We start from the raw sequence: 72,089 nt of genomic DNA, 5'->3' as shown, positions 1-72,089 counted from the left end.
ATTCTTTATCAGATATATGTTTATTATTTAATTTGTTATAGAATTCATCCATCTATGGTAAACTAATTGAATTCATTTTATCATAGGTATCCATGTAATTGTATGGATATATACCTTTGTTTTGTATCAATTTAAATTGCTCATTATTGGGGAAATGTTTTTTTTCAATTCTACATGCTCTGATAAATTGTTTGATAATGCATCCAAAGATGAAGACAAGAATTTGAAAGCGTCTAAGAATCTTAAGTCTCTTGTTCTGTCTCGCTCTCTCCCAGTTTTTTATCTATATACGTCCCGACTTTGATGGTCTGTGTGAAACTTATGTATTTTTGATCCGTCTCTGGTATAGCATTAATTTCACCAGACACTTTACCTAGTTCTTTAAGGGGACCGGCTACCCTCCGGAAAAACTTCTACAGTTATAATCCAATCATCATGAAACTTCACACACATACGTAAAATGTAAAAATAAGAACATTTTGCTTCTATGAATTTTTCGAAAAATTGATAGAAAACGTGAAATTTAAACTATTCATGACAGACATAGCAAACTGTAGCATTTCTGTGTTCATAATGTTTTTCATTTGATAAGATCATCTTTTTTTATTTTGATTTAATAATTCATATACACGTTTTGTTTCTGCTTCTAGATATACTTCAAATTTTTTCGATGAATCTTCACCTTTATTTAACTCCAACTTTGAGTACCTATCATCCTCGCATTTAGTATAGCAACAGAAACTATTGGGCTCATGCTTTTGAATACTCCGAGCATATTTCGACTTGGGGTCTGGCTGACATGAATCAATACCTACCAAAATCGATTAAAAATCAGCGTGAATTACAAAGGGATGCTTGATAGTCTTTTGAAAGGCCTTGAATTTTAGTTTCTCATCACTCAAAACTTTTATGACAGGTGTGTGAACAGAGCAATCATCTTTATGTTTTTCAAGTAGGTCTTCACGTACATATAGTTTATGACTCATATTTAGTTTACTTACATATTTAGTTTATGACTCGCCTTATGAAGAAATGGACTTAAAGACTTCATCAGAACATAATGACTTCCATTCTCATTTGTTATTAGCAATAATGAAACCACATCTTTATTTTCAGTATTAGTTATTCGAAGTGGGCATAGCTCCAAACAATAATGCAAGCTATATACATTTATAGATATATTATTAATCCTTTTAATTTTATCGATGTATTTAATTTCATAGGGAATTTGATATCTGGGAATTCCAACTCTTCAGCTTTCTTCCTTTAATATTTTCGACATTCTTTTACCATTTTTTTCACCTCTGCAGAAATGGCGCGCGCCCATCCACTTAAAAGCACATGTTATCTTAGTTTTTAATATTTATTACCTTATATTTTGGATGTCTCAATTTTTCAGGCAATTCAATATAGCAAGAACCTCTTAAAGGTTTGTATTCAACAATTTTAATTGTGTAGTTTAGCAGCTTGTTTAATATCCATCCAGAAGAGTTATTCGTAAATTCATCAGGATATCATACAGTCTTTTAATCGTATTTAAATTTATGTGAATCCTTGAAAGTTCTATAAACCTGTTTGAATTGAATCAACCGGTATTATAGATTTTCTCACTACCTAATTTAAATTTATAAAAAATTCAACTTGTAAATTCGACCGTAATTTAATGTTATCGAATTTTGACTGTCTAATTACTTGAATAACTTCAGATGTTATATTCTTGAGAAACAACTTAGGATCGATCGTTCTCATATCATGATAAATGCGTTCTGCGTATGTCATTAACAAGCCTGCTTAATTTCCCCTCGCATGCATTCAAATTTATTTTTAAAATGCACATTTGAGTTTTCATGTACTCCAATATTATCCACTTCCAAATTACAAAGATTACCGGTACAATAAACGAAAGAACTGGCTATTATGCTAGCATTTAAACGTTTTCTATGAGCGCTTGTTTGTTCATGCCTTTTTAAGTTTTGAACTTCGCGATTACATATTGATTGATTGATTTTTATTCACAAAGGAGCTCTAGTTACAATTCAAAAGAAAAAAGAAAAACATTTATAAAATAATAGAGGCATCCAAGTGAATGCCCATAAGCAGATAAGCTTCGCAGGCAACAGAGGTGATTTAAAACTCTATTCCAATGATAAGTCAAAGGAGTTAAGAGCAACAGAAAGTTTCTAAATTAAACACATACAAGGAAAAATTGCCCCAAGAAAATTGATAACAGGATGTCACTAAAATTAAGCGTAACCAAGCAATATCAATATAACAGTGATTAAAGACGGGTGAAAACTTGAAATATCGAGTCAAAAATATTCAGAATCTGCATGACAAACGAAGTCAAATTAATACTGGGTAAGAATAAATTTACGAAATTTCGTTTTTAAAAGTAATTTGAAACAATCTTTTTAAAAATCTTCATGCAATTCATTAAAATATTTATGCAGTTAAAACCAGTACCGCTTTTTTCTATTTCTAAACGAACCGTTGGCAAGTTAAATCTTACGCCCCTGGTATTATGGGAATGTTGAGGGACGAGAGAGGCGAAGGCAGACTCAAAAAGATGATCATCATGGAAAAGTGCCCTATTCATGAATTTTAAAATCTCAAATTTATACATATAGTCAAGGTTCAAGATTTTAGACTGCTTATATAATTCGCTAATGCGTGTCATCATGCTTAACCCTAATCATGGAACGCAATGTTTTATTAACTAGCGTAATGACCCGCTTCTTTGTATTAAAAGGTACACCCTCCAGGTTCCCAAAGGGTTTGATAGTTTAGAAACAGACAATGCGTAGAAAAGCGTTTTTAACGAAGTAAAAGGTGAACGCTCGATAATGCACGCAGAACTCCGTGGGCTTTACTCAGCCCCTGACAGACGTAGTTGATGTGCTTATTGAAGGAAATCTTGTTGTCTAGGATTGAACCAAGATATCTAAATTCGTCGACCCATTGTCGACGTGACCCGGAAACGGGTCACGTGACCCGGAAACGGATCTGGGAGTAAAAAGCTTCAACTTGGTCATGTCAGTGTGAGCTACTAGCTCGTTATCTAAAAGCCATCTCGACAAATGCACAGTCAGTTCCGACATGTTATCGCACACTTCGTCGAAGGAACTTCTCGAGACATGAAACACTGCGTCGTCGGCAAAAAGTTTGCAGTTCGCGTTAAGAGATGAAGCAATGTCATTAATAAAAATAGTAAAGAAAAGAGGCCTCAGTACAGCAGAGCCTTGCGGCACACCTATATTGATTGGTTTTGAGGGTGAATTGAACTCATTTAACGCGATGAACTGTTCTCTATTCGAGAGGTAAGACTGAATAAGCGAGAGGAAGGTCCCTCTAATACTATAACGGTGTAGCTTCCCTGAAAGAATTCAGTGATTCACACAATCAAAAGCCTTCTGTAGGTCCAGAAAAAGAGCGACACAGTAATCTTTTGAATGATACATCCTAAGAAGGTCTTGAACTAGATAAAATATAGCCATGGTTGTGTTGCTACCCTTACGGAAACCAAACTGGTAATCAGATATAATTGAAAATCTATCGAAAAAAGTAGTTAGTCTAGAGTGGAGAATTTTTTCAAAAATCTTATTAAAATAAGACAGGGTTGAAATAGGACGGTAATTAGAGACTTTGTAAGGGTCACCCGATTTAAAAATAGGTATAACTCGAGCTCGTTTCAGTGAATTAGGATACACATTCCGTGGACATACAGAGGTTAAAAATATGCGCTAAGACTGGCGCTACAGCGTCAGCGATAAGATACAATATTCTTGGCTGAAATTCATCGACCTGAAGTTTTTTGCCCTTGCACAGTCGTAAAATTTAATTTATCTCAAATTCAGAAGTAGGAAAAAGGAAGCAGGATGCCTCACAGGAGGGAATTTCATTCATCAAATTATCGTTCACAGGACCTAAGTTCTTTGTGATATCGTTAGCAACAGAGATGAAATAATCGTTAAATTCAGTTGCTGCGTCGGTACCGGAAATTATCTCATAATTTTTTGACAATTCAATTCTTTTTTTAACAAAATTTTTAATAAGCAAGGTGTTGACAATTTCCCAAAGAGCCTTTGAGTCATTCGACGTCTGCTCGATTTTGGCTGCGTAGAATTGCCTCTTGGCCGTCTTGATTAACGCATTTAGGACATTTCGATAAGTGGCATGTGACCGACGAAGAATTACACCAGAGCGGGAGAGCTTCAGAAGCTTATGTTTCTTCTTGATAGCAGACTTAATTTCAGCTGTCACCCAAGGAGGCTTATGTTTTTTTACTGATACAAACTTTATGGGAAATGATTCATTATAAATTTTAGAAAGTTCAGATATAAAAGAGTGCATTGCTGCGTTAGGTTCGTTAATATTTGAAAGAAATGCCGATGGAAAAAGTCTCATGTTTTCCTTGAACTTATGAATATTTTCATCATTAATCACGCGAATTTTCCTCAGAAGTGAAACAAACGGAAATCTTGTTTCAAAGTGAAAGAACGTCATCAAGTGATCAGANAAGAGCCCTAATAGTAGCTTCGAAAGAGCCCTAATAGTAGCTTCGAAAGAGCCCTAATAGTAGCTTCGAAAGAGCCCTAATAGTAGCTTCGAAAGAGCCCTTATAGTAGCTTCAAATAAGCGCTGAAAGTAGCCTCGCCGGCTGGCTGAATGGCGTTTTACGCGCCTGTGCCAACTCATTTTAGGACAAGCGGGGATAGACACTTCGGTGCGTAGTTTTAACGCAGCGATTTGTTTCAGTGCAGTAACAGACACATCAGGTGAAGAAATGCCGCGCGAAACCACTTCAGAGTAGCTCGGCAAGGAAGCCTGTTTTTCAAGGAGATGGTCGAGGTCGCATTCAAGTTTGGTGTTCATAGTGTTGTGGGAAGCCCATTCAGTGATACTGCAAGGAAGTAGGATTTTCCTACTAGGGGTCCTGCAAACCCCCCTCTCCTGAGATGCAATGTAATGTGAAATTAAAGTACGAAATTAAAGAAAAAGTATGTATCAATTTCAGTGTTGACATGTAGAGTGCTCACTATTTGATATGCATCACTAACTTAATCATGTTAAAGTTAATGTAATGAATATTTTTTATGGATTTAGTGCACTCCTTAGGTTTATCATTTTAATCTTTTTTTTGCTTTTCAGACTGGGTAATGCAGGCAAAGTTGAAAATAACATTATTTGAGGTTAAAGACCCCCGTGCCTCGGTTTTGCGCTTATTCTTTTTCTTCTCTGTTCAATGTACATACCTGGTTCTTCTTGTTATGCTGTTCAATAAATTGTTGGATAAACACAAGGAAAAGTCTAATAAAAAGGTGGTTTGGGATGGTTGTAGGGGAGGTGGAGACCATCACCAATTCCTGGTTTTCTTGACACCCTTCTTTTCAGGGCTGAAGTTCATCAGAAAGGACAGCATCTTATTCACTTTATCTAGATCTTCCCTCATCGAGACACTGCCAACACTGACAGATGCCACAGAGCCATAACTGGCAGTTTTTAGTGGAATGAAGTGTACGAGAGCACAACCTTACTCGACGGCAGTCGCCAGTACAATTTATTACTCATTTTATCTTTGTATTGAGGTATGAATTTGATTTGATCGAATTGTTAATTGCTTTACGATGCTTTTGAGTTTCTATACGTTTGTTTAGATTTTTAACCACTGTGTTACAAACTTTACAGTGATTCATGCCGACAATATTTGCTTCCATTTCACTAAAAAACTTTATCCAAAAGGATTTCACAATAAATGTATGTTTTTTTCGCATGATTTACATCAGATGATTTATAAACTCTCATTTTACTTAAAAAATTTATCCAAAGGGTTTTGGTGCTTAAGGTGTGTTTTTTCGCATGACATACATTAGATAATTCGTTAGCTCTCATTTTATATATAAAAAATTAAAAACACATTTAAAAAATTCTTTTATTCTAATACATTTATTTGTTTACAATCGACCGACATTGAATTAATAAGAATTATTTTACTGATTCAGCGAGGTAGTGCATGCTCCGACTTTGCAGAAGTTAAGGGGTGCATCTGTTTAAAATCGAAGATTTTGGCTTCTCCGATTTTTATGCTCATATTAAAGCTGACGTTGACAAATTCAACGGTGCCAAAATCATCTTATTACCCCCAAAATCATCAGACAAGGGGGGTAATTTTTTTTATTGATCTACGGAAAATTTACTAAAAATGCTCACCCCGCCCACAAAATTAGAATTCCGAAAAACTATGACCAATCGATAGATATGATCTTTACGCATCGAATGATATGCGTCTCGATGTTGTAGCTTGAAAACCTTAGGAGGAGACAGATTTCTACAGTACCCCCTGTTTTGCCGTTTTCTGAGAATTTTACGTTTTCTCTCATTTTTTTTCTTTCATGCTATGCGCGCGGTGCGCTCATGGATAATCACCGACAGCATTGTTGTTGGTGTCGCACACCGTGCGCCTCGTTAATCACCACCCCACAGCTACTCCCATGAATCCGCCCACTGACGTAAGACCTGCAAAAACCTCGTGAGGTGCTTGGGATCGAACCCTGGGATATCGACTACCAAGACGCGTCGCTAGCCACTCTGCTAGCGAGGTCTTATGTTCTAGATGTAAAATTTTACTTATGAATTCCCGAAATTCGTTGGTAATGAATTTTCGGATATAAGCAAACTATACTTAATGGGTATGAAACTTTCGTTGCGTGAGAAAGAACGGCGGTAATACTACGCGAAATGAGTGAGTTATAGCTGAAAATACAGTTTTTCTATGAGCTGTATCAAAAGAAAATGAAGTGACATTCTGAATTAAGTAGAGTAACTATGCTAAGCTGAGGCGCTTATTTGCTCTATATATTTTCGGTACGCGATCAATAAGAAATGATCACCATATGAAATATCCTCACTCGACGGGAGTTCAGTGCTTAATGTATTACAGATCAACTAGCGGTCGAGGACAAGTATGTTCTAGAACACTCTCGATATTAGCAATGCATTTACCTCTGCTAGACCGGTCCTGGATCTGGAGCGAGTTTTTGTGGAGGCTAATTTGAGAGCGCCTTCAGCTACTAGCTGGTGAGCACCATGAATAAAATTACTCAAGGCTTCAAGCAGGTTTGACTCAAATGACTCAAGCCTGGTAAATGACCAGGTTTTATTCGGGGGTAATAGGTTAATTTTTGTTTTCTTAATAATATTGAAGGAGGTTTTATTGAGGGTAAATGGTTAATTTTGTTGGGCGAGATTCGAAATAAGATTGTGGTAACCTATGATTTAAGCTGTTTATGCAAAGTGTTACCATGAGCTCAGTCAAGTAACTACTAACATACATTGAGCTCAAAATAAACAGACATTGAGTTCAAGTTAATTGAGATCTTTTACTTAATAAAATGGCATTAATTGATATAAAAACAAAACAAGATTTGATAAAATTAAAGAGAGACTTAGCAGAAAATATTGATGGAACAAGTTTTATACAAAGATGATAAAAAAGTATATAAGCCTCTAATTGAACCTCTCACAAAAATGGTAGAAGAAACTAAGCAAAAAAGGTTAGCTCTGAAAGGTGCTCCCAGAGAATTATTAAAAATCAAACCTGCTGAAAGATTGGCATTAGATCCTGCAGCCTCAAAAGAATCCGACTCAAAAGTACTAGTTGGTTCAATAGCTAAAACCAAAAAAAAAGTCTAGCCTTTAAACCTGGCTCTGAGTATCACAAAGCTTATGGTATAAAATTTGATAAGAAAAATGCCAAGCTAGGAGATACGATTATCAGAATCCAAAGTAATGATTTTGGGATTAGTGATGTAGTTTTTGATTGAACTGTCGGATTATGGGAGCTATTAACAAAGAAAGCTCCTGATAACTTCAATAAAAAAGATGTTGAAAATTTTGAAAGAATTATAAGACAGACAAAGGTCTACCTCAGGTCGGATGGAAGAATAATAGCAAGCAGGGATGATAAATACTGCAAATTCATCAGACCACTCTATAAAGCAACACAGAAGGAGAAGGTCAGTCATGAAGTTGCTAGAATTAAAGCTGAAAGCCCGGCATCATATCGGGATCAAACTCCGGAATCGAAACCGGATACTGATTCAGATGTTTCAGGATCAGGAATAATAGTTATACCCTCTAACGTTAATGATATTTTTGCAAGACATCACCTATTATTTGGCTTTCTGAATCCTGGAAACACAGGAGTCTTTAATGAATTGTAGGCACTCACTAACGAAATTTTTAAAAGAAATTTATTAAATCAACAGGATGTTAAACTAATGAATGATTTTAGTTCAAGAAAATGGAATCTCAAAGCATAATTATTACCGGTAGAAAAGTGATATTTACACGAATTTCACACCAGCAGCAAAATTGGGTACAAACAAATTTCATGAACTGGCTTATGTGGGACTGGATATGTATCACTATATCCCGAATATCGATTAGGCAAATAACAACTTTTATGTTGGGAAACATGGTCTAGTAATGCCTATAACTATTCCGACCGGATGCTATGAGATAGTGAGTATCAATAAGTTTATCAAAAATGCATACGGAAACGAGGACTCGTTTGATATAAGAGCGAACATCAATACTCTGATATGCGTTATAACTATTCGTGATCCTGACTTGAAAATTTGTTTCAACAAACCCAACAGTTTACATACTCAATTAGGCTTTGATAATGGAGTATTGGTAGGTGTTGAAGAACATGAAAACACACATATACTGAATATAACGTCTGGTGTAGTGAATACTTATTCACTGTAGTATATATAATCAATGGATCATATATCAATGGTGATTTACACAATATTTTCTATACATTTCTTCCTAACGTTTTCCCGTGATATAAAATTGTAGAGAATCCTAGTCAACCAATTTATTTCACCATAGATCAGCCTTCAATTTATAATATTCGAATTTGGTTAACAGATCAAAATAGAAATCTTTTGAATACCAGAGGTGAAGAAATAACAGTACGATTGCACTTAAGGTCGAAAAATATTAAATAATCTTTAAAAATTTTGACTTATAAAAATGGAGAATTTACAATGGAACGAAACTTTTCAAATTGATGAATCAATTCATAAAGTTGAAACTCATGATTATGAGCCTCAAATTGGAACTGATTTAAATCGTGAACACAATGATATAAAAATTATTATTCAGAATCGAGATCAGTTTCAACTACCATCAGACAGTTGTCTTTACATCGAAGTTACTTTAAGGAAAGAGGACGGTAGCAATTAAAACTTCAAAGATGATAAAATATCAATCATCAATAATGGTCTGATGTATTTATTCGATCGAGTATCCTATAGAATCGGAAATGAGGAAATTGAGTGCTATAGCTATCCTGGAATTGCAACAACTCTAAAAGGATTGACAACTTATCAACGAAGCTCCTAAGAAAATATGATGTTCTTCTGGAGTTGAGACACTAAGAAAAATTAAAAATCGAATGATGGATTCAATGAACGTAGCGATTATTTAGGAGCCGCTGATGGTCAATTTAATGCTACTATTCCCCTAAAACATATTTTCGGATTCTGTGAAAATTATGATAAAGTGATTTATGGAGTCAAGCATGACTTAACTCTCAGAAGAGGTGATGATGCAAATGCTCTGTTTAAGACTAGCGATAAAGATTCGAATAGCCAATATAAAGTTGCGGATGGGAAAATTACTATTAAAAGACTAATTTTTAAAATGACGGCTTATAAACTCTCTGACGAGTAGAAAATTAAATTATAACGTCAAATAAAAGATAAAACTGGAATATCAATTGCATGCTTGAGTCGACAATTGAAACAAACAATAATGAGTCCTAATCGAAAGTTCTTGGATTGGACTCTTACACCAAGTTCGGGAACTCAAAGACCTCGTTATGTAATTTTAGCATTTCAAACTGGTAGAGATAATTCGCAATTTTCTAACAATGCACTGTTTGATCACTGTGATATGAAGAATGCATATATCCAGCTAAATAACGAAAGGTATCCTGAGCAAAACTTACAAATTGATTTTTATAGTAACAATTATGCGTTAATTTATAAAATATTGATAGATTATGCATCAAGACAAATTGTGCTGTTGCATACAGAGATTATAGGTTTTTACATTCGATTTTCGTATTTGATATCAGTCGGCAAAATGAACGTCTAAAGAACAGTCTAATTGATATAAAGATTTAAGCTGAATTCAATACTAAAATTCCTGATTATACACATGCTTATGCTCTGATTCTTACAGACAGGATAATTCAATAACAATCTGATGGTGGAAAAATTGAATATAAATTACTAAAAAACAATTCATTCGTATTTATATCTTATTAAAGTGATGTATTGCGAGAAATGTGAAAAGAAGACAGATACTGAGCATATTCAGTATGTTCCGATGAAAAATAATGAAATAATAAAGAGCGGACGTTGCTTGATTTGTAAGTAAACTAAAACTTCTTATGTATCAGCAAAAGAAGGAATGTTTAATCTTCTCAATTCCTGCTGTCTTTGGAGCATCTGCCAGGGGCATCTGCCATAGCTAGTGCGGTCAATAAAAAGAAAGCTGATGATAAACTTATAGCAGAAACGAAACGACATAATGAAGCAATGGAAGCTGAAAAGAGATCCGATTTAAGATTGATCCCAGCGAAAAAAATCTTCACCGGAAAAAAATCTTGTGGGCGAGGTCTCTATTTGAATCCACCAAGAAAAAAATACCCATTAAACCATTATCACAAAATGATTTGAAACACTAATTGAGAGCAGTGAAAGTTCCTGCAGTCAGAGATATTTTCATGTGAGATACACTACCTTGGTCACCTTTTAAAACGGAGTGAGGAATTTTGAATCTTGACGTATGAGAGGGAACTGGAACGCATTGGACTTGTTGGTATAAGGAAAATGATGCTTTTTATTACTTTGATAGTTATGGTTTGACATGTCCTAACAAGTTTAAAACGTACATGAATAAATGAAACATTATTTGGTCCGCCTATAAAATACAAGCAAATGGGTGATGTAATTTGTGGGCATTTATGTTTAGAAATGTTAAAACGACTGGAGTTTGAGAGATTTCATTCCATCCTATTAGATCTTTATAAGAATGGGTATTAAAATTTCTTTATTATATTTTTCTTTATAAAATGACATGTATTAATATCTACGTAAATAATTAGAATCTCTCATCAACTTGCAAAGATGGTGAGCAAGAGCCAATTGAAGTATTTCCTTTAAAGTTTCTGAAGACTTCAATAGAAACTTTTCGAAATGAGCATTCCACCCTCAATTCAATTATTACAACCCTGAGAGAAGACTTACAAGTTGAGTTTTCTAATACTGATTTAAGTTAGAAATTTTTCACTTTGCCATCAGCTTTTGATGGCAAAGTCATGAATTTGGAATTGTATGTTGAAGAAAAACTAATCGAGAGAAAATCATCAGTTTGCCTCAAAGAAAATCATCAGTTCAGAAAATCATCTGATGAGAAAATCATCAGTTTGCAGTTAGCGCTCGATGACAAAGTAAAAAATATGGAAATTGGTATTGAGGATAAACTAATGAAACAATTTGAGGAGAAAATAAATAATTTGCAGGTAAAGCTTGAAGATAAAGTCAAAGATTCGGAATTGCATATTAAAGAAAATTTGAACTGATCATTAAAGCTAGCAAGGAGATCCATAGATTACAGTTGGCGTTTGAAGATGTAATAAATAAAAAGATTAAAACTTCAGAATTGCGGATTCATAATTGAGTTACAAATCGATGGAAAAGTACCTTATGCTGAAGTTGATCAAAAATTCAAAAGCTTGGAGTCCAATTTAGCTTCAATTAACGATGTAAAATTTAATAACATAACAGAACAAGTCATGGAGTTACGAACGGGGTCAGTTTCGCAGACAAAAATATAATAAAAGATATTATTAATGATATGAAGGATATTAAAACATTTCAAGAGTTCCTAGAGATATTATATCAAATCAGAATGAAATTAATCAGCTTAAATTGATGCTATAAAATGAAACTGATGAAAACATTGAACAGAACAAAATATTAAATGATCGTTTAAATAATCTTGTAGCCTCACGAGTTCGGGAAAGTCTGTAGGCTTTAGAAGTTTTACTGTATTAAAATGATTGGTGTTAATATAGTTCGAACAGGAATCAATAGTACACCCATATCACATCTAAGAGGTCCTCCAGGTATTGGCTTTCAATATCTTGACTTGATTTTGATTTGAATAATCGGAGACTTGCAAATATCTCCTATCTAATTGAGGATAAGGATGCTGCATGCAAGAGTTATGTTTAAGAGGAGGTCGGAAAAGTATCAGATGTTCATGTAAAGGATTCAGAAATTACCAATAAAAAATAGATGTAGTGAGGGAGGTTGTCATGGACGCATATCAACTTTCTCGAGAAAGAAATGCCTGCAGTAAAATCAATGGTAGAAACTCTTGATGGAAAAGTAACTCGGGAAATTACACATCTTGACAAAAAAGTAACTCAAGAAATGATTGAGGTAAAAACAGAATTGGAGAAATTAAATGAGGAAATGACTGAAGTAGATCAAAATTGCGAAAACAAATAAATGATTTTAAATCTCTCGATGAAAAAGTATCCTCATTTGAAAATTCAAGTTGAATTAATAGCATATATTGGTGGTCTTGAAACACGGGCAGATGATAACATGAATAAAATAGCAGAAGTATAGTGAGAGAGCAAGATGAGTTCTCAGAACGAATGGCAAAAGTTGAGAATATTGGAACCAGTGTTCGCTAGAGAATTCTACTGTGATTTTGGGAAAAGATAATATTAAACTGAGTTTATAAATTCACCAAATGCATTTATAATCTTGGCTAATAAAAATGAGAGCTAATGTATAATATAAAATAATTGATAGACAGAAGCTTGACAATTCACTCTATTTAATGTATAAACGGTATGGCTTAGCAAATTTATTTTATCTAATCAAGTGCGATGAACCCGTTAAAAATATTCGAAAATATAGAGTGATTTATGATGGAATTAAATTAAACTTAATAGAGGGTAGTTCATTTACACGCTATTGTCTTTCGAGGCAGCCTGTGAGAAGAAAAAGAAAGCTTGATGAAATTTCTTAAATAAATGGAAAACGTAATAACAAATTTCCAAAGAGAGGTCATGTCCAATTCTGGAAATATTAATCAGCTGCAGATTGAAGTTGATAATATTCGCTATGATATTCACCATCTCTCCACCGAAATAAATCAGATTATATTTCAAGTAAATATACTAGAACAAACATGGAAAAGGATTTTGGAAATAAAACATTAAAAAATGCTCTATAAGTGGAAGGACGATAATAAAAATAAACAGAAGAACCATTTTGTAATTTCTTCTCCAAGTTTGAGGTGTCTCATAATTGGAAGTTCGAACTCCGGAAAAAGGTCATTGCTACTGAAGATGCTATTGGAGAACTTTATTGATTTCAACAATCTTTTCCTGTGTAGCAAGTCAACTTATCAGCCTGAATATAATTTGTTGAAGAACGCTTTCGATTAGGGCTATAATAAATCAGAAATTATCAATTTATTTTCTGACGGCAATGACAATATTGATGAATATCTCAAAAACCTTCCTAAAAAAGTCAACAAAAATGTGCAGTCGAATATTTTGGGAATACTGTTTCTGCACCTGATCCCCGTGATACAGAACCAAGGAAGAAGAATTTGTTCATTTTTGATGATATTGCTTAGGAAAATAATCAAAATCCTGCCGATAGTTTTTACACCTATGGAAGACATAACTGTAGTTTGAGACGCTGATAGTCAATTTAATGCTACAATTTTCCTTAAACATATTTTTGGATTTTGTGAAAATTATTATGAAGTGATTTATGGTATCAACCATGACTTAACTCTGAGTAGAGTTGATGATGAAACACTCTGCTTAAGACTAGTGATGAAGATCCAAGTGACCAATATAATGTTACTCATGGGAAATTACCATCAAGAGACTAATTTATATAAGACGGCTCATAAACTCTCTGATGAGGAGAAGATTGAATTAAATCGTCTACTAAAAGATAAAATTAGAATGTCAATTGCATACATGAATCAACAATTGGAACAAATAATAAGGAGTCCTGATCAAAAAATCATGGATTCGACACCAAGTTCGGGTACTCTAAGACCCTGATATGTCATTCTTGCAATTCAAACTGGTAGGGATAATTCACAACTTTCAAATAATGCACCGTTTTATCACTGTGAATTGAAGAATGCTTATATCCGGCAGAATAACGAAAAGTAACCTGAGCAAAAATTACAAATAATAATTGCTATTATTTTTATTATAGCAATTATTCAGCAGATTATAAAATGATGATAAATTATGCTTGCCAGAAAATTGTACGGTTGCATACAGAGATTATAGGTTTATACATCCAATTTTCGTCTTTGATATCAGCAAAAAAACGAACGTCTTAAGGACAGACTTATTGACATGAACAGGAAAATCGAATTCAATAATGACATTCCTGATAATAGACATGTTTATGTTATGATTCTTTCAGACAGAATCATTCAATTACAATCTGATGTTGAAAAATGAATATAAGTTTTTAGAAATTTTAAAATTCTTTCAGATTTATATCTCATTAAAATTATGTATGGTGCAAAGTGTCAATGAAGACTGATACTGAGCATCCTCGGTATGTTATAACAAATAATGATAGAATATTAAAAAATGGAACTTGCTTGGTTTGTAAGAAAAATAAAACTTCTTTTGTTTTTAAAAATGAAGCATAAGAATGAGGTTCCCTCTTTTCAATTCCAGTTCTCTTTGGAGCTCTAGGCGCAGCTGGGTCTCTGGCAGGTGGAGCTTCTGCCATAGCTGGTGCGATTAATGAGAAGCTGATAATAAAGTTATAGCAGAAACGAAACGACATAATGAAGCAATGGAAGCTAAAAATGGATCTGGTTTAAGATGGACCACAGCGTATCTCGAATACTGAACCTTTGCTTGAATCCACCGAAAAAATAATACCTGTCACACCATTAATGTAAAATGATTTAAAACGTTATTTGAGAATATTAAGATTACCTAGAGTCAGGTAAATTTTTCTTATGAACTTCCTAGGTCACGAAGCGAGGAATTTATAATCTGTATGTGGAAGACAGAACTGGAATGCATTGCGTTGATGGTTTGATGGTATAAGGAATATGATATTTTTCTTTGCATTGATAGTTATGGTTTGACTTGTCCTAACGAGTTTGAAAAGTACATGAATAAATACTTCATTTCATCCCAGTTAAAATTTAAGGCCGTGGCGCGGTTGTTTATCGGCGTGGAGGGCGATTATGAGCGCGCAACGGCAGATTGGCCGCTTCTCCCAAACCTCGGCGATATTGCGCTCGTCGGCGGGAGGCGATGGACGGGCCGCTCTGCGACCATCGGNTTCAACTGCATGGTTAGGCTTAGTCTTCACCAGTCAAGCGGTCACCATGTCGCCGCAAGAGAAACGCATACAAACACGGACTGAAATCCTATAGTCTCGAGTTCAACTCCGTAAGTAATCAAGTTACTGGTTCATTGTAATTATATGCTTGTTTTGCGTTGTATCGTTGGGTTTGGTACCAGAGTGAAATCGAAGTAATGTGAATTTGGTGATTTTCGAAGAATTGCATATTATTAGAACATAAATTTCCGAACTTTCCTTTGAATGAAAATTTCCAATGTTTCAATGTTTGAAAATTTCCAATGTTAGGAACTAGGAAGGTCACAAGTTCCTACTAAAATTTCGACGATAGCATTTGATCTATTATTCACAACCACTGTAGAAAGAATTTATAGACTCTTGCAAATCAGTTCGATAGGCCAATTGGTACGGCTGAATGTGTTAGTCTGTTAGAATGTTTCGCACATGCATAATTAACTGCACGCTACCACTCATGTTTGAATGTTCCTCTTTGGCATCCAGTTCCCCCACTTGTCGCAATGTGCAGTCATCTTCAACACCGCTCCTGTCACCATTTGACACGTTCACAGTTTCAAACTCCCGACAACTTGTTACTAGATGGTCAATTCTCGCCAAGTGTTGATTAGTCTCTCATTAAACTGAGACCTGAGAGTCTGGTTCAAATAAAACGTTGGCATGGCGGTTATCACTTCGATGCTGTGACCTTTAAATGTTTTTTCAATACATTTTTTCAGCTGCCAATCGTTTCATTGTATTCAAAACCTTACTTTTGTTTATGTTTTATGGAAATTAGCATTTGATCTTTTTTATATGTCCTCGGCTGTATATCCCGAGATTCTTTGCTTGTACTGTCATGCTGGAAATGCATGCACGTTCACATGAATGTGTATGCATATCCAGTATGGTAGTGCAGAGGCAATAATCTCGGCGATATATCGCCGAGTTTTTTTTAAATAAAAAGTTGAAGGCGGCCATGTAAGTTGCGCCGGAGTTTCATGCACGTTGCGCCTATGATAGAGGCGCTGCCGCGCGCGGTCAGTCTATGAAACGCGCCGCGGCCGCGTGCCGTTTAAGAGCGAACCGTCGCGCATAAAAAAATGGACATTTCGCCGATGATGCGGAGATGTTACTCGGGCGTCCCAACCGAACGTCTCTACCTTAATCTACCTAAACACGCCGGCGATACCCCTTTGATTTTTGACTGGGATGGTCCGCCGGTAGATTACAAAAAATAGGTGATGTAATATGCGTACACTTACGTTTAAAAATGTTAAGATGACTGTAGTATGAGATTATATTCCATCCGACTAGATTTTCACATTAACGGGTATTTAAACGTCTTTGCTATATTTTTCTTTATAAAATGCTGGGTATTAATATACATGAAAATAAATTTAATTTTTATCAGCTTGCAGAGATGGCGAAGAAGATATAAAGTGTCCAATTGAAGTATTTCCCTTAGATACTCTGAAACTTCGATTGAAACTCTTCGAAATAAACACACCACGTTCAATGCAATTATCAAAACACTGAGAGCAGACTTAAAAGTTGAGTTTTCTAATACTGATTTATGTCTGAAATTTTTATAGTCTACACTTGAAGAAAAATACAAAATTTTAGAGTTCATGATCAATTCTTCTGAAGAGACACTAATTAATCAATTAATTCATTAATTCAGTCGGCTGTCAGCTTTTAAGTCAAGAATGTGGAATTAATAATTGAAGAAAAACTAATTAAACGATTTTATAAGAGAATCGTTAGTTTGCAGTCAGTTTTGAAAGACAGAGTCAAGAATTTGCAATTGCACATTGAAGAAAAAATTATGAAGCAACTTGATGAGAAAATTATTAGTTTCCAGTTAGCGCTCGATGATAAAGTTAGAAATTCAGAATTGCATATTGAAGAAAATTCGAAATTATTTACTAAAGCTGACGAGGAGATCCATATAGTACAGTTGGCATTTAAAGATTTAAAGAATGTAGAGCTTTAAACGTCAGAATTAAGGATTCATAATCTCAGGTTACAAATTGACGGAAAAGTATGTTTTGCTGAAGTTGACCAAATATTCAAAGGTGTGAGTTTCAATTACAAATATGGAGGATTTTATTAATGAGATGAGGGTTATTAAACCTATATTTCGTGAGTTTTTAGAGATATTATATCAAATCAGAATGAAACTAATCGACTTAATTTGATGCTACAAATTGAAATAGATGAAACCAAAGAATTGAACAAAGTATTAAACTGATCGCATAAACAATCCAGTAACTTCATGAGTTCTGGAGAATCTGTAGGCTTTATAAGTCTTTCTTTATTAAGAAGACTGGTGTTAATAAATTTGCTATAAGAATTAATCGCACACCCATATCATAGCTCAGGAGTCCACCAGGTATTAACTTTCGATATCTTGACACTGAAAACAATTGTGATCTCAATAATCTGAGAGTTGAAAATATCTAATGTCCAATTCAGGAAAATGATGCTGCTTGTAAAAGATTACTCGACGAGCAAGTCGTCGAAGTCTCGGATATTTATGTAAAGGCATCAAAAATGATCAATAGAGAAATTGATGCAGTTAGAGAGGGTATCATGATGCCTATCATCTTCCTCGAGAAAAAAAATTGCCTGCAGTAAAATGAATAGTAGAAACTATTGTTGGAGAAGTAACCCAAGAAATTATTCAAGTAAAAACAGAATTGGGAATTTTTGGTGTAGAAGTAAGTCAGGAAATGACTGAAGTAAGATAAAAATTGCGACACAAATGAAGAATTTGAAATCTCTTGACGAAAAAGTATCATCATTAGCGGGAATTTAGGTTGAGGCGGGATTATGAAGGTTGAATGAGGTAGTAGATTCAACATGAATGAAGTAGCAGAAGCAGTAGTGAAAATCCCTTACAGAAATGGAAGACTTAAGAACATATGTCCAAAGAGCAGTCATGTTCAATTCTGGAAATATTGATCTGCTGCAGATTGATGTAGATAATATCAGTTATGATATTCACCGTCTCTCCACCGAAATAAATCAGCGTATAACGCAAGTGAATATAATACAAAAACATTAAAAGGATTTCAAACACGAAACTTTATGAAATGATCTAGAAGTATATAGACGATACCAGCAGGCATCTGACGTTGGAAAAAGCTTTGATTTTTGCTTGATTTCAGGTTTAAATGTTGAACAAACAAAGTCAAACATCNAAAAAGAAGGCTTTCGGATTCTTTTTGGCATTTTTAGCAATATTTTTTTCAAAGTTTTTCACTGCAGTGCGACAAACTTTTTTAGCTTGATTTCGAGCTCTGGCATACAGGTTATAATCAGACTCACTGCGAGTTCGTAAATAACGCTTGTAGGCTTCTTTCTTGGTCTTTAGCTGAGTCTTAACTGCACTGGTCATCCACTGGGACTTTTTGACTCCTCCAAGCGTAATCTTGGGTACATAGGCATGAACTGCAGACATAACCGTGTCTTTAAGAAACGACCATGAATCAGCCACATTCATGTCCTTAATACAGTCCGAAATATTCGCCGCAATCACTGTTTCACGGAGTTTATCATAGTCGCCTTTCGCAAAGTTCAAACGTTCACGCTTCCGAAGCGTCTTATCTGCACAACACTTAATACTGAAAAGCAATGATTGGTGGTGGCTTTTGCCCAACGGAGCCTCGTGGCGAAGCTCATCTATCATTGATTCTTCACAAGTGAACACTAGATCTAGAATATTTGGGGTTTGTGTACCCCTAAAATGGGTTGGCTTGGTTCTGGATTGAAATTGACTCTCGCACAGACTCCAAGAACAGGGATGCTGGGTGATTCCCAACCCTTGGAGAAGATTCATCCGCCCAGTCTATTTCTGGATGGTTAAAGTCACCAACGATCAACGTATACGATCTGCTGAATGACATGCTCGGTAAAAGGCTGTTTAGTAATTTATTGTTATCAGAGGAGCTGTTAGGTGATCTATAAATGACCTCTATGAGGAGGCAATCCTTGCCTTTTAGAGAAAGTTCGCACCACACTGATTCTCTAGCTGATTGATGCTCTGCAGATAACTTAACTTGCTGGGCCCCATAAAAGGTTCTAACCCACAGAGCTACCTACACCTCTACTGCATTGCTCTTCATTTAAGTTATGAAAACAATCGAAACCTGGCAACTGAAACTCAACAGGTACAATTTTCCCCCCGTGATTTTTAGGAAGTGTTTCTGTAATACAAATAATGTCTATACACTCGTTTGCGATCACAGGTAACAGTTCACTTTTTTGTTCAAAACGGAATCCGAGTTCGTATAGAAACATTTTAAAACATTTTGTGCACTTTCACTTAGATTTATGCGGTTGCTTCTGACATTGCTTACAGGTCTGGAACTGCAGACATGACTTCTACTGTTTACTTGTCTTCCAGCTCCGTAAACTGATCGTGTACGCCCGGTGTTGTCTTGACATTGCGAGAGTGGTTGACCTGATTTTCCGTGCTTTTCCGCCTGACTCTATCCTGCCATTTCTTTCGAAAATCCTCTCTCTAAAGGGGTGAAATCCTTCTATACAAAACGGAGTTGTACTCAAGAGATTCTCCGAGCTTTCTCGCTGCCTTCAGCACGCTTCCAACCTGTGCATGATCCTCTACAGTCACCAACAAAGGTCTGCATGTGTTGGCAGCAGCGTCCTTCGAGCATAGCCTCTTGCACGATTTAATATCAACCGGTGAGCAGAGTGCCTTGCTAGAGCATTCTTCAATAAATTTCGTATCAGCAATCACTCGGTCCTTCGTATCAGATGCGGAACTCTCGGGAACTCTAAACCAAACCAAGTTGGACTTCCTACGTTGAGTTGATTTATAACCTCAACATTTTCCGTATTTTCAGCTGAGCCTTCGCTTCAGTCAGCTCATTGCAAAGCGAGCTCAATTTTTCATTCAGCGAGCGCACCATCTCACTTAAGGCGTTTACTACATCATTCAACGATTTCGTCTCATTGCCTTGCTCTTCCACCGGTTTTTCGCTTTTTCGAATACCAATAGTTGGTTCATCGCAGTCACGACAAAACCAATGAAGTAATTTAGTTTTCTGGAGAAACAAGTATTCGTCAGAGCTCAACTTCGAACAGCTGATACAAATGAAGTCTTTGCAGCATTCACAGATGACCGTCTGATCTGCCTAGCTCACAGAGATTTCTTCGCAATGTTTGCAAACTTTCATCTCCAACTTAGCTGATTTAATTTTTGTCTTTTGTCTATCAGAACTAGAGGGCTTTTCGACTACCTTTTATTTTCTCTGTCCAGCCATCGTACAATGAACGGAGGAGAACACAAGTTTAAAACTGAATTGACTTGAGTAGAGTTGAAGTTAAAATTCTATTTAAACAGAATTGGAAATTAAAAATATAATGCAATAATAATAATAGGTAGTTGTTCCAACGTCGATTAAACCATCGAATGCCTGCTGGGTAATAAGTATAAACAGAAGAACCATTTTGTATTTCCTTCTCCAATTTTGGAGCGTCTCATAATCGATAGATCGAACTGCGGAAAAACGTCACTTCTACTGAAGTTGCTATAAGAGAGTTTAATTGACTTTACCAATCTTTTCCTTTATAACAAGTCAACTTATCAGCCTAAATATAAGTTGTTGAAAAATTCTTTCGATAAGGGATAAAATAAATCTAAAGTAATTTATTCATTTTCCAACGGCGAAGTCAATACTGATGTATATATTGAAAATTTGCCTAAACAACGCGAACAAAAATGTTCTATCGAATGCTTTGAAAATAGTGCTTCTGTCTATAATCCAGGTGACATAGATCCTAGGAAGAAAAATTGGTTCATTTTTGATGATATTGCTACGGAAAAGAATTGGAATCCTGCTGGTAGTTTTCACACCCGTGCAAGACACCATAGCATATCGAACCAGTTGGAAGTCTAGTAGCTATTTCAAACTATCGACAATTTGGAAAAGATCCGGTCGAAGGACCTGTTTGTAGATCTAAGGACAAGTCATGAAAAGTACAAAAATCGGCGACAGGCCACATCAGGCCTATTCTTTAGCGCCAACAGCACTATGCTATGCGATACTAACTGTAGTTCAATTTACTTATCCCAAAGCTATCACATATCGTAAGACGAACCTTTAAAATGAATTCAATTCTATAAATGCTATTTGAGTTACCATGCATCTATATGAAGAATATTCATAGTGACTACAGTGTGCAACCGGAAACACCGTCACAAAGCTGAAATAGTAATGAACAGCGTGCCGACTTCGTGGAAGATTTTCGCAGAGGGTTTAACACAGTGGCTAAAGATTCGCGCATCGGTCCGGCTCTAAATTCCCTTGCGTTCACTCCCTAGAAAGGAGGAGTGAACACGATGGAAACTTTTCGCAGTATACTGGTGATCTTCAGGCAATTTACAAAATTCTTCATACAAGGACAAACAATTTATTTTTCGTCCTAATCTCAAAGTTCAAGGAAAAAGGATTGAAACCTCAGGGGTACAAATATCAAAGAGAAGTGAAACAGCAACGACAAACTTGAGTATGAGCCCTAATATACATCTGAGAGTAACGAAAAGCGGACAGCAAATGGTACGGGAAATAGACATACCGAGATGCCAATAACCATTCGCAGAGACTAAGAGAACAAGCCCTAATACACTGCCTAAAATAACAAAGTGGACAGCAAATGGCACGGGAGCTAGCCGCATCGAGATGCCAACAACCAGTCGCAAAGACTAAGGGATCTGGCCCTAATGGACTACCGAGAATAACAAATAATGGACAGCAAATGGTACGAGAATTAGCCGCGGCGAGATGCCAAATTCTGATTACTCCCGAGCCTGGAAGGCATTAATTCCCACTCCACAAGAGGCGCGAACGACGCGAGCAAAAAAAAGCGCTGACAAATATAATCGAGTGCGGACGTAATTAGCTCCCACAACACGAGCGGTGCGTGACACAGGAACTAGCCATACCAGAGCGCTACCAGCAACTGGAACTAGCCAAGAACTCCACCTTCGCCGTATTTAGTCTGTTAGTGGATCTCTTGCTTACGCCTGGTTAAACCAAGCGTCCATTGGGGAGATTCAGCTTTGTGAGATAAGTTCACAACTACGACAGAGTCATAGTAGCCCAGATCTGGCTCTCTCTCTTCGAGTGGAAACAATCGGACCCCCACCCAGTCGAACTGAGCACACAAGATTCGCCTGCGATGGCTAACTCAACTAAAGTGACCTCACAATAATACCTAGTTTACAGCGCTACAAAATGGACTAGATCCCTAATTTATGTACAAAAAAAGACAAAATAATACAATACTATAAATTAATCGTAATTTTAATCTTTTAACAAACTAATCACAAGTTAATAGTCTAATAATCCTAAAGTAAATGAAAATTAAAAAGCAAAAAATTGTCCATAAAAATTCATATTTTTATAGACAACGTTTCGGAGTCTCCATCGTCAGTTTGTAGAATCTAGAATTTACATAGATAGTCACAAGTTAATACAATTGAAAGCACATAACACAATAAAAACCTAAATTTACAAGTAGAGGGCACAACAAACTATCTATTCACAATTTCAAGGGGATAGGAGCTAACAACTGAATTGAAACTGGGCCTAAGTTTAAAAATGTACAATAAATCTAAAATACGCGAATCTGAAGTACCGGAGGTGGAAGCTAACACCCTAAAGCCACTGCCAGAAAAGGGAGATCACACTGCTCGGCATGAGTGCGCACAGCCGAATGAGGGGGGTGCGATAGCACTGTCCGGTCCTCGAACTCCTGCCCTTATTCTCAGCGACCCTGGAATTAAGATTGCGTGACGTCATCCCGACGTACGCAGATGCACATCGTGCGCAATGAAATTGATAAACCAGTGACAATCGCATGTGAACAGGGAGCATATCTTTATATCTAAAGAAAGAACCGATTTTGAAACTGTTTACCAGAACAATTTGAAGTATGACGTTTGGAAAGTATTTATTGAACAAGACTTTCATTTCTCTTGACATAGCTTCGGACGCAGGGCCGAAGTATGGAAAAGAACAATAAATAACGTTCCTACTATCGCGCTCGGGAGCAGCCTCACTGAATCGCTTCGACATGAATTTCTTGATTTGGGTATACACCAAACTTGCCGGAAATCCATTGAACGAGAAAATATTTTGTACAAAATCCAAATTCAGCGTGCATAGCATGGTATGTTGAACAAATGCGAAAACCTCTGTATAATAGTGTTTGAAGACCATTTAACTTGAACCGGAATAAACAAAAACTAAAGAAACTGGTATTTAGACCTGTGAATGTCGGTTTGTGATAGAATCATGTTGTGAGTTTAGGTAATCAAAGAATGGTTTGACGTGGGAGGGTTGTTTGAAAATTAAGAAGGTGTCATCGACATATCTGTTATAAAATATTGGCTTTGAATCAAGAGGACAATTGGCCAGCCAAGAAACCTCGTGAAAACACATAAAATATTTGCAAATGTCGGGCCAAGCGGTAGTCCCATGCCTAAACCGTCAATCTGTCTAAAAACTTGCCAGCAATTATGAAAAAAGAGTTAAGAACTGATAATTCTTAAAGAGATTTGAGAAATCTACGGTTTAAACCGATTACAGGACCATTAATATTTTTAAACAGAGAATTGAAACAAATTTCTATTGTTTCGTGAAAGGGTACATCGCTAAACAAATTTTCTACGTCAAATGAGGCCATAGAAAAATGTTTCAAGCGATCCACAAACGTATAAGAATTGTCAACAGTATACTGATTAGTCGTAAGAAACTTTAAAACCGGTACCAGAAATTTAGCAAGTTTAAAACTAGGAGTATTACACGCAGCAAAAATTGGTCTGAATTGAAACTTAGAAGCAAAATCAGACTTGTGAATTTTAGGTAAGCCATATAAAATACCAGGGCAAGAACCAGAGGTGTAAAGTTTAGTAATAAAGTTTCAGGTGAAAGGTCAGAAGAATCTTTAAGTTTACGAAAAAATTATTGATTTTGTCTTCGATTTTCAAAATGGTTTTAGAAATCTGATCTGTAATTTAAACAAATTTGGAAGGATCGGTGAGGATTGCATTTAGACTACTGTTGTAGCGACTACGGTCCACCAGAACAACGCCCTTGCCCTTATCAGGTTTACAAATGACTCGGTCTTTATTTTTTGCTATGTCTTTCAATGAAAATGTGTCACGAGGTTGGAATACAGAGGAGATAGCGTTCGTCGGGATGACGTCACGCAATCTTTATTCCAGGGTCGCTGAGCATAAGGGCAGGAGTTGTAGGACCGGACAGTTTCTATCGCGCCCCCCTCATTTGGCTGTGCGCACTCACGCCGAGCAGTGTGGTGTCCCTGTTTCTGTCAGTGACTTTAGGGTGTTAGCTTCCACCTCCGGTGCTTCAGATTTGCGTATTTTAGGAACATTGTACATTTTCAAACCTAGGCCCAGTTTAAATTCAGCTGTTAGTTCCTATCCCCTTGAAGTTGTAAATAGATAGTTTTTTCATGCCCTATTACATGTAAATTTATGTTTTTAAATTGTGTTCTGTGCTTTCAATTGTATAAACTTGCATTTTTCTATATAAATTCTAGATTCTACGAACTGGCGATGGAGCTGGATTCCGAAACGTTTTCTATAAAGATATGAATTTTTGTGGACTATTCTTTGCTTTTAAATTTTTAGTTACCTTGCGATTTAATCAAATAAGTGACATAAATTCCTAAATTAATTCTCAAAAGATCGAGTCCTTCGTCGTCCTTGACCACCGAGGGGAATAAACGCGCACCCCTGCTAAGCTACCAGCTGACTCGACCAATCACGTTGGAGCTACAAGACGTCCAGTCTCGTCCCAAGACTCCAATAACCAAATCACGTGAATTAACAGCATAATATCACTGTTAAACGAGATTCCATATTTTTAATATACAATATTCATCCATTGAGTCACTAATCCAACAAAAAAATCATCAAATAGTATAGTATAGTATAGTATAGGATCTTCGGCATTAAATAAATAGGCCTGGATAGGCCTGTCGCCGATTCTTGTACTTTTCTTGACTAGACTGGCCTTACGGACGGTAGATTTAAAATCACTTCTAGATATCAGTTGTTCCGTAGGGTACGAGGCATTTTAAGACTGAACATATGCTCATGCATGGCCTTGTCTAGTCTGTTNTGATGTAATGCGTCAGGTGTCTGGGGCTGGAAGAACAGTCAAATTGTTGTCTGGCTTTTCCTTAGGACAGATCGAATCTAGCGTGCTCTTTGTTCACTTGGAAGATAATCCTGTGTTGAGGAGCACCTGTAATGAAGGAGATACGCCTGTCTCTTATACACATCTAGATGTGTATAAGAGACAGCTCTTCTACCATTGATTCTTCACTAGTAAACACTAGGTCTAGAGTATTTGGAGTCTGATTACCTCTAAAATGGGTTGGCTTTGTGATGTGCTGGTATAAAAATGAGTCTCTCAAAATGAAATGAGTCTCTCAAAAATGAGTCTCAAATAACGCGTAGTGAAATCGGTACTCCTTAAATATAGAAATAATCGTGTCACATAATATTTATCCCGTCACAATTGCATGCGATATGCCCTTTTCAGAGTTTCAAGAGTTATTTAAGGGGACCGACCTGGCTAAAATTTTCAATTTTGGCGTTTTCCACTTTTTGGGCTCATCTTAAAGCTTACTTTTTGACGCATCCAACGGTGTAGGAGATAGATTTTCTAAAGTACCCCTTTTTAGCCGTTTTCTATGAATTTCACGTTTTCTATCAATTTTTTCGAAAAATTCGTATGAGCAAAATGTTTTTCTTTTTACATTTTAAGTATGTATGTGAAGTTTCATGATGATCGGATAATAACTGTAGAAGTTATTCGGTCCTAAGGTCGGTCCCCTTAATGAAACGTATAAAGTACCATATAGTTTTGTGTTGTTCAATGAAGATGAGCAGCCAGGTTCAGGAAAGTATTCCAAAAATTTTAATCAATTCCAGAATTCCAGTTCAACAAATTCCAGAGAGGTATCTTCCAGAGTGCCACTCGCTGTAGGTAAAGTCCCGGCTTCTCATTTAAAAATGTGCGTGGTCAATTGGAGGTAAGTGATCTGATTTTTGATCGGGGGGCAGTGAACAGATTCGAAATAAGATTGTTGGTAAATGGTCGGTGATCTCTGATTCAAGCTGTTTCTGCAAACTGTGATGATGAACTAGCTTTTCTACCTACTTCAATGCATTCAGTTAGAGGACTTATGAAGTTCCGTTCAACTCGCTAAAGTATATTGACGGGTATGTTGGCGATGGATTGGCATATGTTGTTCTTCAAATGAGGAAGGGTTCTTGGACAGCCACTGTAAACAATAACTGATATATCGTGTGAAATATCTTCAGTCGGTCAGTTATTAGTCTTCGGTCAATCTATTTAAGTTGGATGCGGTATATTTGTAGTTTCGTGCCTTCTGAGTGGTTAGTAACTGGAGAGTGGGTTTTGATGGTTGATTAGGAGATTTGATGACGCATGGTGATGTTATGAATAATTTGGAAGTCGAGGTATTGATGGGGGTTGCCGCCGCTCGCTCTTTGGTATAGGCCGATAGGGTTCGAGGCGTAAAAAAGGGCAATAATAATTAAACAATGGAAAAGTGCTAAAGCCCGAGTGTATCGTGGCAGTGCACTCATTTACAAAAAATGATAGGAAAAGAGGCCCTGGGAGTAATTAGCAATCAATTCCTGGTAAAGCGCGCTTCTGGCTGGGCTGCTTTTAATCCGGAACGCTTGCAGAACTTTTAAAGCAACGATGAATTGAGCCACCGCCAATTGCCGCAGGAAGTCCGGGCCGCTATTTGGCTCCAAACAAAAAATTTAGCTGACTCAATTCTTTCGTTGCTTTGAAGTTATAACGAAGCATAGAACTGCAATCACAGTTCAGTTCCTTTCCGTGGAAGTATTGCGTCTTTTCAACGGATTGACAATGGGGCTGCGAGGAGGATTTTAAAATTAAGGTCCCAATAGGCCCAACTGATCTTGTGAGACCGTGATTTGTGACGAACAGCCGGCGCCTGTGGGGCAAAAGATGTATGTTTGGACGGAACGAAACAGCATCTACATGGTCCAATAGCTTCTTTCAAGAAATAATTAAAAAACTCTAGAATGGGTGTATAAAATATATCGGTATATATTCATTATTAACAACTGGTCTTATGAGATAAACAGCATGTTTTTAAATTTCAATGCATGCTGTAAATTCTAAAAGCCCAGAAGGTGCAAAGACCCCTTGAAGAGTCACCTCTCATGCAACCACCAGCTTTAAATACTGCACACTTATCATTGAACCACCGGCTGCAGATACAGCACACCTTTCGTGCTACCGGCTTCAAATACGGTACCCACCCCTCTTATACAACCCTCGGCTACATATACGGTACATCTCTTCAGCAACAACCGGCCGCAAATACAAGACACCTCCCATAAAACAACGGCTGCAAATACGGCACGCCTCACACGCAACCACCGGCAGCAAATACAGCACACCTCTCATGTAACTACTGGCTGCATATACGGTACACCTCTCATGTAACCACCCGCTGGTTGCATGTACGGCATACCTCTCATATAACCACTGGGTACATATACGGCACACCTCTCTTAATTCACCAGCTTCAAATACGGCACATAACTGTTGTAATACAAGCTACACATATGGTACATCTCACTTACTAGCGCGGGATGCAAGAAAAAACATAAACTATAACTCACTGCATTTTTTATTATTAGGAGGTTTTAATTGTGTATTAACCCCATGATGCACAAACTGTTGGCGAAGTTCGGATAAAACTGGTAAATTAGTGTATATAATTTAGAGACGAAATGTGGCAGACGTTTTCATTGCTGAATGGCATTGGAAATAAATTAGTGTATATAATTTAGAGACGAAATGTGGCAGACGTTTTCATTGCTGAATGGCATTGGAAAAGTCTGAATACGACATGTATCGTCTTACACGAGACTCAATACGACATACTCACGACTGCATACGACATGTCTCGCCAAGCTCACTGCCGATAGAAGTGCCACTTACAAAATAATGATTGCAGGTGCCACAGCGACGGGCTGTGGGGGTTGTACGGTGAAGCTGCAGTCAACGCAACCCAGCCACGCATGCGGTTCGTCTGCCAGCCCCGACACCTCAACCCTCTAAGTGAGTGCGCCTGAATAACTTAGTATGTTTTGTTCATATGAAGCATTTGGTTAGACCTGCAAACGGTCATCCGGTTCACTTGTCAGGTTGCAGAGCGTTATGCTACTTATTAGCACTTACGAGTTTTTGACTGTGCACAGCAACGGTCAATCCCTAGGAGGGCTAATTAAAACAAACGGAAAAATTTATAACGCTACTTCAAATCATCGTGGCTCAGATGAGAGATAATCCAATTCGCTAGGAAATTTTTTTTCTGGAGCAATCTTAATTTACATAAAAAAATCAGGTCCATCATCGGATCAGGTCCATCACCTGATAAATCACCTTTCAAACCTTTCAAACTAATCAGGTCCATCACCTGTGAAAAAGTGCGTTGAATGCATCAAACCGTATGCATGAGCCAGCTTTAGGTGGTACGTGAGGCAGTTTTAAACATACTCGTATAAAATGAAAATTTAGTTGGAAACGGTGCAAATATATCTTTCATTATATTATTATTATTATATATATCTTTAGAAACCTGTATATAAAGATTGTTATTCGCGGTAAACTGGACAACAACGATTCATGCGGCGCTTGATGGTACCCTCAATGTGAGTAATAGCACTTGACGTTGTGGCACTTGACATTATTAGTGCTTTGAAACAGCCTTAGTTCGTCTTCGACAGGAACAAATTGTACTCTTATGTCTACACGCTGATGGTTGCTCACGAATCTTCGCCGTCTACACGAGGCAATTCTTATTCATCACCACGCACACGATCACTAACTACTACTTGCCGCAATCACAAACCCCGATATCACTCACCGTCACACAGCTGCTCTTTCGTCCCACCAGCCTTTAAGCTAAGTTTTAAATTTTCCTATATCACCTCCTAGCGGACAACCTCGGTAGCTATGTTCCTCGTGTCAACAAGCGTGGTTCACTTCATTGATGCTCGCTCAATATTTGAAACTAGCAGCCTACTAGCTATTCGGATTAGCAGCCTTCCACCAGTGAGTGTCGCTAGGAAGAGTGACTCATATCTGTTTCTATCATCTTTTGTATATACGACTATACCACACCATATACCAGTGTTTTCGCTTCCTCCCCTCCCCCCACCCTCATACACCTCAGGAGGCACTAGGAAAATGGTCGCAAAAGTGCCTCCACCAGGAGGCACTTCTGCCTCGAACCGGACGGGCTTGTCCCAGAGGGTAGAAATCAGTGGCCCCCCACCATCATCACGCCCAAGACTCCCATCTCACTCTATTCCATTTCTATTTCTAGGCCGTCGATCCCCGTCAGGGACTTGCCCCCCCCACAGAATCCCACACCTGGCACGTCCTCTGGTGCCTCGCCATGTTGGCGGCCGACAGCACCCTGTTGCACCCCGGACACTGAGCGACCCTCCCCCTCCTGGCTCTCCGATGTCTCGTCCCCCAGCGTCTTCCCTCACACGCCCTCCTCCCTTCCTGACCCACACCCTCCTCCTCCCGACTCTCACCTTTCCCCTACCGACTCTCACCTTTCCCCTCCCGACTCTCCCCGGCGCCTCCCTCCCCTCCTCCACACCGGCGCCAACGTCTAGTATCCCAACACACCCCCTCACATGCCTCGCGTAATTTCCCATCGTAATCCAAGTATTGCACCTCTTGCACTGTCTCCTGTCTCCCACTCCACTCGCTCCACCGGTACACGTCCTCTCATGATTCACTCTAGCACCCTCCGTCTCATTTCTCATACCACATATACTACATACAAACCTCACTCGCTCCACAGCTACTCTATGCATGCGCTTCTGGTGGTTGGTCAAGCCCGCCTTACTTCGGCAGACCTTCCCACACCCCTCATATCTGCACACCCAGTCATTCATTCTTCTAACATTCCTGTCCAGTCTCGCTACATTTGCTTCCCAAACGTTCTCATGCCCTTTCTGACATTCCCACTCATACAAATGCTCCATGCGTTCTTTCACCATGCCCTTCCATCCATCCCTATCTCTGCTCAGCCGCTCCACATCAGTCCAGTCCACTACCGCTTCCTTCAACATCCGCTTCCAGTACAAGACAGTCTTCCTCTTACGCCCTTTCATCTTCCCGAAACCTTCCAACCTCTCAAACCATCCTAGCATCATCGCTTTCGTCAGCCTCTCATTTCACATTCTCATAACATGTCTCACTCGCTTCAAAACACGCTTCTCTATCTTCCATCTCACACTATTTACACCAAACACTTCCTAACATCCCACATGTTCACCCCTCTCGCTTGCATTTGCCTCAGAGGCTGGCCATTCCGATCTCTCCACACGTATCTATGACACTTATCCATCCTGCGTTCCCGGTCGCTGCGGCCAGAACATGGAATGGTCTGCCAGCATCGGTGACATCTGCTTCTTCGCTGACGTTGTTTCGTCGACGCCTAAAAACAGAACTTTTCCGTAGAGCCTTTGAATCTTAGGCCTAGCCATTATCCAATTTATCATGGATTTTACTGGTTTAGCATAGGTGTTATTTGTTCTAGTATAGACGTCATCAGTCTTGGCATATGTCCTCTGTTTTAGCATAGATGTCATCTGTTTTTAGCATCTTGTGTTTTTTTAGCCGCTTGTAACGTGCCCTCGAAGTTCGATCTGAACGAGACGCCACGACAATCTCTTCGTGGAATAATAATAATAATAATAATTCTCGACCCTTACAGCCACCCTTTCACTCTCTACCACAAATTTCCAGCTCTCTTGATCCTGTTATTCACATCCTCTTCCGAACTCACCCAGCTCTAAAGTACTCTAATTTCACCCCCCTCTTCCGTCCCAAACTCAAGCACCACCTCTTTCTCCTCATTTTTTTGTTCCTCCCACTGATTCATCACTTCTTTCACTGCTCTCACACCATTCTCAATCTCACTCTTCACACCCACAATCGTTGTGTCGTCAGCAAACAAAGCCAAGGACACTTTTACTCTCACACACTCACTACTCCCCTTCTCCCATGCACTCTCTCCAGCAAACGAACCCCCTGGCACCCATCTCCAAGTCACCCCAACTTCTTCACCCCCGCTTCTTCTCGCCACCTCCGCTTGCCTCATTACCGCCTGATGGTACACATTAAACAGGATGGGTGACGTGGAGCACCCCTCTCGCAGGCACCCAGCTTTCACTTACTCCCTCCTTCTCTCTCATCTTGTAAACAGTCGACTCATGCAAATCCACAATCGTATCAAAACATTTCCCTTTCATTCCATACCTCTCAAGTAACCTCCACAAACCCGGTTTATTCACTCTCGGATACGCTTTTCTCAAATACAGCAGTCTCGCTACAGGCCACTCCTCTTCATTCATGCCCTCATTCCAATTCAGTTTCATTCTTCTCTTCAAATCAACCACGTCCTCTTGCATACGACCCATCATTTGCACCACAACCGCTGTCGACCTTCCCTTTCAAAACCCTGCCTGTTCCTCATCCAACAACCCCAAATACTCAGCCCACCACGCCACTCTCTTCGCTATCACCCTCGCAAGTATCCTGCTCCCCATACTCAACAGACATACCCCCCTATAGTTATTGCAGTTATTCCTATCGCCCGTCTTGCATAACGGAATCATAATGCCTACTTTCAAAGATTCATCCCAAGCCTCCGCTCTCTTCACAAACATTTCTCTCACCAACTCAATCACTCTGTCTCTCACTCCTTCATCAGCCCACTTAATATATCCAATCCTCACTCCATCTTCCCTAGGTGCCGACTCTTTCATATCTTCCATAGCCGCAACAATCTCTCCTCTTTCAGGCACTTCATTCAGTCGATCATTTGTCTCTTTCGCTCTTTCGCACTCTCGCAGGTCAGTCGCACCATTTACCGCCCGTTCTATCACTCTCGGCTCCTCTTCATAAATCTCGCACGTCACTCGTTCAAAATGCTCATTAAATTCATTTACAAAGATATTCGCACTCACTCCCGCCTTGCATCCCCTCGTGCCAATCTTCGTCAAACACTTGTACATGTCTCCCACTCTGCCTGTCGTACACGCTTCCTCACATTCCCTAATCTTATTCTCCCACCACTCTCGTTCAAACCGCCGCAACCGCCTTCGCAAAGCTCTCCTCGCCTGCTTCACCTCCTCTATCGCTCCAGCCACTTCTCTCCTCTTCTCTCTCCAGCCTCTGCCTCAGCCTTCTCCTATTAGCCGCCAGTTGCACCCTTTCATTTCTTACACGCACCGCCATGCTCAATCTCTCATTCAACACATTTAGCTCATCTTCATACCCAATTATCCTTCCATTTATTACCTTCATTTATTCTCTCATTTGCCTCAGTCATCCTCTCATTCGTTTCCACCTTGAATTCTTACCTCTTCTCCCGATCTTTCAACACCTCCCACTTTATCCTTAGCACTCTCCTCGTATTTCCTCCTGGCACTCTCCATCTTCTCCCCTTCACTCTCACGGTCATAACTACTGGCTTGTGGTCCGACAACTCGTATTCCCCATCCGTCCTCATCTTTTTTACCATCCACCTCCTATCACTCTTCCTCATCACAAACCCATCCAACTCGTACCATCTGCCATACCTCACATTACACCACGTCCCTCTCCTTTTATACCTCATGTACCTATTCACATACTCCAGCTTATGCTCCCCACACCAATGAATTAAATCCCTTCCTGCCTCATTCATATTCCCAATGCCATACCATCCGCACATCCCTTCCCTTTCATTCCCTCTGCCAACATTCGAGTTTAAATCTCCCCCTATAATCAATTTCTCACTTCCACCACACGCAACTTGATTCTCAACCGCTCTCGTGTACCTCTCCATACCGTCATCATTCGTTCCCCACACAGGCTGATACCAGACGCAACCCTCCCAAACACCACAGCAGTCACTCTCTCCTCAAACCATCTTTTCTGTCCATCTCCGAAACACGCCTCTAAAGCCTCAACTCTCAAAACCACAGCCGACTTCTTCTTCCCATGTACCACCAACACTCTTTCCTTTTCCTCACCCAGCCACAACACACCCTCATCATCCACACTTATTTCACTCAACAAAACAATCTCCCACCCTTTCCTCACAATCTTCTCTATCACTCTCCTCAAACGCCTCCTATTATGCTCTCTCATTGACAACCTCTGCACATTCCACGTCACAATCACTCTCTCACTCCTCTGCCTCCCGTCCACACCTCCATTCACAACCTCAGCCTCTCTCTCGATCTCTCCTCCTCCTCCTTCGACCCTCGTGACGCCTTTCCCTCCTCTCTTCTCTTCGCCTCTCTCCCACGCCCCTCCGCCCTCTCTACTTCCTCGGCCCGGGGTGTGGGTGAATGGACCGGAGTCCAATCACCCTAAGGGCTGCTACCAGCCTGTCCAAAACGGCTCACCACCGTCCGGCAGGCACCGATGCGGGCCCCCGAGTGGCCCTCGCCTTGAAAGTTATTGCAGAGGGGTCCGGGGCGGCTGGTCCCATCTTCCTCTGTTGTGAGTGAGGGGGTGTTGGGCATATCCCCTTGCGGCTTGACCCCACATTGCCCCCTGCCACCTGGTGGATCCTTTGCCGCTTCAGGGGCCAACAGCTGCTGGCCCCGGGCGAGTCCCCTTGCGCCACAGGAGGCAAACCACCGAGCAAGGTCCTATCTCACTCATCACGTCACCCGCCCTCATCTTCATCCTCTCGCAACCAGCCATCAATCTTGTGTGAGAACGCTCGAGACCCCAGACATACCGCATCGAACTGAAAAAAAATTACCCAAGGATACCGATGGACCGACCCAAGATATTCCCGACAACCTTTAAAGAACTTGACGCTCCATTTATCTGACTGACCGACACTGCTACCAGCTTTTACACTGTAAGTGGTGACGTTACTGCGAATGACAAACTGACATAAAAAAAACTACAGAGGCTTTTAAAAAAAATTAACTTACCGCCATTAAAACCTCCGATCTTAGAGCCATAAAGACCATTTTCATACGGTAATTCGACCAAGACGCAGGAAGCCACACCGCCGACGAAATTAAACATGAAATTACGACTTAACAGACTTGCTTACACATAGTGAAAGTCATTAAATTAAACATTACACCAACGTCATCAAAATAATTACCACAGATATAACAATAGCCAACCGCATACTCATAAATGGATTCTACAAGTACAACTCCAAAATTACCCATAACATTGCGAGCAAGAACAATGCACACACTAACTCACATACTACAAATGTTTCCAAATATAAGACCACAATACACAACAATGCATACTCACCACACCCTCTTGTTCCAAATGCGCCGAAAAAGACCACACATGCCCCTAATGCACTAATTCTGACAAGAAATGTCTCAACTGCCGCAACGACCACCGCACAATATCCGTCAACTGTCCATACAGCAAACAAAAAATGCAAAACAAACAACAAGGACAACAAGAGACTATCAAACACAAAAACAACCAAAGGTACATCGACATAGCCAAACGAGCAGTCAAACAAACAAACATTCCACAGCACAGCCTCACACTGACAGACAAGACGCTATATACTTAAGCTGACCGCAATTATTCTCAAAATTCTTATCGCCAGCCTCTCCCGACAATCCAAATTACGAAGTCAAACTACGACATTGACGCGGCTTTTCTTGACAGAGATTCAGCAAAAATATTCAACTTTTTCTGTAACCAACCGGAAACCAAGACTCCGGACACCGACTTCAACCTCCTAAGGGAATTTATTGATGACGACGACATGAGACGGTCCTCATTCAATCTTTCTCAAAAATCAAATGACGACGACAACCGAAAAAATTACCCTCCACCCCTGAAATCCAAAGCCCATAACGAAGACCTCGACCCTAGGAAAAGCAAAAACACCGACGAACACTAAAGCGAACAGTACCCGGACTCAGCGAACCGATCCCCATCAAACTATTTAGGAGCTCATGAGATATAGTAAAAACTCGCACGGACTCACCTAAACTATGGTTTGCAGACGAACTAAGAAAAAAAGACTATGGACTGAAGCTCTCGGTGAAGGATGCTGGCTCATCGGAAGTACATGAATACCTATAACGTGACAGACTGAAAATACATCAACTACTAGTAAATATCATTTTCCATGACACCTTCGCCAACACGGACAAATACTCGACAACAACCACCGAAAAGACGAAACACTCCACATTCAAACACCCATCACAATGAACCCCCCGCCCACCCTCTCTTAAGATAACACAACACAACGTCCGTCACTGGCACAACAACAGATTCACTCATGCAAATACCTGCATCCATATAGACCCAGACAATACTAATCAATTATCACTCCATCACAAACCACAAGACTCCACCCAAAATGTTCAATTACAACGTCCATAGCTACAACAAAGATAACACAATCCACTCCGGTGCTGCCATAGCAGTAAAACGCCATATCCCATACAAACTACACGACCACTTCCATACAGACATGCTCACAATCATAATAGATACCAACAAAGACCCATCACCATAGCAACTAAATATATCCGACCCTGCATAGACTATATCAACTACATTGACTTCCACACACTTTTGAATAGACCCCATCATGTATACCTCCATGCAGACATAAATGCAAGACACACAACATTAGTAAACAGTTCCTCCAACCACATAAGACAATTACACTCAATAATGTCCCAACGCAAATGTACCCACATGGGACCCTACTTTCCAATCTTCATCACCCACAATAGCACATCACCTGACAGAGTCCCGCACATCAATAAAGCATTCCACAACATACATCAACAGCCAGATCCATTACCCCGTCAGACAACTTTCCCATAATAGCCACCATGGCCCATACTTTCAGAAAAAGTTGAGAGATCGTAAGTTCATCAGCCGATCATTGACGGCCTTTCAAGCAAAATCCATCAATCATAGACAAGAAAATAGAGAGTAAGTACTTACGTTCACTTAGCGAATTTTAAAGGTATTGCCCCATCATATCTGCAAATCCCAAACAAATGTGTTCATCGCCCTCGTAGATTCTTCCATAGTGCAAACTGGACACTATACGAAGAAACATTATCGCAACACACAGTACCCACACAACCTGATCCTACACTAGAAGAAATTGACACGTACTTAGATAACTGGACAAAACACATACAGAATGCCACCGATACCTATATCCCCACCATAACGCACCGCATCATTCCCGGAATCAAACCCACTCATGAAAAATTACTCATTTAAACACAATACCAAGCGACTCTCCAATACATTCACACCCACGGTCCTTCGCTAGCGCTCAACAGACAACTCATCACACTACGTCATCAACTACACACAGCATACAGACACCTCCAAACACAGACATGGCAGGACCGCATTAGGACATAAGAAACACAAACAGATCACGAAAAATTCTGGTCATCCCTAAAACGCATGACAGGCTTCAACACCAAACTGCTGTCTATACCTTATACACAACAACATGCAACATGACTCACTCGAACAAAAAGAACCCATCGTCTGCAAACACTGGCAGGGTATTTTCACTCAAGACGACTTAGACAATGAAAACTTTGACATAGAACACATCCACACTGTACAAGACCACGTCAGCAACAACATGCACCTAATTCATAAATCATGGCGACCTCTCCCACTCCAACCCTGCAGACTTCTCACCTATCACCATAAGAGAATTACAACGCACACACAAAAAAAACATTAAAACAGAAAGCACCCGGCCCCCCCAAGCATCACAACCCACCCTCCAGCTCAAACACCTACCAAAAAATATAATCCACTATCTACTTTACATATTCAATCATGTTATTTCTGTCGGTAATTTCCCGGATTCACTAAAACACGTAATCATGATCTTCCTCCCCAAACACGACACTTCCCAACACCAAGTCCAAAATTACAGACCCATCTCGCAACTAGACATCCACGGGAAGCTTTTAGACAAAATACTCAACAATAGATTATACGAAGACATTTCCATTCACATAACAAAAGACAACACGGTTTTAGGAAACACAGAAGGACACTCACAGCATTAGCCACATTCCACGAAACACTAGCCATACACTTAGCACAAAGACACACCACTGACTGTGCTCCGCGATGTGACTTAAGCCTTTGACAAGGTCTGGCACACCGGACTCCCCATAAGTGATCATTCAATTCAACCTCCACCAGTCCTTCACCAAAGCGTTTTCAGACTACCTTGCAGACAGAACAGCATCTATATGAATAGGTTCTCATAGGTCCCCCACTACAACTCTACACAGCTGTCCCCCAAGGGCTTGTATCTCGCCCACACTAAACAGCTTCTACACCCACGACCTCCCACCACCACTACCCAACACGGACCACATAGCCTTTGCAGATGACATGACGCAAGCAACCACAGAACATTACCCACACCACACAGCAATACAAATACAACACGCCATACAATAGATCAACACCTTAGAAAATGTATGACTCATAAGGAAAAACACAAATAAATTCAAAATTATACCCGTTATTAGGCGAAACTCTTCCGATACCTTCATAGACAACACCCACTATCCACACTGTTAGAAAACACGGGCGAAAAATGTGCAACACACGTTATTTTTCGACGCTCATCAACCGCAATCTAGTCACTCGATAATTTACCGTGGATTGTTAGACTAGATGGCGCCACGGTCATCAGTCGAGTTAATACCTAGACGCGATCTTGAGTGGAAGCTATCGCTTAGGAGCTAATTTTATTCAATTTATTTTTGTTGGTTTGTACTATTTTTTTGTCTTTGGCTGTGATTTTTGTAAAAATGATTAGGTAGTGTGTGTTATTCAGTTGAGTTGCTCATGTTTGTTCTCCTATACTTTGAGTGTTGAAACTTTGAGTTGCGTTGTTTCGATCAGTCGATTGCTGAACTCTGTAGTGTAGACTAGAGCCAGCCAGTGATGCTTTGCAACGAGGTCGAGGAGAAACAACCTGTTATTTATTAAATTTTGATATTTTTTCAGGATATAGTGCTTCTATTCCTGTGGTATTCGAATAGTTTTATTGAGGGCATTGTTGAGTTGGATGCAGTAGGGACTAGGGAGGGGTGCATCGGCGCGGCCCGGGCGAACTGACTTTAGTCAGTTTACTGTAGTGACGATTTGTCTGACTATTTACATTGCTCACAAAGTAATTTTTGTAAGAGGTAATAAATGAGCAGGTCCGAATATCATATTGTATTGGAATTTTTGCAATTGAAGCTTCCCTTTAAAACCTTACTGACATTATGGTTAAACAAGTGAGCCAGCTTCTTGAAATATAGATGGCTCGTCTACCTTAGAGTTCCACTCTGATGGTCTCTTTTACAGTTGGCCAGTGAACTAACTAACCTAACTTGGTTAATATGTTTTGTTTAAGTCAATTTTATATGCCAAAACTTCAACAGATTAGTGCACAACTTGAAATTTGAATCTTATCACCATTGTTAGCCCATCACCAATTTCTAAATATTTCTGCTTTGTTACTTTAAATTCTGTGATCAGGTTGGAATTAAAATCACAGGTTGTGTGACAATATTGGCAACTTGGCTGACCTGAAACAAATTTTGTCCACTCTTAAATAAGTGAAGATTTAGTATTGTTACCCTATTATTCTCATCATAATAACATGCTAAAATTAGTAATATTAGTAAAATAAAGATTCAGTACGGAATAATAATTTGCATTAATATATTCTTTTAGTTGTTCAGAGCTTTGACTCTTGATGTACCAACAATCGGCCCACCAGCCCTACCCCTATTTGGAATTTTGGTCAGAAGTTTCCAAAATTGCTGCATTGCAGGCGAACATAATTGTTTCAGAAAGGATTTTAAGAAGATGCTGAAAAAGTTAAGCCGTTTTTCCTTTTTCCCACCAAAGAAAATAGGAAAATGCCATAGGGATGGGTAAAATTGGCCAATTTCACAGGCGTTATTGTCCAATTCACGGGTGGCTTCTGCCCAATTTTCCAGCTAGGGCCCTACCTGAGGCTGAGACAAAGAATGAGAGAGGCTACTTCAGTCATTTTTAAAAGTGTTGAATGTATTGTCTTATTATTAATAACAAATTACTTATTTACTAATCCATTAGTCTTTTAATAAAGGAATACCTTATTTAGTCACTAAATAAAGCAATACTTTATTCAGTCACAAAAAGCTACTTTCAGTCGTGCTTTTTTGTGCCTGAAAAATGTAGTGCTTTATATAGTGACTAAATAAGTTATTGCTTTATTAAAAGACTAGTCGATTATTAAAAAATTAATTTGTTATTATTGATGAAGAAATATGTATATTCAACACTTCTATATTTGACTGTAATGGCCTCTCTTCTTCAATGTCTCAGGTAGGGCTGGTGGGCCAATTGATTATACACAAGAACTCAAAGCTCCGAACAAATAACAGATGGTATATAATCTAAATTTTTATTACCAAATAAATCTTCACTGTTAATAATAATAGTAAATTTAGCATGATACAACTGATAGGGTAAAAATGCTGAATGCTGCACAAAATAGAAGGGTGGATTCAGTTTGTTTAAGAGCGTCCGACGTGTTGACCTAAAACATGGTTCCAGTATTTACAATACTAGAGTAAAAATATCTAGAAATGAGCAATGGGATAATTGTGAGGAAAAGATGCAAATTGTGTAATAATTGCTGAAGTTTTGGCAAATGAAATTCTTGTAAAACGAAATCCATCAAGCAAGTTAAGTTTCTTTTTAAAAATTCTATTTAGTTCTTCACTGCCTCAAGTTTATCTGTAGAAGACTGTAATAATATTTGCTTTGTATATATATAGATATATATATATTGCTGTTTCACAATTAAATATTAATTCCATTATTTTTGTTCTCATAATCAAATCAGAAACACATTAGCATCATTTTATTGATCTGAATTAGCCCAGCTCTCCTGTTTCTCAAGTACCTCATTTGAGGACATTTCTTTTCTTGCATAAAAACCTGCATTTTGTGTATCTCTTCACATGTCTGCCTTTTTAATTTACGTTATAACATTTTATTGTATCATTACTAGACACAGAATCACTGCTGTTACTGTCATTTATCCCTCATTTCAATTTCAAAATGAACCAATTAAGAAATTTATTTGTTAATTAGGCAAATAGTTTTTCAATTTTACGTAAAAAATCATCGAGGAATGATCCATAATGACAAAGAAATGCACCTAGGCTCAAATTAAGAAGCGCTCAGCAGCATTTCCGCCTGAAAGTCCAGACATTAGAAGTGCTGAAAACCATCCAAGAGCCTGGAAGAGTCTTCTTAAACAATTAAGTGAGTATTGATTACCATGTACAATTAAAGTTTCTATATTATTTTTATGCAATGCTCTATCCATAGAATATGATTTCAATGAAAACATAGGTGTATTGTACTGTGATTAGACTTTCTGGCAAGGCTTGCTGAATTAAACCTCTCTATAACAGTAGGTAATTTGTTTTATAATTTCGCAATTAAATTACAAATTATGTACTGATGCATTAGAGTTAGCATAATTTACAACACAACAATTATTTTCCAGCTGAATCACCTGCAGAGCCAGCCATGGAAGTGGAGACAGATGATCCCCTACAAGAAATATTGCAGTACCTACAACACTTCTCGGCATCATCATTGCCAAATACTTTGACTTGTGACTGGATTCCTTAGAAGTAAAGGTAAAGGAGCTGACTCTTCATGTGAGCTTTCCATGAAAGAGGCCATACGACCCATGCTCTATTCGTCTTTGGCAAGCTGCCTTAATTTTAATTTAAAGTTTGCAGAATCTTTCTCGGATTATATTCTGAACATTGTCAAAAATGTCACCAATTTATCGACACTTCACTGAAAGTCAGCTCCGATCTGATAAAAAAATATGCTAGTGAACTGTAGAGTTGATTCTGTTTCAATATTTGGATAATCTTATGCGTTGATGATTAAAACAGATATTGATTGTTTTAATTCCATATTTTCCCTCTCAGGACCGTCATTGGTGCACGCAGAGCAGCGCTGTCGTTCCATCAGCAAATGCGAGGTGCCGTGCCTCGTGGACGGACTGGTGACGCTTTTCGCTTCCCACTACGCCACAGACAACGAATAGCCGAATGAAGTCTGCGCAGCTGTTGTTGCGGGAGAGCTTTCAACATATACAGCTATCGCCAACGGGATAGTGAGGAAGGGAGACTAAGTCAAAGTGGTGACAGCCAGGCCATGGAGTTTTATTTTAAAATCCTAGGAACCTGATCATAAAAATCTAACGTTATGCCAATACAATGCTGACTATAAATGAACTTGAACCGAATTAAAAAAAACTACCAGCACGAGACCGATACAAAATTTGGGAATTCTTCTAAGCTGCAAGTTTTGACACCGCTTCCCGCCGACAAGAAGCCAGAACTCTGTTACGAACTAGGACTGCTGTCTTCAAGTAAAGTGCCCACTTTCAATTGACACTGATTCATGAAGACCGTAGAGGATCATCAGTTCCTAGGCGACGATCTACGACATTCGGGAGTTTTCAAGTCCTTCCGTCACCGAAGAGTATGGAGCATCTTCTTGGCACGCCAGAGTTTTGTACCCCACTGAAGTCCTTCGATTCAGCAACAGCTCGCCGGCGATTAGGGTCCATGCGAACCATAAAGAGATAAATGGAATCAGATGCCCACGTCCACCAGCAATAATCGAACACAAAGAATGGGTTTAACGCCCAACAAATATCAAGAACCGCCACAGAAGTAACACTATCAGAAGGACGCATGACTGTATTTATGAAATTTATTCCAACAGGAAAGGCACACGAACTGATATAATCGAAACCCTAACCATAGGGGGTAAACAGGAGGTAACCATAGAAACTAAGTCATACGAGTATATAACTTCCTTACCCGCCACTAAAATTGAGGCCAAGACATAATTCAGCAGAAATTCAGCACGCAACACCAACTAGTGTGCAAAGAGATGGAAAGCAGCTTGTGATAATCTGGGCCTTAGGTACAAATAACTAATTAAAAATTACGACACGCGATTCAATGGCCACTTCAAACCATGATCAGTAAAAGAATGCCAAAAGCGAAGGCAGCCCGCCTCGCTCGTTACCAGCGGAACCCTGGGCAACAAATGAAGCCTGCATGAGTTGCGCAGCTACACTGTGATGTCTGAAGAGGTATGTAATTCCCTCTGTAGGTATATTGTGGCCCGACAGTTTCTGCTTCATCAGCGTATTTTAATGTATTTTTTAAGCCAATTTCAGGCATTTATATCTCTAATCATTTGGGTATAATCGCAAAATTTAACAAGATAGGCATTTAATGGATTCAAATATTGATGAACCAATTGAGTGGCTGATTTCACTGCCAATTGTGGCAATAAGTCTCACAAATGTGCTCATCCAATCTTCTGTTTATGATACATTGATCATACTAAGGCCTCAGGTCCTCCATTTATTGATTTGAAGTTCATTGTTGGCCTTTTTCCAGGTGTAGGCTCCATCAGTTTTTATATCTACAATTATTTCGAACTAACTTGAATACTTTTTGCAGGTACTCTGCGAGCCTAAATCCTCCACCCGCAAGAGTGCATCCAATAGTGCTTTGATCAGTAGGAGAGGTGTCGACTGGGAAATGTCAGCTGTTTGGCCCGACCACGGAACCTACTGCCGAAGCTTTGGGTTTGACATCAAAATTTGTAAACTAGGTTCTTTGTACGCATCTCTAATTGCAAAACATTAAAGCTTACATGCGGAAATACCTATGGGAGAGCCATTGTACGGCCGTTAATACCTTGGTCCTCACTGTCTCGTATTTTGCTTCCAGTTGCATTGTATGTTTCTTCTGTTATACTTTTGAAGTGCATTTTATATTATTTACTAAGATTTTAGCTACTTATGTGCGTCTCACTTGAGCTGATATAGGGGCGAGTTCTATTCAGTGACCCGGTGAAGATTATCTCACAACAATACTTGTAGACCCTTTGTGTTTCTGATCTGGTCTTCAGAATTTTATAGAACTGATTTCACTTGTGATTCGCCGTGCAGAATTTTCATTTTGAACTTGAAATATAATTTTAAATAGGAATTGCAAAATTGGGAATAATATTCTTCTACCATCTTTATGTAAAATACGACCTATTTTCTACCATTAATCATGAGGCATCTATCAATTTACATCATGTTTACCCAGCACGAAAGGACATTGTCTTAGGAAGACCCCATGAGATGATGTTCGTAATCATATCACTACAATAAATTGAAATTATTATAAATTCCAATTAGTAATAGTAATTACTAATTCAATAGTAGGTAATTAGTACTATAATTAGTTGAATTTCAAATGGTATAATTTCAATTTCAACCAAAAAAATATAAGACCCAATTTCTTCAGTTCTTTATTATGCCTTTTGTAAAAACCCGATTATATAGTATGAACCTGCTAAAGAAAAAGCTATATAAATACAATAACGGGCAAACCGTTTTCTCCCGGGAAACGTTCCCACCGTTCAATTTAACGGTAAGTAACCGGCCACTGTAACGCCGGTGGAACGTTTTTTTACGGGGGTTTTTCTAACAGTGCATACACGAATAGAGGGACAGTTTTAGGTTTACACTTCACACACATGGATTCATCTCCCAAATAGCGGAAAGGAAAGCAATGACTCTCATCAATCTACACAAAATACACTAGTTCTACCACCTCCCACCAACTTAAAACACACTTTTTACCTCTCCTTTGTCAGATCATCCGTCGTTTGCCCTCCGATACCGATACACACCCAATCAAAATCATTCATTTCTAAACTGCAGACAGTACAAAACAAAGCTCTCCAATTTATCACAAACACACACTGGTACGATTCCACATCCTCCCAAATACTACACGAACAATGCGACATTCCGACAACAAACACAGTTCTTCACCAACATGCACGTAAAACTTGGTCCACAATCAAAACTTATGATCCACAGCTCTTCAATCAAATCACATTCTTCCCAGACGCCATAGCAAGGCAGCGCCGGTTATTCAAAAGCTCCACATTACACGAACTAGGTCCTAATCCTTCACCCCTTCACAATTAACTACACAGCGGGCCATGCCGCACCCGAGCGCCGGTTCTTCTCATCACGTCTGGATGTGGCTGGTCCCATTTCAACCCACATCATCCTATACACAACTACGCTGACGGACTAATGGAATTCACCGAGAGTGACACACAGCAAAGACGTGACCGATGAACTATTGAAAACCATGCAACACCTGACTGCCCCCTCTGAGTCTTGAGCGACTCACCATCATCTTATCAATATAACCGTCGTCCCCTTCATCGTCATCATATCATCTCTTGGAAAAGAAAGAGAGCGAAACCGCATGCAAATATTATGAGCACGCATTATTTTATTTTGTGTAACAAGGCCCATACCCAGTTAAAATTTAGGGCAGGGAATAGAGCAGGCCGTCGCCGGCTGCAGAGCCGACGTAGAGACGCGACAGAGCCGCGATAGAGCAGAAATGTCCGCTTTAGAGACGATATCGCCAGCCGCGTATCAGCGCTAATTTGCTTCTGAGTACCTGCCCAGGTGTGCTCTGTCCTGCCGTCACGCAGCCCTTACTGAGCACCGCCTGCTCAAACCTGCCCAACGCCTGCTCTGGGGCGGCTCTGGCATGCTAGAATTTTGTCTCTATATCAGCCATGGCGCAGCGCAGTTTTAAGGATAGATGGCCGGTTATAGTTTCACGGCTCCATCCTGCTAAAGCGCGACCAGCCCGGCTAAACCCGGCGCCGGTCTCGGCTCAAAATTTTAACTGGGTAGTGTAAATAGTGCGTATAAAGAACCACTACTTAATTTCTCATCACCCACCCGCCAAAAGCATCAAAAGCATTGACGGGTTCATTTCCTCCCTCCCAAATCCAAATACTCCCCGATCACCTACAACCCACCCAAATGTGCACAGTGCGCCTTTCACATCTACTGTCCTTTCCATTCCAACTTCTTCTTTCTGGCCAACCTGCGCCACCTTTTGTTATCTTCCACACTTTCCCAGTGGCACCGCAACAACAACAACAAATCGGTAGTTGCCTGCTCTCGCTACGTTCCAACATGTAATTTGAAATAGATTCAGATTTATTCCTCTCTAATCACGTAGTAGTTACTCAATTTTTATTAAGTTAAGCATTTCCTTTGTGCCACCAAAGTTCCTCCTTTAGTGACTGAACTCTGTCTTCATGTGGCTGTACAGCTCATCGATCGGCTCCAGCAGCCATGTTATCTGTGAAGGTTACAATCCAATCAAAGTTGATAATGTATATTTAAATACTTAGAAGAAGTTGAGAAATTTGATTCTCTCGAAAGCTTGACGGGTGAAATTCCTCATGAAATTAGACGGACCTATCTTCAGCCAAACTTTTTTCTGCCCTTTGAATTTGGATACGCAACCTTCCCCTTAACGTTCTCACTCGAACAACCCTAACAAACCACTGCTTGCTTGGGACTGTTGATTGTTTTTTCATTTGTCCTTCGTAGTTTGTGGACGGAAACCCCGATACCGGCGCACTGAGGCAACACAATACGTGCACGAGTTTTTCGCCCCGCGCAACCTCTCCCCGTGGCTGCTGGGGCTCAAGAAGCGGGGGCGCTACGAGTGCAGCGCCACTCTTATCAGCGACTCGTGGCTGCTGACGGCAGCGCATTGTGTCGCCAGGTACTCTCACTTATTTTAGTGATTATTAAAGCTTTTTAATCTGAAAGTCCACTGGCATCATCATGAGTCGTCAGATAAAATAAAATTTTGAGCATCAGAAGCTTCTGCCAATTTAATAGTTGACAAATGGTTCCCGTTTCCTGTATTGAGCCTATATTCAGCACTGGTATTCAATTATTGATAATCATCATATATTTGAGTTTCTTGACCCTTGGTGCAGAACTAATAGCAGTTAAACACTTAGATTTAAATTAGCCGTCTTACACCAAATTCTATCTGCCTGCGGTGTACGCAATAGTGCAACGATCAGTTTCTCTTATAGTCGGATACTGTTTGACTGCCGGATATTGTCGCTCTCCATATTTTTCGAATCCTTCACCGAATTGTCATCAAGCGTTTGGAATATACTCATGATTGTAGATAATTCTGCCTTAACTTTACTTCTATACATCCTAAAATTGCACTTTTTCCGCATGTGTAAATATTATTTTGAATTTCATTCTCATCGTAAGTCGTACATGTGCCTCAATATTTAGTCATTGCTATCATTTCAATCAGTAATTTTATTCATCAACTTTGTTCTGCAGTTCGCTGGAGAGCCAAAACGAGACAATGGACCCTAGTGACCTGAAGGTGCAGCTTGCACCGAATCCACGCGACGACAGATACGTAAGATTTTATTCTCCTCGCATGACTTATCTTCTTAAAATGATGATTGTTAGTCGTAGTTATCTCTTTTTGCTGCATTTAATAGAAAAATATTAGCTTATTCGTGACTTTTCTCTGAATTTCATGATGACCCTTGTGCTCTCGTTCTCGTAGCATCACACAGTAACGCAGATGAGAAGCACGATCCAAAACTTGATATCTGTGCCCATAAATAGGTGGCGAAAATCATACTTCATCCTGACTACGAGCCCGCTCAACCACCGCTTAATATTCCGCTCAACGACCTCGCTCTCGTGATGCTGGAGGAACCGTTGATCTTCAGCGAGAGAATGTACCCCGCTTGCATAGACCTGGACGGGGAAAACTTCATCACCGACTCCATTGCCCGGGTTTGTACAGCTCATTGGTCGTGGCATTAATTGCAAGGACTCTGACTGAAATAACTCTGTTAATGACCACGTAACACGGAATCCGATAACAAATAAGATGGCGCAGAAATTCACCATATCTTTATATATAAAAAATAAAATCTAGTAGGTAAATATAGTCATTTTATAATCAAAAATTCAAAGTCAGACATTAAAACCTAAACTTATACAGTAATACTGGCCTATCTGTTAATAATCTTAAGGGGAAGTGAACTGAGTGCGGAATTTGAGCTAGGCTTCTGTTTGAAGATATAAAGATTTTCTATTTGACGATAAGTCCCTAGCTTAAACTCCGCATTCAGTTCCCATCCCCTTGAGATTGTTAACTGATAGGCTAGTGTTGCTGTGTTATATTAGGATGAATTATCTTTTATTTGTGAATTTTAACATTTAATGTCTGAATTTGAATTTTGCGTATAAATGACTTTATTTACTTTCTAGATTGCCGTTTTTCTTTATAAAGATATGCTGAATTGGTGTGCCATCTTATTTGTTTTGAAGTTACTTGTTAATTTGTGATTTAACCAATCAAGTGATTTTAAACTTTTATGTGACCACGTAATGTTCTATTGATTTTTTTTCGATCCGAGTGAACATTTCGCATGAGTTTAGATTTGATTTGTTAACATTGAATTTTTCGTTAAAATAAAATTTGTCGGAGTCTTTTGGTGTCGTGATGTGATGAGGCTCTCCAATAAGGCGTTAGTTCCTATATCGCATCAAAATGAGCATTATCATTTTAGTTAAAATGTATTTTTTTGTTGCTGAATGGTACAGTCATGAAAATATTTCTTGATTTCCTTTTCTTGAACATATAACTCATGATGAGCCTTGCCGAGCAGGCGTTCAGCCGCGCCAACGGTGTGCCAAGGTACGAGTACGATGAGGTGCTGCAGGAGCTGGACCCGGACTGCCACGGTCCCGTCCCTCGGTGCCGGTCCTGGCACATCGAGGACACGCAGTTCTGTGGCCTCGCTCTTGGTGAGAGGTTTTTTCCAGACTGTTGATATCTTTGGTTCGCCTAATCTGGAGCAGTTAAGCGAGATCGTATGAGGAGAAAGTGGTTACAGTGGGACATTTAAACTATTCCGTATATTCAAAAACTTTATTGAAACAAAAGTTTCAGCTAATAATAACACACAAGTTAGTGCACTGAGTGACGTAGCAGAGAGACGTGTTGCCCTGTCCTGAATTCCTCAGTGAGCAACGTTTTGTTTCAAGAAGTTTCAACTAAACATTTTTCTTAATGTCTGAAATGAAACAAAAGTGCTTATTTCGTGAACTAAAGCTAGATATTGTGTGATTTATTGTTACACAAAACCTTCAAAATTAATTTCATCAGATATATATTGACTTATTTCATTAATATTAAAATGGTGGCCGAATGATCCAGAAATGGTGTTTAGGGGTGCGAAGTCCAACTGATCCCACGAGTCCAACTGATCCCAATATGTTTGAGAAATATTTATGAAAACTTGTATAGGTAGAAAGTAACGCCATGACTATTTTGGGTCACTATTCCGAAAACTAAAAAGAGAAAGAAAGAAAGAAGATATATTGATTACCGAACAATGAGGGAAGCCATTCAAACTGTAATTGATGGGACTCCTCTTGATGCAAATTCATGAAAATCCTCTTCATGCAAATGAAGAGGAAAGATAGAACAGGCTCTTTCAACCTAACTGCAAAACGAATCAGATTTTTCACTTGAAGAGAAAGAGACGCAACAAGAGGAAAACGTATCTATATATATTCATAATATATAAATAGATGTTCAACTAAATGAAGTTTACAATCGTATTTTGGAAATCACCATTCATTACAATACATAAAGGAAGCGATTTCAATCGTAAATCTTGTATTTTAATTCTGCACATCCTAATGCAGCTGATCTTAAATCACACAGTGTGGACGACATTAAATTCACTCATAGCAACCCTAACAAACGCTGAGTATAATTTTGATGATATCATGATGAGGTGAAGTGTCTTTTTGTACCCCACAGACTGTCCCACACTTCTCTTCGGTGAACAGTGGGACATTTAGCCTAATTTTGTACTTTTATTATTTATAGTAAACGAAAGAGTTACAATCATTGCTTGGGTACTTAGTAACGTAACAAGGGATTTGATGTTTAATTTTTTTAGCAGTTTGTTGTTTATTAAGGGAAACAATCCCGCATTTTCTTTTAACTCTATTGTCCTATGGCACCACACTTTCCCTACGAAGGTTTAACTGAATTATTGCTTCGTGCACGATAGGTACATCGTGAAGCTTAGGAATCACCAATCTCTCGTCACTGCTCAAATATTGTTAGTAAGAACTTCATTAAAAATTTAAAAGCCAAGAAAACGCCACGTAAATTCATTATATCTTCAATGAAAACGTTTCAGAGACCAGCTCCATCAGCAGTTCGAAAACTTTTTTGAATACAAGGACTATCACCAGGGAAAATATTAATATGCACTAATGAGGTGTAAACTTAAGTAACGAGAGAATGATTGACGAAACCTAAATAACCTATCGATGTACAATTTCAATAGGATAAAAACTGTACGCGTTATTGAGACAAGATTTCCGTTTAGAAATATACAGCGGTTCGAAAGCCCTCCAGGACCACCACAGGTACATAGTACAGAGTCTTTGAATAGCTCTCAGACACAGTTACGTTGACGGGTAAAAGTCGTATTTTTTTACATCCTGCGTTGTGCATAATTTTACTTGAAATTCCTTTATCATTGCGAATTTGTTCTTGTAATTTTAATTTAAAGTTTACTAAAGGAGGAATACGAAGGCTTTTGTTTAAATTTTATTGCCGGTGTAAAGCCCGGACAAAAGTACGTAGCATAATGGGTTCAGATGCGTAATATTAAATTAGGATATGTGAATTGATCGAAATAATTCCGTCATGTGCATTCCATTGATATATTTAATAATTTAGCTTGCAACAAGTCGGTAGTTGAATTATTGTTTATTTAGCTCGCTTAGGAAAGCCTCATGACTTAGTCCCATACTCCAAATGTACAGCAGGGAAAGCCTCGTGACTTAGTCCCTTTCTCCAATTGTACAACAGGGAAAGCCTCGTGACTTAGTCCCCTACTCCAATTGTACAGCAGGGAAAGCCATGTGACTTAGTCCCTTTCTCCAATTGTACAACAGGGAAAGCCTCGTGACTTAGTCCCTTTCTCCAATTGTACAACAGGGAAAGCCTCGTGACTTAGTCCCTTTCTCTAGTTGTACAGCAGGGAAAGCCTCGTGACAAAATCCCCTACTCCAATTGTACAGCAGGGAAAGCCATGTGACTTAGTCCCTTACTCCAATTGTACAGCCGGGAATATCAGTTTTTGCTCGTACGTAGATGGTTTTGTTTATGGAGGATGTGTGCAATGAAGTAACTTTAAATAAAGACTATAAGAGGAGCGTCTGGGTAAAAAAACTCGGTTATTTACTGACAGATCACATTGAAACTTGGTATACATATGTAAAACAGAAAAATAGACGGCTTTTATTCATGTAAATTTTTCGAAAAAATAAAAGAATGCGTGAAATTCATAGGAAACGGTCAAAAAGGGGTACCGTATAATACTGTCTCCACCTAGGATTTTCAAGCTACAGCATCGAGACGCATATCATTCGATGCGTAAAGACAATATCGATCGATTCGTCGTAACTTTTTTCGAAATTCGAATTTTTGTGGGTGGGGTCATTTCTCGTAAAACTTTCGAAAATTTTTCGATTTCCCCCTTTTCCCCTCCTTTTTTTCAAAATATTTTCATAACTATAACGAAATTGAAAAAAGCTACTACCAATCTCTAGATCTTTTATTTGTGAATCGGACGGTATATGGGAGCGTCGGGGTCCAAAATCGACAATTTTGGCTTTTCCGGTTTTTAGTCCCATCTCAAAGCTGACATTCTGACCTATCCAACGGTACCAAAACCATCTATGTACGTTGATTTATGCGTTCATGACAGATCGCAAAAGGGTTAGGGGTTGTGGAGTTCTTCAGCATTTAATATAGGCAATAATGCCTGGCAATGCACTTAAATAGCCAGTCTGAACACGCTCAACTTTAGTTACCCGGCTGCAGTCGTGCGGGATGGCTCGCGTGCAGTTGTTCGCACCATCCTTGACAGAAATTGAGCTCCAGTATCGTCTAGTCTTGCATCCTTGAATGCCTATTTCGAAGCGCGCGAGACTTTGTCGTGCTCTACTGAACACTCACACTTATTGCCACTGCAAACCAATCTCCTCCTAGAGTTTTTAAGCTACAGAAATGAGAGATACACCGTTCGATTTGCAAATAAAAGATCTAGAGATTGGTTATAGTTTTTCTCTATTTCGTTATAGTTTGAATAATATTTTGAAAAAAGGGGGAGGAAAAGGGGGAAATCGGAAAATTTTCGAAAATTTAACGAAAAATGGCCCCCCACCCACATGAAATCGAATTTCGAAAAAAGCCAGATAGATAGAATCGATAGATATGGTCTTTACGCATTGAATGAGATGCGTCTCGATGTTGTAGCTCCTTTTTTCCTTTCATTTTTCGAAGAATTAACACGAATAAAAGCCGTCTATTTTTCTGTTTTACATATGTGTACCAAGTTTCAAAGGGATCCGTCTGTAAATAACCGAGATAGTTTTATACCCAGACGCTACCCCTGCTCCAATTGAACAGCAGGGAAAGCATCGTGACTTAGTCCCTTACTCCAATTGTACAGTACAGCAGGGAATATCTGTTTTTGCTCGAACGTAGATTGTTTATATTTGTTAAGGATTTGTGCTATTAAGTAACTTCAAATAAAGACTATCAGTGACCAGCATGCCGTGCGATCATGGAGACCGAGTTGGAGTATTCGGATGACCCCAAAGACGTCACACTATTCTGCGTGAAGGCGCTCAGTAGAGTGAGAAGTACACTCGGCAGAGTGAGATACTCGTTTTGTTCTTTGATGGTTCGGATTCAGGGATTTTTGGAATTGTCGCATATTTTAAAACGGAAATCTTGTCTTAATAACGCGTAGAGTTATTATCCTCTTGAAAGGATAGGGAGTGCTTACTTGAGGTACTCACTTGATGGACCTCTATAAGTACTCCGTTGAGGTACTCGCTTCTAGTACCCACTTGAGGTATATATTTGAAGTGCTCACTCGAGGTACTCGCTTAAGGTGCTAATCTGATGTATTCCATCGTTTTTACAGAGGATTGTTTGAACCTGTACAATAATTATTGGAACTGCAATATTCATCCCGTATGCTTCTCTCTTCCCCCCGTGTGGCTTCTACTTAGTCATACACCTCCATACACAATCAAATAACAAGGAGAGTTAATTCTGACTCTTCTATATTGAAATTGTTCATTACCTTTGAATAGGCGTTATTTGACTACTTACTATTGTTTGTTTCGGATTTCCAATCAGAAGAAAACAAGAAGCTGGTTGGGGGTTCGTCAGGAGGGCCGTACATGCAGAACCTTACTCCGGACGCCGAAGAGAGCTGGGCTATGTCCGGCGTGGTGTCCGCCATCTTGAACAGAGCAAACTGTGATCAGCCATTGACCATTTACACCGTTGTCTATCCTTTCAAAGAGTGGATAGAAAACGTGGTTGAGGGTGGTCAATAATGGTCGAAAAGCAAAGTCTGACTCGTTGCCTGTTACCCATAAGGCGGACCGTGATTACCTACCGGAATTGCCTGGGTACGTTGCCTTGAAACCTCATAGACGATTCTTATTCAAACTTAGGAAACGGTTACTACTTGGATGAACAATATGCACAAAGAATCCTGATTAAAGTCACCAACGACCAAAGTATACTACGTACTGCAGGTCATGTTCGGCAGGAGGCTATTGAGTATTTCATCGCTATCAGAACTACTATTCAGAGATCTGTTCACAATAACGATAAAGCGGCTATTCTTACCATTTGGTGAAAGTTCACACCTCACAGACTTTTATCTAGCTAGTACCTACTGCGCAGAAAACCGAACTTACTGAGCACCATACATAATTTTTAAAAACAATGCGATGAATCCACTGAAATGGTCTGCCCCTAAGTTATGAGGACAATCGAAACACGACAATTGCAACTCATTTATTATGATATTCCCAGCATGGTTTTTTGGCGTCGTTTATGTAATACAAACAATGCCTAGACAATCGCTTTTTATCTCCGATAAAGTTCACTTCTGCGGAAATGAAGTTCGTTTACAAAATTTTTAAAGCGTTTTATCTTGGACTGAGATGATTATAACCGACACAATAATTGTTTACACAAATGTATCTTACATGACTTATTTCTTTCACTTTTCTGCCAATTCTTACGACTGGATGTCCGTGGTCGGTGTCATCTTGGCTTCTTGATACCCCTGATCGATAGCTTTCCTTGTACGCCTGTTCCTCTTCTGCCATTTCTTTAAGAACCTTCATTACAAAACTGATTTGAATTCATTGAAGTCATTCATTTTTTCTCGAAGCCTTTGTAATTCAGATAAATTTCCCGTCAACCCCAACTCTGTATTATTAACTATAATATTTCATTTATCATTGATAATTACCAGCTTTAACTATCAAATTCTTTACTTCATTTACTCGAGTATCATCAATAATTATCTAACCTGTTATCCTAACATCGATTCAGTAAAGAGTAAGAGCAATTTCCGTTTTTCACTCTCCGAAACTCAACACGGTCATTCCCAGTTACAATTTTGAGACGGTACCGGCGCAGGGCTTCGCCGTGCCTGTCGCGCTGTAGTCGGACGGAGCAGTGAAACAGTAACCGGCCAGTTATCTCTAAAACAGCGCTGCGCCATGGCTAAAATAGAGAAAAACTCCAACAGCCTGAGAAGGACGGAATACGACGCTGTTAGGGCTCTGCCGCATGGCATGGGCGGCAGGGCGCCCAACCAAGCAGCTGTTCAGGCCGTACATTGCATGGGGAGTGGGGGGGAGGCGGGTAAGAGAGAGGGTGGTGGGTAAGAGTAGGAGGCAGGGGAGGGGTCTCCGTTCTTAATCTAATATTCTAGTTCAAGTGACAGAATCCGCTAATTCGGGTCCATTTTTGATTCCAGTTACTATTATTAAACCACGTAATTATTGTAATACTTCGAATTACCTAAGTGTTTTATCAGCTTTCTTAGTTTGAACGCTTCCGCAAAAAGGAACGTTTAAACACCACTATCCCTTAATAATGTTTACCATATCCCTTATCCCTTAATAATGTTTAATAATAATTAATTAGTTTACCTGAATTTTTTAACGTGAGTGTACAGAAAACGTTTTTTTAACTTGCATCTTATTAAATGCTATAAATCTCCTGCCATCGACTATAAACAGTAAACAAAAACTGCTTCAAAACTTAGCAATATTTTTATTTAAAAAGATCCCATCATAAACTTCTTCATAGTTCATATTCAAAAGGTTTTCATACAGCTGATAAGCGTGTTCCATTAATCATGACAAATTTGCCTCAATTTTTAACGAGGCTTATTTGAGGGCATGAAAATAATGAGAAACAAACTGCAATGTAAATTGATTAGTTCTATTATAAAATTTATATAAACTAGAGTACTAGCTTGTAAATAAGTTGAGGAAATATGGAAGTTATGGCGTTTCGCTTGCCGAAAATCATGAAAAATTGTGGGAGAAGCAGTGCTTTTCTGTCTCCCACAATAAACGATACTGATCATCAACATTTTTACCCAATCAATTACGTGAAATATTCTTTTTGTGATTGAATAGAAACTGCGTTTATTCCTCTAAAATATATATAAATGAATAATCTCTAAACAATTCTAACACAAATGTGGCTATTCCTCGGTTTACTAGACGATTGCATGCCATTCGTTTTGTAGTTACAGTATGAAGTTGATAGAGCTCAGTATGGTAAGGTGTATTGGTTGGCAAGGTGGCTGAGGCGTGAACTTCGGAAGCGCAATTCCAGCGTTCGAAACTTGGAGCTGCCGTCGACGTTTATTCGGGGAGAGCACTTGGCGGTGTTTTACTTGTAACTACTCGGCATCATTAGTAATAGAATTTGTTAGTTTGTAATTGATATCGCATGTGTATATACGATGTGGATGTTCGACAGCGAAGATTATCTAATCTGTCTTATCAATGTGAATAGTAACATGTCGATGATCTCGGAGAGTGAAAGAAAAAACAATTTAAATTTGTTGTCGCGTAGTCAACAAACGGTCAAACTCAACTGCCGGGCGCCCTGTCAGAGCTACCCCAGAGCGGGCGATGAGCTGGTTTGAGCCGGAGGAGCCCGCTGAGAGCTGCTTGTCCGCAGGACAACAGAGTCCGCCAGGGCAGGTGGTCAGAGGTTAAATAGCGCTGCTCCGCGGCTGGTGATATCGTCCATAATGCGGACATTTCTGTTCTATCGCGGCTCTGTCGCATCTCTACGACGGCTCTACAGCCAGCGACGGCCTGCTCTATTCCCTGTCCTAAATTTTAAATGGGTTAGACCCCATCACAGCATTGTCACACGACTCACACGGTGTGACCCACAGGGCAATTGGTATTAACTGAGCGTTCAGCAAGAGTTAGACCTTAAGAGAGTATTTCCGCACCAGCTAGCATTGCCAGGTCTTACAGTCTCAAGTTCTGTTTCCGACACGAAGGAACTTTATGACTCAAGCTGTTCACATGAGCAATACGACGACAGATTCGAGCCTCGCAGGAATAAAGTGGTATATAGCTGTAGAAATTCCTATGAGAACACATACGTACGCGACTACCGCTCGAACTGAACATATGGAGACTCCCCTAACCCTCTATCACCTGACACGAGTAACCAGAGCAATATTGTCACAAGCCTACTTCTCAAAAAGGATAAGTTCTAGTGAGCACAAAATGACTTGCACTGATGGTTGCCACCACGTACGACAATTAAAAATGTTCTCTTTTTGCGTACAAACGTCCTCAGGTTGCTGCATTTAATAGTTTAAGTATGATTCAATGTGTGAATTTTTTTACGAATTTTTTCGATGTTCATAGATGCATCTGATTTCTTCATTTGTTCACTTATTTTTTCTAATGCTTGAAGTCTTGAGATCCTGTCTTTGTAAACCGAACTTTTAACTTTCCATAGGCAAGGTGCCTGTCTATATAACTCAATAAGCCTCTCAGTAACAGTTCCAGTCTCCGTCATGCGACATTGCAAAGCAAAGTAAATGAATAGTAATTGTGTGTAAATAGGGTAGGAGCGACAGTCACGCACAACCTACTCAGACGGCAGTCAAAGCGACACTCCCGAGATGAGCGGCTCAATGAGCGGCTCAAAAGAATGAACACTGCTTCATTCGTCGATGAGCCCGTGTCGATGGTCCGGACAGCCTCAGTCTGGGCTGAAAAAGCCAGTTTTTCAGTCGTCAGTCGCGCAGAGTCTCATAGTGGAAACGGCCCTTAACCATGCAGTTGAACTTGAGTGACCTGGCATTTCCACACGTGGATCCAGCTTTCTCGATGAGATTGAAATTAAACCCTGAAGTATATGGACACGAGCAGCTAAGCAGCTAAAATAACATGATCATGTCAGCATATACCTCGAGCTAAAAATTTCCATTACTGCCAGTCCCGGAATCTTCTAAGGCAAGCGAAGTAGAATGCCGGCATTATCTCGACACTAGGTTCCCGTAATGCCGGTAGCGCTGGCTTGTTTCTCAATGAACTCCACTTGCAGAACCATTGTACAGAAAAACTAATACATTTCTAGTAAAGTTCAGCTTTTAAAATCTATAATTTTCAAGTCGAATACTTCACAAGTTCACTTTTCCCACTACTATTACAGGATTGAAATGAGCAACGTTCGCCGTTTCGTGTGATCTGCACTAGTACAACTAATGAACTAACGCCGGTGACTGTCCCGCTCGCCGGGCAGCGGAGCGGCAAGGCAAACGCGAACGAACGTGTAACGCCGTGTAAACTACTCACTGCCTCAAGCTATTGTCCAATTTTTGTCCAATAATTAATGTAATTATTATCTTACAACACGTAAGCTTAAAAAATTGGTACAATCAATTCTCATTTCGTTCCATCATATGCCTTGACAAACGTACACAAAGTTCCTTCGTTCAAGGTTTTTTGAAAGAATGCTGTCAATGAGCCGGCCAGAACGGTTGCTACTTCTTTGAGCAATCTGGGATGGAAGCCGTCTGATCCACGTGACTTGTTGGGATTTAGAGCTTCCAGGCGCTTGAGAACCTCTTCGTGTATTTCAAAACCTGTTAACTTCGAGCCGGTTGGGTGCCCCTCAATATCTGGAATACTGTTCAACTCCTCATCTGTGAACAAACTGCTGAAGAAATGATTAAGAACGTTAGCCTTGCCCTCATCAGAGGAAATCTTTCGTCGGTCTAGTTTCAAATCAGATATACCGTCCTTTGACTTACACTTCGAACTAGCGTACAAAAAGAAGGCTTTCGGATTTTTTTTTGCATTTTTAGCAATATTTTCTTTCGAAGTTTTTCACTGCAGTGCGACAGACTTTTTAGCTTGATTTCTAGCTCTTGCATACATGTTATAATCAGAATCGCTGCGAGTTAATCAGAGTATATTCAGAATCGTTGCTCTAAAGAAATTTATTAACGTCTGTAATTTTGCATATGGCGCACGTATCTTCAAATGAAATGCAATTTATCAATACGTAGTACAACCAAAGATATGATAAACATTTGACGAGAATAATGTCGAGGTGAGGACAGGAAAACAACTATAGAGCAAGCAATGAATCTTTTTTGGATTTATTCAAAAGAAAATAAACTAAACCGCTGCCATTGTCCACGGAAGGCGCAACGAGCTGCGCCAGCCCTTCTTCCACACGACCTGTCCCGTCAGGACACTCATCCTGCAGCGAATATGAATTCGGTTAAGACCAAGTAAAACAAGGTAAATTATTAGTAATCAATTATCAGTTAAATAAATTTTCAGTTAAATTTATTGTCAGTTTAGTCAATTATCAGTAATTAATTATCATTTAAATATCAGGTAAATTAATTACCAATTAAATCAATTATCAGTTAAATCAATAATCAGTTAAATCAATTATCTGTTAAATCAATTATCAGATAAATTAATTATCAGTTAAATAAATTATCAGTAATTAATTATCATTTAAATTAAATGTCAGTTAAATTAATTATCAGTTAAATCAATTATCAGTTAAGTTAAATCAATTACCAGTTAAATCCAGTATTAGTAATTAATTACCATATAAATTAAAAATCAGTTTAATTAATTATCAGTTTAATCAATTATCAGTTTAATCAATTATCAGTTAAATCAATTATCAGTTAAATCAATTATAAGTTAAATAAATCTGTAAATTGCAGAGATCTGGGTTACCGCTAAACCGGTATAGAGCTATGCAAGGCATGCTAGCAAACGCGGAAACTTCTGACGGCAGTTGTCTAGTTTCTCTTGTCTTGTTCACATGTGGAGTGACACGCGCTTCTAATTTCAGTTGTGGAATCATGCGGTAGAACGACTTGAACATAATTTGTTTTAATAGATAAACATGTTAATTTTGAACATTTTTTAGCAGCACAACTTTCTTAGTTTCACTATGCAGGGCTTCTTAAAGTGATGTTTGTTTTTACCGAAGTGAAATCGAATTTTCGTTATGAATTTGGTTATTTTCGAAGAATTACAAAGCAATAGAAATAGAGGATTAATTTCTGAAATTGCTATAGAACATTGCAATGTTAGAAACTAAAGGCAACAAATTCTAACTGCAATGTCGACGGTAGCAATCGTTCTATTCTTCTTTACAGCCGCTGTAGGCAAAATGTATAGATCATTATTCGTGTTAATTGCTAAATGTTTGAAATCGTTTGAAAGCTACAAACAAGGCGCGTTCAATGAAGCAAATACTGAAGATGTACATTTTAATTTGATCAAGAATAAGTCTATAGACGCGTGGTGGTATCCTCGATACAAGTAATTGGCAATGGGAAAGCTGGGGCTGCAGCATCGAGCAATTTTATTTACCATTTCCGCATTTTTAAAATAAATTATACTTATTTGGCTCCCCTAAACAATTGAAATTTCCAAAATATGCCATCTTAAAAATTTATCTCCTTTCATGATTTTCAAGCCATTCGATTTGTAAAAAAAATATCTAGCGATCATCCGGTCACTTTTTCTCCATTTCGTTATAATTTGGATTATATATTCAAAAAAGGTGGAGCGGAAATTGAAAAAAAAAACGAAAAATTCCCCACCGGAAAAAATAAGAATTTGGAAAAAATGTTGAGTCAATCGCTGGTTAGGGTCTTTACGAATCAAATGATGCGTCTCTCGATGTTGTAGCACGTTAATTGAATGAGGAAATTTTTACAGTGACCCCTTTTTTGCCTTTTTCTTTGACTTTCACGTTTTCTTTCATTTTTACAAAAATGTAAACGAACAAAAAAGTTTTATATTTTTGTTTTACATATGTGAACCAAGTTTTAAAATGATCCGTTTATAGTGTAATGATCCACCGACCGCGGTCCCAATAGCGTCCTCCTGCAACGACCCCCAATAGCGCCCTCCTGCAGCGGCCCTACAATAGCGCCCTCCTGCAGCGGCCCTACAAGAGCGCCCTCCTGCAGCGGCCCTACAATAGCGTCCTCCTGCAACGACCCACAATAGCGCCCTCCTGCAACGACCCCCCATAGCGCCCTCCTGCAGCGGCCCTACAATAGCGNGCTTAGCAATATTTTTATTTAAAAAGATCCCATCATAAACTTCTTCATAGTTCATATTCAAAAGGTTTTCATACAGCTGATAAGCGTGTTCCATTAATCATGACAAATTTGCCTCAATTTTTAACGAGGCTTATTTGAGGGCATGAAAATAATGAGAAACAAACTGCAATGTAAATTGATTAGTTCTATTATAAAATTTATATAAACTAGAGTACTAGCTTGTAAATAAGTTGAGGAAATATGGAAGTTATGGCGTTTCGCTTGCCGAAAATCATGAAAAATTGTGGGAGAAGCAGTGCTTTTCTGTCTCCCACAATAAACGATACTGATCATCAACATTTTTACCCAATCAATTACGTGAAATATTCTTTTTGTGATTGAATAGAAACTGCGTTTATTCCTCTAAAATATATATAAATGAATAATCTCTAAACAATTCTAACACAAATGTGGCTATTCCTCGGTTTACTAGACGATTGCATGCTATTCGTTTTGTAGTTACAGTATGAAGTTGATAGAGCTCAGTATGGTAAGGTGTATTGGTTGGCAAGGTGGCTGAGGCGTGAACTTCGGAAGCGCAATTCCAGCGTTCGAAACTTGGAGCTGCCGTCGACGTTTATTCGGGGAGAGCACTTGGCGGTGTTTTACTTGTAACTGCTCGGCATCATTAGTAATAGAATTTGTTAGTTTGTAATTGATATCGCATGTGTATATACGATGTGAATGTTCGACAGCGAAGATTATCTAATCTGACTTAGCATTGTGAATATAGTAACATGTCGATGATCTCGGAGAGTGAAAGAAAAAACAATTTAAATTTGTTGTCGCGTAGTCAACAAACGGTCAAACTCAACTGCCAGGCGTCCTGCTTGAGCGAGCCATCCCAGAGCAGGCGATGAGCTGGTTTGAGCCGGAGGAGCCCGCTGAGAGCTGCTTGTGCGCAGGACAGAGTCCGCCAGGGCAGGTGGTCAGAGGTTAAATAGCGCTGCTGATATCCGCGGCTGGTGATATCGCGGCTCTGTCGCATCTCTACGTCGGCTCTACAGCTAGCGACGGCCTGCTCTATTCCCTGCCCTAAATTTTAACTGGGTTAGACCCAAGCCCAGCATGGTCACACGACTCAAGTTGTTTATGACTCAAGTTGTTCACATGAGCAATACGACGACAGATTCGAGACTCGCAGGAATAAAGTGGTAGATAGCTGTAGAAATTCCTATGAGAACACAAACGTACGCGACTACCGCTCGAACTGAACATATGGAGACTCCCCTAACCCTCTATCGCCCGACACGAGTAACCGGAGCAATATTGTCACAAGCCTACTTCTCAAAAAGGATAAATTCTAGTGAGCACAAAATGACTTGCACTGATGGTTGCCGCCACATACGACAATTTAAAATGTTCTCTTTTTGCGTACAAACGTCCTCAGCTTGCTACATTCAATAGTTTAACTTTAATTCAAGTTGAAAATTATGTTCCCGGAGAGTAACATACGGCGGTAGAGGGTTAAAAGTCCTATAGACGTAGAGTGGGTCTACCAGTTGACATATGGACGCCGCGATAACGACCCTGAGTCTAACAGAAGTCTAACATTCGGAATAAGCAAAGCTAATAGCATAACATAACATAGTAATGTCGGCGCTGAAGTGTAGNTTGAACATTCTCTATTAAATTTCTGTCCTTTTCAAATCTCGGTGACCACACAACGTTTCCAAACTCTAGATTCGGGCGCACGACAGCAACAAACAACTGCTTCATCGCTTCTGCATCTAGGAACTCGTATGAGCGCCTGATTAGTCCAAGAAGCTTGTTGGATGTGTTAGCTTGCGTTTCAACATGTTTGGAAAATTTCAGTGCATGTGTAAAAATTATTTTGAATTTAATTTCTCATCATCAATCACACATGGGCATTAATATTTAGTCATTACTACACGTTCAAACAGTAAATTTATTCATCAACTGTGTCCTGCAGTTCGCTGGAGAGCCGAAACATGACAATGGACCCTCGTGACCTGAAGGTGCAGCTCACACCGAATCCACGCGGCGACAGATACGTAAGATTTTATTCTCCTCTCAAGACTTAATTATCTTCTTAAAATGATGATTATTATGCGTAGTTGTCTTTCTTTGGTTCATTTAGTAGAAAAACATTAGCTTATTCGTGATTTTTCTTTGAATTTCATGCTGACACATTGTGCTCTCGTTCTCATAGCATCACACGGTAACGCAGATGAGAACCATCAGCCATAACTCGATATCTGTGCCCATAAATAGGTGAAGAAAATAATACTTCATCCTGACTACGAGCCCCGCAATATTCCGCTCAACGACCTCGCTCTCGTGATGCTGGAGGAACCGTTGACCTTCAGCGAGAGAATGTACCCCGCTTGCATAGACCTCTACGGGGAAGGCTTCATCAGCGACTCCACAGCCATGGTTTGTACAGCTCATTGGTCGTGTCATTAGCAGCAAAAACTCTGACTGAAATGACTGACAGAAATTCACCATATCTTTATAAATAAAAACTAAAATTTAGTAGGTAAATTTAGTCATTTTATAATCCAAAACTCAAAGTCAGACATTAAAACCTAAAATTTACAAATAAAATATACTTCAACCTAAAATAACACAGTAATACTGGCCCATCTATTAACAATCTCAAGGGGAAGGGAAGTGATTGCGTAATTTAAGCTAGGCTTCTGTTTGAAGATATAAAGATATTCTATTTGATGATATGTCCCTAGCTTTAACTCTGCATTCAGTTCCCATCCCCTTGAGATTGTTAACAGATAGGCCAGTCTTGCTGTGTTTTTTAAGGTTGATTCATCTTTTATTTGTGAATATTACCATTTCATGTCTGAATTTTTATTTTGCATATAAAATTACTTTATTTGTTTTCTAGATTTGTTAGGCTTATTACCAAAGGCAATTAATACGAACTATTTTATTTCGAAAACGTCGCCGCTCGAAGCAGTTTGGCGCCTGCCACAGACGACATTCTCATAGAAAACAACAGCTTGAGCTTGAGAAACAACTGTCCCAACTGACGAAAACGAAGGCCAACATAACTGTAAAAGAAATGAACGAAACAATAGAACGCAAGCTATGTAAGTGATTAATATTCGAACAAATGTTCAACAAAGGCGCAAAGGCAAACTAACAATGCTTCAATTGGAATCAAACGCACACCTCAATAAACAGGTAAATGAATAAAGATAGATGAGATTCTTCCGTGTGGCAGAAGGAGTCGGACCGGCCCATCAGGAGTTGCAGTTATTCTAAAAAATAGAATGCTACCGCTTTAAATCCAGTAAATATGGAATTTTATAACTGGAGCTCAATTATTGCTCAATATAACATTTATCTCAATCCCTAAACCCACCTTAAAATCTTTGGCTTCAAGCTGAAATTCTAAGAGGCACTTTAAGTGGCCATTTAAAGGGAAATTCATTAGTAGGAGAAAGGCAGACTCCGACGCAAACGCAATTACAGTAAAGATTAAGGAAGAACTTCGCCCTTCCTCTCAGTTAAGGAATATTATTTGGATAGTTTAATCGTGATACGAAATTCAAAAGCCACAGGCCAATAGACTAATTTAAGTTGAAGGCCAAGCCCAAGCGCGTTCGGAGTCTTGCCTTCTAAACAAAGAAGTTCGAACATGCAGTTAAATGAAAAAAATAAACATAACGAAAACTAAGAGTGATCACTCCAACGAAAAATAAGATATTAGCAGGGAACGGCTTAATAAATCATGAACTCCTGACGGAGCAACAATTCAGTGGTCGTCACTGGCCCAAGTTCTAATCTTAACTATTCACAGATCCCTTCCTATCTAAGACTAAGAAAAAGAATAGTCAACTTGGACGATTCAAGAAATACGGAAATTTCTAACAGATTGTCATTTTTCTTTATAAAGGTATGGTGAATTGGTGCGCCATCTTATTTGTTTTGAAATTACTTGTTAATTTGCGATTTAATCGATGAAGTGATTGTAAACTTTTATGCGACCATGTAATATTCTATTGAAATTTTTTTCGTTCCGAGTTGAACATGTATTTAGATTTGGTTTTTTAACATTGAATTTTTCGTTAAAATAAAATTTATTGAAATCTTTTTTTGGTGTCGTGATGAGGCTCTCCAATAAGGAGTTAGTTCCTATATCGCATCAAAATGAGCATTGTCACGTTAGTGAAAATGTATTTTTTTTGCTAAATGGTACAGTCATGAAAATATTTTTCAATTTCCCGTTGGTGAACAACAAACTCATGCTGAGCCTTGCCGAGCAGGCGTTCAGCCGCGCCAACGGTGCGTCAAGGTACGAGTACGATGAGGTGCTGCAGGAGCTGGACCCGGACTGCCACGGTCCCGCCCCGCGGTGCCAGTCCTGGGGCATCGAGGACACGCAGTTCTGTGGCCTCGCTCTTGGTGAGTGGTTTTCTCCATACTGTTGATATTTTTGGCTGGCCTTATCTGGAGCAGTTAAGCGAGATCTTAGGAGGAGAAAGTGGGGTACATCGGGACAGGTCAATTATTTCAAAAACTCTACTGAAACAAAGGTTTTAGCTATTAATAGCACTCAAGTTAATGCATTGAGTGATGTGGCAGAGAGACGTGTTGCTCTGTCCTGAATTCCTCAGTGAGCAACATTTTGTTTCAAGATAAGTCATCTAAATATTTTTCCTCGTGTATGAAAAGTAATAAGAGTGAATAAGCCAGATGTTGTGTAATTTATTGTTGAATAGCACGTTCAAATCAATTATATCAGATGGATATTAACTTATTTCTTTCTTATTAAAATTATGGCCGAATGATTCTAAAATGATGTTTAGGAGTGCAAAGTGACAGGTCGTTTGGGGTACTCCTCACGAGTCCAACTGATCCCAATATATATAAGAATTATTAGTAAACATTTTATAGGTGGAAAGTAACTTAATGACTATTTTGGTTCACTGAACCATAAACTAAAAAGAGTAGGAAATAAAGATGATTTATTGATGACCGAACAATGAGGGAAGCAATTCAATCTGTAATTAATGGGACTCATCTATAAAGTGTCGCTGAATCAAAAGGTGAAAAGATGCCAATGAAGATGAAAGAGAGAACATGTTTTTCAAACCTAACTTCAAAATGAATCAAATATTTTCCACTGAAGAGAAAGAGAAGCAACAAGAATATATCATTACATCTTCATAACGTATACACGTTCAACTAAATGAACTTTAAAATCGTATTGTGAAAATCATCATTCATTACAATACATTTGAGAGGTCATATCAATCGTAAAATTTGCATTTAAATTCTGCACATCCTGATGCAGCTGATCTTGAATCACGTAGTGTGGACGACATTAAATTCACTCATAGCAACCTTACATATTGCACAGCAATAGGGAGACAAAATTCTGACCTGAAATTTTAGTATAATTTTTATGATATCATAATGAGGTGAAGTGTCCTTTGTGCCCCACAGACAGTCCCACTGTACCTCGGGTCGGGGTACATTGGGAGACTTTGCTTAATTTTATTTTTTATTATTTACAGTCAATGAGACAGTTTCAATCATCGCTTGGGTACATATAGTAACGTAACAATGGATTTGATGTTTAGTATTTTTAGCATTTTGTACTTATTATGGAAAACTATCATGTTCTTTTATTTATCTCTATTGTCTTATTGCACTCCTCTTTTCCCTATGAAGGTTTAACAGAATTAATGCTTCGTGCACGATACATCGCGAAACTTAGGAATCGCCACTCCCTCGTCACTGTTCGAATGTTGTTAGTACGAACTTCACTAAGAATTTAAAAGCCAAGAAAGTGCCACGTACATTCACCATATCTTCAATGAAAACGTTTTAGAGACCAGCTCCATCAGCAGTTCAAAAACATTTTGAAAACAAGGACAATCAGCAGGGAAAATAATAATATAAACGAATGAGGTTTAAACCTAAGTAACGAGAATATGATAGGCTAAACCTTATCAATCGATATACAATTTCAAGAGTATTGGAACTATACCTGTTATTGCGGCAAAATTTCCGTTTAAAAATAAACAGGGCTTCGGAAGCCTTCCCAAACCACCACGTGTACTGTAGTACTGAGTCATTGAATAGCTCTCAGACAGTCACGTTGCAGGGTAAAGGTCATGTTTTTTAACATCCTGCGTGTGGGCAATAATTTCACTTGAAATACCTTTATCATTGTGAATTTATTCCTTGAATTTTATTTTAGAATTTGCGGAAGGTGGAACGCGGTATTTAGATATTGTTGTCGGTGAGAAGCCCGAACAAAGGTGCGTAGCATGTCAGGTTCAGATGCGTAATATTGAATCTATGCGAATTATTGTAAATAATTTCATCATTTGCATTCCACTGATATATTTATTCATTTAGCTTGCAACAAATCGGCAGTTAGTTTATTGTTTATTTAGCTCGCTTAGGAAAGCCTGTTGACTTAGTTCCTTACTCCAATTGCACAGCACGGAAAGTTTCATGACTTAGACCCTTACTCCAATTGTACAGCAGCGAATATCAGTTTTTCCGCACATAGATTGTTTATATTTATGAAGGACTGGTGCAATGAAGTAACTTTAAATGAAGACTATCAGTGAACAGCATGCTATGTGATAATGTAAGCCGAGTTGGAGTGTTCTGATGATCCAAAAACGTCGCATTATTCAGCGTGAAGGCGCACAGTAGAATGAGAAGTACACTCGGCAGAGTGAGATACTCGGTTTGTTCTTTGATGGTTCGGATTCAAGGATTCTTGGAATTGCCGCATATTTTTAAACGGAATCCTTGTCCTAATAACGCATAGAATTATTATCCTCTTGAAAGGATAGGGAGTGATTACTTGAAGTACTCACTTGATGGACCTCTATGAGTACTCCGTTAAGGTACTCGCTTCTGGTATTCACTTGAGGTATATATTTGAGGTACTATGCATCGTTTTTTACAGAGGATTACTTGATTTGTTGTTTGATTGTTTGAACAATAATTCTCTGTACAACAATTGTTTTTAACTGCTATATTCATCCCGTGTGCTTCTCTCTTCCCCCCATGTGGCTTCTACTTAGTCATACACCTCAATACGCAATCAAATAATAAGGTGAGTTATTTATGACTCTGCTATAATGAAATTGTTCATTACCTTTTAACAGACGTTATTTGACTTCTTACTATTGCTTGTTTCGGATGTCCAATCAGAAGAAAACAAGAAGCAGGTTGGGGGTTCGACAGGAGGAGTATAGACTGATTAGGGAAATTCGACTTCCAAATCTCCGAGTGGTCGGATCTGCATCGTATCTACAGTAACTACACTATTCGACATCGTTACCCACATTGGCGATTGACTGGGTATATGAGCTGACAGACATGTATCACCGCGGCACAATGAAGCAAGTGACAAGTAAACACGAGTTTGAATTGGGAGTAATATCAATTAATACAACTTTTAACCCCACCTTTCCTCATTACCCACAAGATTCTCTAATATTTATAGAATAAAAGATTCTCCCACATTGCCCGAGCAAAGCAATCTTCAATATTAACCAGCACTCAGTATTTTCAGACATTGCCCAAAACCAAACATTCTTCAATATGCAATAGCACTCAACGTTCAACATTCTTCGATATTCAACACCGCTATATGTTATCCCACATTATCCGTGTACGAAACATTCTACCCATTCATCCGTACCAAACACTCCTACCTATTGCGTTAGTAGCGGTACCAAACATTTTCTGCGTACGGTTGAGCAAAACATTATCTCACCTAAGCCAGCATCAAATATTCACATATACTGGTAAGCATTCTCCCGCAATAATCAGTTGAATCAGTGCCCAAAATTCTTCCAAAATATTTGCAAACAACACTCTTTTGTATCTAGAGGGCTTAATTCTAACCATTCCAACATACCGCATATTCGATATAGTAGCTAATTTCTGTTTTAATGTATGAAGTACCTATAACCTAGTGAAATTATCCGCGGTAATGGAATTCTTCCCAATCCCGTGTGCCTAAAATTCTCGAAATATGCACGCGTAAAACATCCTCTCACATTAACCAGTAGCAAACATTTTCTCATTAGTCTCATATTCACCAGTACCAGTTATCTGACATTCGTCACTACCAAGCATTCTCCATTCAGTCCAAAAAATTTCCTCCAAATCACCAGTCAGTAAAAACATTCATTCACTTACAATAAGAACAAAACATTCCATCACTAATACACCAATATCAAGCATTTTCACGCAATAATCAGTTCTCAAACTCAAAGTTTCCCTACAACATTCACAAGCAACAGCCAAGCGTATCTACAAGACTCAATTATAATGCAAGGCTGAATTTTAATCCAATTCAAAACAATTGTTCGATTCCACTTCGAATAAAGTTCACAATAACGGAACCAAGCAACTTAGATACTTCCAAATACGATTTTTAACCCTTGTGGAACGTGTGTCTCCAACAGCAAGCTGCCTGCAAACCAGTTGGTAGGGCTACCAGGCGCCGCTACTTAACTTGAGCACGCAACGTCAATCAACTGTTGACGAATCTAAGCTTTCGGTTCCACAATCCACAAAACGGTCCTGCAGATGTCTTGGTTGGTGAGCAGCTGAAATAACACGCTCGTGACAACATATACCCCAAGTTAAAATTTTCAGCAAAAAAAAAGCCAGCAAAAATCTTGAAGCTCAACGGTGTGTTCTTGAATGTCGTATTTGCTTTAGGAGGCACTGAACATTAAACACTTAGGAAGTTGTGTTTCTAAAGATTCCTAAATTAGCTTGTTCAGCTTTTAGAAACTTAATTATTTTCTATTCGCTTGCATCGCAATTTACTAAGGATACATGATAGAAACGAGAAGCATACCTAATTATCATCCGCACGAGACGAAATGCACCAAACTACTGACACCACAGCGTCGGGGGTAGTGGAGGTAGTGAGTAACTGGGGGATGTTTATCAGTCTTGCCTCGAAAGCGTGGGTTCTGAAGCCATTTGTGTACCTGCAATTTGCGCATGTTGCCGAAAAAGCATTGCACGCTTGTTGCTAGAACACGATGCACATATGTAGACATAAAAGTAATACAAGCGTGTTCAAGATAGCGCAATACACTAGTGTTGTACATATTCGCACACCGCAAGTGTGTTAACAGAAAAACGAATGTTCATGTTAAATTGCATATTGAAGAAAACGCTGTTCACGTATGCGCGCTGAAAATTCGTTCTGCGGGCACTAGTAGCAACCAAAAGTAACGCAAGCGTCTTGAAGATAACGCAATGCCCACGAGTATTTCTATGCACACACAAAGCACGCGCGTCGACTGACAAGCAAAGCACGCGCGATGACAGACACTCATTGCACGCGTTTTGAATCTCGCGCAAGTCTCGCAAGCGTGTTGAAGATAACGCAACGCAAGCATGTTACGTACACGCAATGCAGGAGGGTTGACGCGCTCGCGTGTTGATAAGTTCGTACCCATGCACAATGCATATGCAGCGTCAGGTCTAAAGGCAGGGGCTTGTCACGCTCGCGCTAAGAACTCATGCCAGCTACTGAGCCAATGGTGGCCTAACCAGCCGCTGATTTCGTGTGTCATTTGACCCTTATATTTTTTACTATGGAACTACTCAAAGTAGCTCCTATTTACTATGGAACTATCAAAGTAGGCTGAATAGAGTAGACGGCCATTTCGCGCCTGATTCATCTCTAAGGCGAGAGTGGCAACCGGAAGGCGACCGACAGCTGCTTATAAATTTTGACTGGACAAGTCATGCTGCGCTTGATTGTACCCTCAATGCGAGTAATAGGCGATGGGAAAGCCGAATATACATTACCAGGCAATTTTTTAGCCTTAACTACTTTTTGGACCCGTTATAGTTAACTGTCTCTCACAACCAAATGGAATTTCCAGTTAACGACAGCTCCAAAAATTATCTTCCACTTCCAATTGTGTGCTACAACATCGAGAACCATTTCTGATTAATATTTTGTTTGGATTATATATTGTAAAAAACTATGAAATAGGAGGAGAAGGAGCGAAAAGTGAAAAATCACGAAAAAATTTTAAAGCGAAATTATAAAAATAAAATATGTCTAGGGTCGCTGGACATTTGACTACATATATCGACTGTAATGTTTCTCGATGATGTAGCCCGTAATTGCAAAGTGGAGATAAACTCGCCCATTTGTAGTTCTCTTTACATTTCACGTTTTTCTTTATTATCCCAAACAATTCAATGAAACAGAATGTGCTTGTATTTGTTTCTCACGTACGTGTATGAAGTTTCAGAACGATCGGTCAATTAATAAAGAAGTTTTTGAGGGTAAGCCCTTCCCTCTAACAGATTTGTTGAGATATGGCCAGGCTTGATGTTTGTCGGGGTCTAACTTCTTTAGCGTATAGCGCAATTGGCATGCTTCAACAGATAAGTTGAGACTTGGCTTTAGATTCGTCGTGGTAGTGACACTTGAAATTATTCTTTAGTGCTCTTGAAACAGCCTTAGTTCGTCTTCATAAGAACAAATTGTGCTCTTAAGTCTACACGCTGATGGTTGCTCATGAATCTTCGTCGTTTACACGAGGCACATCTTATTCATCACCACGCGAACGATCACTAACTACCACTTGCCGCAATAACAAACCCCGATCTCACTCGCCATCACACGGCAGTTCTTTCGTCCCACCAGCCGTTAAACTAAGCTCCAAGTTCGCAATCCATTAATAATATCTCCTCCTAGCGGACAACCTCGGTAGTTACCAGCTCTCGCTATGTTTCTACATGTAAAGTAAATAGAATTATTTACTCATTATTCACGTGGTGATTTTTCTTGTTTTTTTTTTGTTCTTTAATCAATTCTTGTTAACTCGTACAGACCCCATTAATTGGCTACAGCGGTCATGTGATATGTGAAGGTTACAATCCAATCAAATTGAATCATGTGTATTTAATCACTCAGAAGAAGTGAAATAATTTGATGCTCTCGTCATTACCGTTCTAAGGCTAAACTTTTTCAGCCCTTTGAATTTAGTTTCTCGACCTTCTACGTTCTCACCCGAACAACCCTCACAAATAAGACATTGCTTGCTTGGGGCTGTGGAATGTTTTTTCGATTGTCTTTCGCAGTTTGTGGACAGAAGCCGCGCTACCGGAGCACTGGGGAAATACTAAACTTATACGAGTTCCACGCCCCGCGCAACCTCTCCCCGTGGCTGCTGGGGCTCAAGAAGCGGGAGCGCTACGAGTGCAGCGCCACTCTTATCAGCGACTCGTGGCTGCTGACGGCAGCGCACTGCGTAGCCCGGTACTCTCACTTATTTTACTGATTATTAAAGCATTTTAATATGAGAGTCCTGTGGCATCATAATGAGTCGTATTTTCGGGACTCGGAGTCGTCTGATAAAAAATAATTTTGAGCATCACAAGCTACTGCCAAATTAATTGTTGACAAATGTTTCCCGTTGCCTGTATAGGGTTTATATTTAGCACTGGTATTCAATTAATAATCATTATCATTGATTTAAATTTACTGACCCCTGTTGCAGAACTAATAGCAAACATACATGTACCTAGATTGAAATTAGCCGTCTTGAACTCAATTCTATTCACCTGCAGTGCACGCAATTGCGCAACGATCAGTTTCCCTGATAGTCGGGGACAGTTCTACAGTTGGAGATTGTCACTCTCTATATGTTTTAAATCCTTCAGCGCATTGTCTTTCGGAGTTGAAAACATTTGATTTTTGAGAATTCTGCCTTAACTTAACTCTTCTTCATCCTAAAATTGTACTTTTTCCGCATAACATAACATAGTGATGTCGGCGCTGAAGCGTAGGCCTGATGTGGCCTGTCGCCGATTCTTTTCCTTTTCGTGCCTTGTTCACAGAAGATCTAAAATCGTCTCATTTGACCGGATCTTTTCATGACTGACGATAGTTTGAAGTAGCTACTAG

At 39.1% G+C, this 72,089-nt stretch overlaps 1 protein-coding gene across 1 annotated transcript; it reads left to right on the top strand.

Moving 5' to 3' along the window:
• Positions 1 to 28,553: 28,553 nt before the first annotated feature.
• On the top strand, positions 28,554 to 53,994 carry LOC108668207 (brain-specific serine protease 4-like; the record flags this gene model as incomplete). Its single annotated transcript, XM_018155380.2, has 6 exons — positions 28,554 to 28,657; positions 46,170 to 46,347; positions 46,935 to 47,016; positions 47,232 to 47,405; positions 48,287 to 48,425; positions 52,864 to 53,994. Coding segments are annotated over 6 exons (880 nt in total), but the record flags the coding sequence as incomplete, so codon positions are not given.
• Between the last annotated feature and the right edge of the window lie 18,095 nt (positions 53,995 to 72,089).

The sequence above is a fragment of the Hyalella azteca genome, unplaced genomic scaffold, assembly GCF_000764305.2.
Source record: "Hyalella azteca isolate HAZT.00-mixed unplaced genomic scaffold, Hazt_2.0.2 contig13679, whole genome shotgun sequence".
NCBI lineage: Eukaryota > Metazoa > Arthropoda > Malacostraca > Amphipoda > Hyalellidae > Hyalella > Hyalella azteca.
The sequence above is the reverse complement of the archived record's forward strand: the minus strand, read 5'-3'. Positions and strand labels throughout refer to the sequence as shown.